We start from the raw sequence: 71,315 nt of genomic DNA on the forward strand, positions 1-71,315 counted from the left end.
GAACAACATGAAAGCTATTGTTTGCAGTATTCAAATTAATTCATGAAAAAAAATGTTACTTAGGTCCTTTTGAAAAGTTAAGCGAGATTTGCACTGTGAAGAAAATATTTCGGCTCTACCTTCTCTTGCGTACAATGGTAGATTTGACAAGAATTGATTTTGATCCCCAATGGGCCTTTCTAATCATTTATAGGAAACAAACGATAGTCTGTACCTTGCGTAAAAATTTCACTTTTCTGCTAAGTAGCCACTATTAAGAAAACATTTTCATTGGCGCCACTGGTATCCGGGGACCGTAATCGATGCCATTTTTGCAATCAACCCTTTCTTCTCATAAAATGTTGGTCCTGAGAAGAACCAATGCGCCACTAACAGCAACTAAACGATAGTCCGAAGATTGTTGCTTTTGGCTATGACCTCTCGATGTTCCGTTTTCTGCTGAGACTGCTGCTACGGGCGTCATCGTTGTGTCCGCTCTCCAAGAAAACTTAATTGAACTGAGGTTTGGAGTCGAGCCCGTAAGTTGCACGATTTTGATGTCTGTGCTTGCGATGCACATACGTGATTGGTTGGGTTACCGATTTTTCAGTGCCTAGAAAAAAATATTTTTTCAATAGTTTAGCACCTTGAATGCATTTTTTCGATAGTTGAGCAAAATCTTAAGGAGTTCGTCAATCGATTAACACTAAAATCTTTAAAATCGGTTGAAAGACAGCTGACTTATTAGCCCATACTTCCTGACCGTCGTGACGGTCTCAGATTTGAATCTGCAGAATGACCCCCCTATTTTCCGTAATAGAACGTAATCCTACGTCAAAACATCTGTTATAAAATTGGTGTCTGATTGTTACGAATAGGGGAAGAGGCCCCAAAACGCCCCCCCGTTGCAAAACGCCTTTTGTGGTTTCCGTCATATTTACCGTCATTAAGATGGCCGTAACAAAACTAGATCTAAAATTATGTAGGTTAGGCGAAAAAAGTTTCAAAATAGTGTATGGGAAGGTCGGAAAAACCGAAAATTTCCACATTTTGAAGAAACATCTAACATTTTGGCGAGACAAAACGCCCTAGTGGCACTAACCTACAATGTACTTGTACTACGTCTCCACGCACTATCCATACCAGAATGCTGATTCGCCGACGCATGGTACTTTGTTCCCTAGTAGTTGCCAGCTAAAAGGCGTTTTGCCTCATGAGTTTTCCGGCAACAGAATATCACCACTTTTTTGAAATGTGAATATTATCAATATGATTGAGATTTTTGACAATTTTTGAATGGCATCACCTAGCTATCTTGTTTAACTGTTGCATAATGTAAAAATACCCATGAATAGCGTTACAAATGAGGCAATAAAGCAGTGTTTGCTTAGCTAGGGCATTTTGCCCCCCCCCCCTTCCCCTACGAATAAATAATATACTAAGTCACAAACGCGAAGTGCAATTGTGGATCGTGTTGAATCAGCCCAGCCTGACATTAGATGAATGGACCAGCCAAAGCGCTATCTAAATGTAAATATACATTTTGGAGACGAATCGTTTTATAACTTCGGACTTGGCAGGATACACGGAATACTTCCAGCTGGAAGGATTCTGGGGATGGTAAAAAAACATGGTTCAACAGTTTGGTATAAAAGATAAACACATCGTAGCATCAACGACAGATGGAGCCCGAGTGGTGTTGATCAACAATGTTACAATCATGCAATCCATCTTGGGGTTTATGAGATGAGATCTCGTATAAAGTTTCCCCCAGACCTAAGCGATTTCATCGCCGCGATTCTATCGTTGGGTCGCTGCAGGCAATGTTCTATTTACGCTTCCATACCAACGGCGACAGAATCGCTGTCGCCAAGCGATAGAATCGCGTCGCGACCAGAGCTTTAAATATTCGATTATTTTTTATGAAGCCCATCGGCCTTCTTTGTCACATCACTTCTAAACATATTCATATTCGGCTCTGCACCGTAAATTTTCAGAATGAATATGGGTCAGTGAGTATTTATTTGAATAGGGGGAAAGACGGCTTTGGCAGGTTTTGTTCTATTATTGGCAGGGGGGTTTTTGTCGACCAAATTTTATGAAATTTGGCCACAGTATTCTTTGATATGCAAAGAATGTTCAGGCCAAATTTGAGCCTAGTCAGTCATAAAAAAAACCCCTGCCAATAATAGAACAAAACCTGCCAAAGCCGTCATTCCCCTATCACAAATTATTAAATAATCGTAAAACTGAACACATGTTTGATGATTTAAATAAATACACGCATAGATCTAATCCCGACGTTCAATTGAGGGGCATTTTTAGAGCCAAATATCAATATAATCAAGGCTAATTTAGTTTTTTCCGCGCGCGGTTACCATACTCAGTGGTAAACTGAGTAAGTCATTCTATGTTTTGAATAATCAAAACACGAATGTCAAAAGTCGGAGTGAATGTGCTTCATGAAAGTGAATATTTCATGCTCTGGTCGCGACTGTCGCATCGCGTGTGTTTGGGGGAAATTTAACCCTTTTGTTACCGACAAAAAAAAACACCCTTACGTTACGTACAGGGTACCCGGGTACCCACGGACTTAAAATGATCATAACATAGTCAGTTTTTCACCGATTTAGACGATTTTGGTTGCTACGGATGCAGGAACTTACCCGCTATTCGATACATGTTACAGAGAACCGATTCGGATTACCTGGTAACCGGAATTCCGGATTAACTGGGCCAAGTCCCAAAGTATGTATGAATTGAAGATATATATTCAACCAAATGAAGATTTCTTGCGTCATGACTAATAAACTTCGTTGGAAATTTAAAGAATATAGCTCAACTACGTTACAGGACCATCTTATGAATTAATCCCGGAACGGTTATTCCGGAAATAGGTTCCCGTCGGGCCTATAGTGGCCACAAACTTATTCTGAAGAAAACCTGGCAATATGGGTATCAAAACTCATGAAATTGTTCCGGAAGCATGATCCGATAAGTAATTGGACCATATGATGGATTGACAACGGACCGGTCATCCTGGAACAGGTTCCCGTGGGGCCTAAAGTGGCCACAAACTCATTCTGAAGAAACCCTGGCAATATGGGTATCAAAATTCATGAAATTGCATTTCACTTTTCACTTTTTACTTTCAATTTCTCACTGCTCACTTCTCACTAATCACTCCTCACTTCTCATTCGACCCAATAACCATTCGGCCTAACAGCCATTCAGCCTGATGACCCAACATCAGTCCCATCTTCTTGGAAAAACATGTTTCCGAAAATATTTCAAGAACTTTGATGCCAGGGTGTCTTCTAAATGAGTTTGTGGCCACTAAAGGCCTTTCGGGAACTTGTTCTAGCATGACTGGTCTGGTTGATATCCATCCTATGGTTTCAACTTTATGAATAACATGTTTCAGGAAAAAATCCAAGAATGTTGATACCCATATTGCCAGGGTTTATTCTAAATGAGTTTTTGGCCCCTGCTGGCCTTCCGGGAACTTGTTCCAGAATGACCGTTCCGGTTGATATCCATCCTATGGTCTCAACTACATGGAAACGTGTTTCCGGAACAATTACAAGAATTTTGATACCCATATTGCCAGGGATTCTACCAAATGAATTTATGGTCACTGTAGGCCCTCCAAGAACCTGTTCCAAAATGACCATTCCGGTTGATATCCATCCTATGGTCTCAACTACATGGAAAACATGTTTCCGGAACAATTCCAAGAATATTGATACCCATATTGCCAGGGATTCTACCAAATGAATTAATGATCACTTTAGGCCCTCCCCTCCGGGAACCTGTTCCAGAATGACCGTTCCGGGTCATATCCAATCTATGGTCTCAAGTACATGGAAAACATGTTTCCGGAACAATTCCAAAAATTTTGATACCCATATTGCCAGGGTTTATTCTAAATGAGTGTTTGGCCCCTGCGGACCCTCGGGGAACCTATTCCAGAATGACCTTTCCGGTTGATATCTATCCTATGGTCTTAACTACATGGAAAATATGTTTCCAGAACAATTCCAAGAATTTTTATACCCATATTGCCAGGGTTTATTCTAAATGAGTTTTTGGCCACTACGGGCCCTCCGGGAACCTGTTCCAGAATGACCGTTCCGGTTCATATCCATCCTATGGTCTCAACTTCATGGAAATTATGTTTGCGGAACAATTCCAAGAATTTTGATACCCATATTGCTAGGGTTTATTCTAAATGAGTTTTTGTCCACTACGGGAACCTGTTCCAGAATGACCGTTCCGGTTCATATCCATCCTATGGTCTCAACTACATGGAAATTATGTTTGCGGAACAATTCCAAGAATTTTGATACCCATATTGCTAGGGTTCATTCTAAATGAGTTTTTGGCCCCTACGGGCCCTCCGGGAACCTGTTCCGAGTCCATATGATCACGTGGTCCTAATACGTTGGGAAGTCATAATCCTCGAAATTTCTGCGAAACTGGTAGCTCAGGGTACAAGAAATCATCATTTGGATTCTATAAGATCAACTTCTCCATTTTTGAGACATGGTCTAGCAAATCCGGAACTCCGGGAACCAGGTAATCCGGAACGGTCCTATGTGACATGGAACGGATAGAGGATGAATTTCTTAATCCATAGCAAACGGAATCGTCCAAATCGGTTGAAAACTGACGAAGTTATGGTCATACCAAAACGTGGGTACCCGGGTACCCTGTCGGTACGTTACGGGTAAAAATATTCAGAAGCCCCTCCCAAGCCCCCCTTACTGGATTTTCATTTTCGTACCACCCAAACCTTAAATTTGCCGAGTTTGAAGATGTCACGGAGTTTCAATTTCCTGCGATGTTCAGAACCCTAAAAAAATTTCACTTGAAAACGAAAAAGGTACCCGGGTACCCTGTCGGTAACAAAAGGGACTTCACCAAACAGTGTCGGTGAATGTTGACAAATCTGACGAAAATGACGGCGAATTTGATGATGACCAGGATGCAAAAGCCAGGGATTTCTAAAAGCCATTTCAATTACTGCTTGATGTTAAAACACGGTGGAATTCAACTGAAACGATGGTTAAGCGCTTCATAAGAACTTTTGCTTGCATTAAAGAAGCACTGACCGAAATAGGAATTCCTGATCTTATTACGGATAAGTAATCTTGATCTTGAGGTCTCATTGCTTATAAGGTACACTGAGGGAAGTGTAAAAATCGACTCGAAAAATTGGAATTGTACATACTTTACAGTTTTTACCACACCATTACATTGTGCAACAATATACTTTGATGCCCACACTAATACTATATTAAAATTTGTATAATACATACACTAACATGGTTTACGCTTAAACTGTCATTTTAGGTTTCGCGAGAAGTTGATTTTTCCATTCATAAAATCAAATCTCATTTGCACCAATTGTCCCTTTTTCAAGTGAATTTATATCACAGGTGACTATAACAAAACAATTAAACTAATCCCATTAATTTTGTAGTGGTTTGTACCATGAAAGAAAATAATTCAAAGATTTTACACTTACCCGTGGTATCAAACACTGCGGGGGAAGTGGAAAATGTTCTGATCACGCAAATGTTTCCTTCTCTCCAGGGTTTATTTTGATAGCTGCGAATCTTAATATGTTCCTTCTTTGTTATCATTGTGTTTTTAGTGGTATTTGGACCAATGTACATAAGAAAACGCCTGATTAATCCTCCTATCGATATTAATGCCTTTTACATGTTTTACATATGAAAAAAAATGTATGATAAAGAAAAAAATAGCACTGGTTCCATATTTGACATTCATTTATATTAATATCAAGTTTTGCCGTTGAATGCTATTTTTTGTGCGAACAAATTGGTTAAAGACAAGTGCTTAAAATAGGAGATAGTTTTGTACGTGTTTTGTGCACACACATACATACAAACACGCACACACAAACAGCACCTCAATTCGTTAAACTAAGTTGATTAGTTTATAACCCTGTAAGCCCCATTTTTCCTATAAAAAGTTCATCTTTGGGGCGAACCTATAGATTTTACGTACACTTAATGTTCGAGAAGGCAAAACCAGCCCTCCACTAGCTATTACGAGAATTCTTTGGGGACCTATTCCGTTAAGCCAATGAAATTATTCAACAAAAGATACTCAGAGCAATTACCGTTTTGATTTTAGTTATATGTAACTATTTATCACAATTGAAGGTCAATGTAATATGGGTTTTCCACTTACCCCATCCCACTGGGTTAAGTGGAAAAACAACTCTCAATTTTTAAATCTTTTTCCATCAGTTTCAAGCAACTAAAATGGTATGAATTACCACACAGTTGGTGCAAAATTTGCTGTTTTTGATAGCCCATTTCGATTGAATGCATTTAGATCATTTAAATTGGTTTTACACTAATTAAAACATGCACTATCGATGTTTCCTTTTCCACTTCCCCCAGTGTACCTTAATAAGTTTGGTATGATTCCGGGCGAATGAAATATATTCATTGCATACAGCCATTGAGTATTCGTCCCGAATGCTTTTTAGTAAAACTATTTATTGTGTTATATTTAATGAGTACCTTTATCTGAAAGTACTGATGCACATCTATCAGGTGCATCTGAGCGAAAAATCGCACATTCTGTACGACCGTACCATACCGTCACGATCCGTCATTTTGCTTTGTTCATGCTACTCGCCTGTTCCAGCGTGATACCGATGATGATTCTAAAGAATTCTCACGGATCGTCTTCCCATCAGACCCTGTCGGTCTTCCAACGTTACACACAGGCTCCTGTCCAGACCGCAGGCGTTTTACGACCGCAGGTAGACCATATCTGTGAGCTACCAATCATTTGTCACTTTGCATTGTGCACCATCCGATGTAGGTATCGTGCCGTGAAAAGTAAAGATCCAAGATCGCACAGAGCAAAGAACCCACAAACGTAAAACCCCGGGAATCGAGCGACTGCGTTAACCCGCCTGACACCGAACGCTTCCGAGGATTTATGATTGGAGTATTTGTCCCACCATGCACGATCGGGCAAGGGTCGCAGATGGCCAATCTTGAGATGGTCACTCTGGTAATTAATGATGTTCTACACGCGGTTCAAGGACGATTGAGAAATTCCACGCTCGGCTGGAAAAGCCCCGTATCGCGATCCCGCAATCGCTTTGTCACCATTATATGCACTGATGAATGTAACATTGTGACTTTGATAGCGCGTTCAAGTGTCCATCGATCACCGACTGTGAGATCCCACACCGCTGGGTCCCTAATGAGAAAATCAAATCAAATTATAAACGGATATGGGGCCGTAAACATTCTCGATGACGACTGATGCCAATACACGCGACTGGTAATTGAAGCTAATAGGGTCTTTTATCAGGTAATATAAATTCAATACAGCTGCAATGAATCAAGTTGCGTAGAACAACATCGTCGTTCGTTTGGTTCGGCCGGTCCCATGGATGGACGGAACAGGATTAACAAAGTTGTTAAAGATTAGAGGGCATCGAGATACGAAAGAGAGTGTAGTACATGAAGTACACACCTTTCAATAACGTAGAACGCTACTCAGAAATACATTGTTATAATCTTGATAATTCAGTTATATTGTAGTTGATGTCAAGTTATTTTTTTAACAATAATTGAACTTAATCAATAATAACATATATTTAGAGGTGTACGCCAGTCCGATTTTTTTTCAGCATTTTTTCAGGATGTTTTCAAAACCTTAACGAGAGAAACTTTTGAATTTCGTCGGAAAACCTGATGAGCTTCTTTCGTAAATTCACTGGGTTTTTCCAAAATATTCATTTGAAAATTCTTTTCGGATTTTCCATGACAACTACTTTGAAGTTTAGAGAATTCTTCGAAATTTCCAAGGTAAATTGTTTGGTATTTCTAAAGGAGTTTTTTTTGGAAATTAAATGAAAAAATCTTCATAATTTTCATGAAAATGCTCGGAAAATCCACGTAAAGCTTCTGTTGAGTATTCTTCGAAATTTACACAGAAAATTCTTCAGATTTTCCGCGGGAGATTGTTCAAAATGAGCACATAAACTAAAAAATTGATTTTAACGGCAAATTGTTCGAAATTTTCATGAAAAATTCATTGGAATTTGCACGGGATTTTTTTTAATTTCTAAGGAAAATTCTTAGAAATATCCACGAATTGTAGCTAATATTGTTTAGAACTTGAACGTATTTTTTAAATTCTTACGGAAAACTTACGGAAAATTGGAACTTTGAAGGAATTTCTTTGGATTTCTTCAGGGAATTCGTTGTCCATTTCGGCTAAATAAAATTGTCGGCCAGATGGCTTTTGGCCTAAAGTTTTGTCAAATGACATATTCGGCCTTGTGGCTTTCGATCAAGTGGCCCTACCTGTCGTCTGGACGAAAAGCCATTCATTCGAATGCCACTTGGATTAATAGCACGTTAGGTCGAAAGACATTTAGCCAAATTTTGATTATTGGTAATTATTATCTACCCCATTTATGTGGGATGCACGACTTAGAAATAGATTCTCTATTGCCAGTAAACGCCTGCTCTGAGCAAGAAAACACGCTTGTTGAAACTGTTAATGGCTGTGGGCTTCATCAAATTAACGATTTCTGCAATGTGAATGGGTGACTCCTTGATCTGGCATTTTTCAACGAGGAAAAACTTCTCAGATTTTGATTTTCGTCAATGTGACATTTTATAGCTGAATGCATTAATTTCTGCCGTTAGCTGGGACGAATGTCTATATGGGCGCAATATCACCAATTTTTACCAAAGAGTGTATTCCATGATGTAGTCCTGGTGAAACAACGATACCTACCCATGAAGAAAAGATAGCCTTGGTGGAACAGAGAGCTACGGCATCTCCGTAACCGTTTGCTTAAAGCTAGGAAGCTGCGTGACAGAGAGAGCAAATACAACTCTCTGCACGCGCAATGCTTTAGCGGCTATATTCATCGCACGAAAGAAAACTTTAAATGAGATCCAACATTATTCTTGTCGATTGTAAGAAGTTGGAAACAGACGAGCGGAATCCCTCAATGAATTAGTTACCATGAAGTTATTGCCGAAACAACGCTCGAATCAGCTAATTTGTTCTCGTCTTTCTTTCGAAGCGTACTTTGTAATAACCGATCACCTTCGCCTGAAGAGTACTTGAGCAGTTTGCCTCGATATTAATTGAATACACCGGCTTTCAACTTTCTTCCGCAGGAAGTGTCAAGCAAACTCCGAGGTATAAATGACTCCAAAGGTGCTAGGCCCGATCGTCTACCTCCGCTTTTCATCAAGAACCGTGCCGATTCACTGATTTTATCTGCGACAATTCTCTATAATCATTCTTTGACGGAAGGTATATTTCCTAGTGCATGGAAATCTGCTGGCATCTCTCCCGTACATACAGCTGGCAGTTTGTACAACGTCGAGAATAAAGGTGGAATCTCTATTTTGAGCTGTCTTCGTGCAGCATTCACCGACGTTTATAGCTTGAAGTCACTCTACTGCGCACTTGTACGGAGCATTCTTGAACATGGTGTGTTGGTCTGGGCCGTTAGCAGGTTAGCAGGAGGATTCTCTTGCAGCGCTTATTTGTGTTTGACATATTAAACAGCATTTTCGACTACTCGGAACTTTTGAACAACATCGATCTCAACGTTCCGGGTAGAAATACTCGACGTGCAGAATTCCTTCGTCTTCCTGTTCAGGGTTGTTAATCGATAAATTATTGTCGTTAATTTAACGCCATCTTCGATAACGATAACGAATGTACGATGGTGTTTCGTTGACGATAAAGTGAGCGTTGATTTATAGTTATCGTTATCGAGTCTTCGTTGATTTATCGATAATTATCGAGTTAACTGTAATATGTCCTGCAGGTAAAAATTATAATATTTACAACTTGGTTTTACTATATATGCTTTTCTAGCATTGCCTTAAATATTAGAAATATTAGGTAACTCATTTAAATCTTGCAATTAAATTGGGGTTCAAATTGATCAAACACATTCTTATGATCATTCATTCAATTTCACAGATAGTCGCGGTTTTCCATAATAAAGAATCGTATTTCTTATGTTTGAATCACAAAACATCTATTTTGGAGATCCGGAGAGCCTTATTTTATGACTCAGAGAGTGGATTACCCGAGTCGTGCTCAATTCATCACGGAGGGTATTTTCACTTGGTACCTATGCCTGACATGAAATACTACAAGTTGCTGTATTATTCTTTAGCAGTTGAAACCCAATTATAAATCCCGAAGTATTCCGATTTTAGCTACATCTTCTTGATTATCCGATGAAGATTGTCTAAGAAAAAATCGTCATGCGTTCTCAATAGATATGTCTCCATCTCAAAGCAAGTCTGTCTGGTTAGCACAAATATCCGCGTTGTATTTGTTACCAGTGCCATATATTCCAAACACTTATGTAGTGCTTAATAGTCCATCAAGCCAATGACAGAACACTTGATTTTTCTTCGTTCCGTTCCGTTCCCGTTCCGTTCAATCAAAATCATCTCTGGTCAACCTGCTACAATGAGGGTCATCATTGAGAAATTTTGGAAAAGATCAGTTTACATAATTCTCGGCTTCTGTCAAAATTATACATAACTTTTTTTCTCGTAATCTAGTAACCACATTGTTGCAAAATTATCGAGTTAACTTACGTTAAATTAACGTTGAATTATCGAACTCCGATAATTACTGAGTTGATGCATCATTATCGTAGAACACAATTAACACAATTAACACAATTAACTTTATCGGCGATAACGATAAATTAACGATTAACAACCCTGTTCCTGTTAATCCTACTGTTTTCGGGCAAAATAGCCCTTTCAACGTTGGTTGTCGTCGTTTTAACGGAGTATTTGCGAAATTTGATTTTAATTTGTTTAAGTTAATGTTTAGAAATAGGATTAGTGAATGATTTTATCTGTCTGTGCGACCAGTTCGAAGACTAGCTGAAATAAAAAAACAAAATCAAATAGGCCGAATTAAACGTTTGTCCGAGAAGGTATTAGGCTGAAAATGGTTTGACCAAAAATTACATTTGGCCGAATGCGACAAAGCGATAGCTGGCGATCACCCAGGATGGAGATCTTTCAAGCCATCCCTTTGCACCCTTTGTGTATAGGACCCATAAGTAAGTAAGTAAGAAAGCGACAAATTGCCGAAAGACACACTCGGCTGAACTTGTAATTTGACCGAGAAGTTGTCCTAACAGTTCAATTGACTGGAAATGTCATTTGGCCGAAATGGTCGTTTGGTCGAAAAAGTTATTTAATCGCAAAATGCCGTTTGGTAGAAATCGTCGTTTGGCAGAAAGAGCCATTTGGCCCCAGCTAATCGGCTGAACGGCTTTTTTGGAAAAATGACAAATTCAGCAGAACGACACTTTTGACTCATCCCGGCCAAATGACCTTCCCTGCCACTCGACCATTTCAGCCAATTCATCTGTTAGACCAAATGATTTTCGGCAAAATAATTCTAGCTTAGTCCACATGTTTGTTTGATCAAACGACATGTTTTGCCAAACAACTTCCAGCCTAACCAACAAACAATTTTAGCAATACTAACTATACATAGAGGACTATTTTTGGTCATATAAGCGCTTCATCCACCACCAGTTTTTGTAGGATTTTGGGTTGTGGCCTTCGGCAAAATGACTTTCTTGAGCTTGAGCTTGAGCTTGATTGACTGCTCGTAGTTGCTACTCCATTATGACCAGATCAGCTGTTCTTGCACAGGGACCCAACAGATGTTTGCTTGGGACTAGCACACATCTTCAATGTACAAGTACTGGTGATCCCATTTGTTAAGCCATACTGGCGCCTGCCACGTCAGAATGCAAGTCAATGTAGGGAAGGGGGAGGAAATGATGATGCAATCACTCGCCCACTGCAAGCCGAATATACCTCTGCACTTGCCACGAGTTCATGCGGAATTTGTTGGAATTTCTGGGTTAGGTTGAAGAGGCAGAGGTCCGTCTTGGTTAACGAGCTGCCAATGTGATAGATAGGAGAAGGTAACTGATGGAATTTCTAATTGGATGTAGGAAACGAGCTCTGTAAGTTCATTTTCAATTCTAGCAGATTACTGTTAGAATACTCAAGTTGAAGGTATAGGAATAGTAATGGAAACGGTATGGAAGTCCATTTCCAGTTCTAGCGATTGCTAGAACATGAGAAATAAAGAGAAAGATACAAAGTAGGGGAATGGAACGGACCTGGGATTGAACCCACGACCTCTTGCGTATGAGGCAGAAGCAGTAGCCATATGACTACCAAGCCCGCTGTGGCCTTCGGCAAAATGGCTTTCTGCTAAAAAACTCTTCTCTGTTCAAAAAATATATTTCTATGAGTTTTTTTTGGATTGCAACGGGAAGTTCTTCGAAATTTACACTCCAAGTTTTTCAACGGCAAATTGTATTGAACTTTTGAGAAAATCATTGGTATTTTCACGAAAAATTCTCTGGAGTTCTAACGTGATAGGATTAATTGTAAATAAATACGGGAATTCCAAGCTTAGCTAAAGCTAAGCTTCTTCTTCTTCTTGTTGGCATTACATCCCCACACTGGGACAGAGCCGCCTCGCAGCGTAGTGTTCATTAAGCACTTCCACAGTTATTAACTGCGAGGTTTCTGAGCCAAGTTACCATTTCTGCATTCGTATATTGAGGCTAACACGATGATACTTTGATGCCCAGGGAAGTCGAGACGATTTGCAATCCGAAAATTGCCTAGACCGACACCGGGAATCGAACCCAGCCACCCTCAGCATGGTCTTGCTTTCTAGCCGCGCGTCTTACCGCACGGCTAAGGAGGGCCCCTAAGCTAAGCTAAAGCTAAGCTAAAGCTAAGCTAAAGCTAAGCTTAAAGCTAAGCTAAGCTAAGCTAAAGCTAAAGCTAAGCTAAAAGCTAAGCTAAAGCTAAGCTAAAGCTAAGCTAAGCTAAAGCTAAGCTAAAACTAGCTAAAGCTAAGCTAAGCTAAGCTAAAGCTAAGCTAAAGCTAAGCTAAAAGCTAAGCTAAAGCTAAGCAAAAGCTAAAGCTAAGCTAAGCTAAAGCTAAGCTAAAAGCTAGCTAAAGCTAAGCTAAAATAGCTAAAACTAAGCTAAGCTAAGCTAAAAAGCTAGCTAAAAAGCTAATAAAGCTAAGCTAAACTAATATAAGCTAGCTGAGTAATGGAGTCAGTGAGGCTGGGGCTGAGGCTGAGGTGAGGCTGGGGTGAGGCTGGGGAGCTGAGGCTGCCCAGGAACAAGAGGCTGGGAGGCCAGGTGAACAGGTGGGAGCTGGGGTGGGGGTGGGCTGGGGTGGTGGCTGGGAGCTGGGGTGGAGAGTTGGGACAGAACAGGGTGGGGTGGGTGAACAGGCCCCAACAGACTGGGAATCAGGGGTGGTGCAGAGACTGGGAGACACAGATTCAGATGGAACAGAACAGGAACAGCCAGCTGGGAGGAACAGGAGATGGAACAGGGGGACAGGAACAGGAACAGGTGGGTGGAGATTTTGGGGCTGAGACAGGGGTGCAGAACTGGGGTGGAACAGACAGGGGTGGGTGGAGAGGTGAACAGGGAACAGGAACAGGATGAACAGCCTGGCTGGGAGCTGGTGGGGTGGGGTGGGGAACAGTGGGTGGTGGGAACAGACAATCAGACAGGGGTGGTGGGGTGGAACAGGGGCTGGGGCTGGAGTGGGGTGGAGCCCAGTGGCCCACAGGAGCTGGTGGGGTGGGAGCTGGGGGGTGGTGGGGTGGTGGGGAAAGCTGAACAGGGCTCTGGGGTGGGAGTGAGCTGCTGGGGCCAGCCTGAGGTGGGCACAGGTGGTGGTGGTGAGCTGGGGCCCAGTGGGGTGGGGTGCTGGGACCAGCTAAAGCAGTGAGCTGGGGCCCAGGTGTGCCCGCCTGAGACAGGGCTTGAGACAGGCGCGCTGGGCCCGTGGAACGGGAGCCTGCTAGCCTGCCTAAGCTCAGACAGCCTAAAGCTGGCCTCACAGCCTGGCTCAACGAGACAGCTGGAACCTTCTTCAGGGAGGTAACAGGGCTCAGGAACAGGGGTCCCGCTGCTGCCTCAGGGAACAGGAACAGACAGGGAACAAGCTAAAACAAGGTGGGGAACAGTGGGGTGGGGTAAAGCAAGCTTAAAAACAGCTTAAGCTAAAGCTAAGCTAAAAGCTAAGCTAAAAAGTTGTGCTATTAAAAACTAAAACTTAAGCTTTCAGCTGTTAAAGCTAAAAGCTAAGCTTTAAAGCTTCTTCAAGCAAAGCTAAGCTTAAAGCTGCTATTCAAGCCAGCAAGCTAAGCTAAACAAAGCTTTAAAAGCTGGCTAAAACTAAATAAAAGCTAAGCTTAAAGCTAAGCCTTCAAGCTAGCTAAGCTAAAGCTAGCTAAAGCTAAGTGTTAGTGCACAATTTGAATATCAATATATTTTTCTTCAGTGTAGAGTAGATCAAATTCTTACCCCCAAAACTAAAGTTTTGACAGTTCTCTGTCTTGAAATTTCTTGATTTGCGTTTCCGGTTAGAATAGGGCAGCAGAGAAAAATCATAAGTAATAAAATTTCCGTAGAGTACGGATGTAAAAGTGATACAGTCCATGTGTTTGATTTTGTTTGACCGCTAAATTCCTGCCGAAACATTTGGTCCATTCGTCCCGGATGATGAATCGCGCGGAAAATAGTGGATAATCGGTGATTGGTCGCAATCGGTGGAATAAGTGATTTCCAGTTCTTGAAGAAACCGGAAAAGTGTTTTTGAGCCAGTCATAGGGGCAGGCAGAAGAATTATTCTCGCCGATAAACGGCCGAAGAAGTGAAATGGCGTCTTGATGTCGGGGAAATAACACGTGGCACATTTGAAAGGGCCAAGAAGAGCCGAAAACTTGAATCGCGTTGTGTTGTGTTTCGGTGCGGCAGCCGTTTTGGAATAAAAGCTGAAAAATTGTCAATCCACGCGGTGGAAAAAATTGCACTCGTTGCGTGATTAGTGATTCCCGCTTGTAAGGGTGGAGGAAGTGTTTGATGGAATTGTCGCCTGTTGGAAAGCATCGTGTTTTGATGCGACATAGTGATGAAAGATCGAAACCGGTGCTGTGATTGAAATGTAGAAAACAAAAACAAAAAAGAATCTGGAAGTGTGTTTATTATGCAACTACGCTCCGGGAAATTGAAGAAGGTTCTATTCTCGTCGCCCGTTGCCTCTCCACTTAGTTCTCCTTTGTTTTTCACTCCCAAAGGCACGCCCTCGGGGGTTCGGAGTGTACGCGAGCAAAAAGAAGAAAAGGCAGCTCGTATACAAGCATCCATTATAATTAGGAAAGTTTTGATCACCGCGTGACTTTATCGAAATTAATTTATTGGCTTTTTTCGGTGATAATTATACTACTCAAAGCGAAAGGGAGCATCCATCATGGCTGATACGGTGGCTGCTTTGGATGAGTGTTTGACGTCGACCAAAGGTAAGGTTGTTCGAATACGACAAGCGATTGATGCGGCCGAGCTTGAACCCGGTAAGTTTAACATTCATGCACTCAAATTATATGTGAAAACCGTGGATGCAGCATATGATGATTTCAATGGGTTTCTCAATCGGGTTTACCTTGTTGATCCGACGCAACGGGAAGCGTTCGAGCCCAAGTTTATAGACTTTGAGGAGCTGTATCAATATGTTCGTATTTCGTTATCGGAAATGATACAGCAGCATGAAGAATAGCAAAAATCTGTGGCTGATTTAGTCGTGGCAGAGAGATTGGGAAATGGAAGGGTTAGCTCCATCAGTCAAGCTGGCAGCAGTGGGACTACAGCTCCAGTTCAAATCGTGCTATCTCTTTTCTCCAACAAGCCCCGCTACCAACCTATGATGGTAGTTATGAAGGTTGGTAGAAGTTTAGAGTTCGTTTCACAGATATAGTGAACAAATGTACTGGAGATTGTCCGGCCACGAGGTTGCATTTTTTTGAAAAGGCACTGGTTGGGAAAGCGAAAGGAGCCATTGATCAACAGACGCTGAACGATAATAACTATGACGGTGCTTGGAGAATTCTCGCAAAAAGGTTTGAAAATTTGCGTATGGTCGTTCAATCGCACATTGGACAGTTGCTATCGTTGAAGCCCATGACGAAAGGTTCTCATGCGGAGTTGACAAGTTTGGTTGATGTTGTTGAGAAGCAACTGGAATCTCTAGAGTTCCATAATATGAAAATGCAAGACAACTTATCAGAGGCGTTGGTGGTAAACTTGGTTATCTCCAAGCTCGATATCGACACCCGCAAGGCCTGGGAAGCAACAGTGGAACATGGGGAGCTGCCAAAGTATAAGAAAACCATGAACTTCCTTCGACAGCACTGCTATATGTTAGAACGGTGCGAACAGTCGTTGGGATGTGGAAAAATGAAGAATGTTGTGTCAAATACTCGGATTCCTGCTGTCAGTAGCAGGGCGCACACAGCTACAGTTCACCCAGAAGGCTGTTGTGTGGTGTGCAATGCAAATCACATTATCGAGATGTGCGACAAGTTCAAGGGGATGAATGTCAACAATCGATACACGAAAGCGAAACAAATTGGATTGTGTTTTGCTTGCCTGAAACGAGGACATCGTACAGCAAACTGTAAAATCGATAGCAGCAAACTGTGTACCTGTAAACGGAAGCACCATCCTCTCATGCACTACGAAATGAAAAAGGAATCTACTGAGACGGCAACGGGCAATGCTGAGACGAGTTCAGTCGCTGAAGGATCCGGTTCATCGAGTGGAGAACAGATTGTAGCTAAGTGTGAAGTTCCTGTTCCAAATCGTTCCGTGAAACAAGTACTTTTGGCGACTGCAGTTGTGGATATTGTTGATTGTAGAGGAGTTGCGCACAAGTGCCGTGCGTTGCTCGATTCTGGTGCGATGGCGAGTTTCGTATCAGAAAGAACGTGTGATTTGCTGAGTTTGCGCAAGGAGTGCGTGAACGTTCCAGTTGTCGGCGTTAACGGAGGGAAGACATTTGTACGGTTCAAAATTAACGCTACTGTGAAATCCAGAACGAATGAATGCAGTTTTTCACTGGATTGCCTTGTGGTGCCTCGAGTCACTGGAGCATTGCCATCATTGAAGCTAGACGCAACTAATTGGCCGATTCCGAAGAAGTTGAAGCTAGCAGATCCAAGGTTTTTTGACCCGAGTCGCATTGATTTGCTTATTGGAGCCGAGAAATTCTACGAGCTACTTCAAGAAGGGAAGATTCTTATGTCAACAGATCTCCCGTTGTTGCAAGAAAGTTTGTTGGGATGGTTGGTTGCTGGACCAGTATACAACACTCCAAATGTTGTTAGCGTTCAGGTGTATCAAGCTGAATCTACAGTGGAGTCTGTGACACGACTTGAAGATTTGATGCGACGTTTTTGGATGGTTGAAGAGCAAACGCATGATCCCTTGGAGAATAATGATTGCGAACGTCACTTCCGGGCTACTTATTCTCGAGCTGAAGATGGGAGGTTTGTTGTACAGTTACCATTTCGTGAGGGTGCAGGCAGTCTGGGTGAATCTCGTAATCAAGCTGAGAAGCGTTTCAAGGCATTGGAGAACCGATTGGATAGAAATCCTGATATGAAGAAGATGTACTCCGAGTTTATACACGAATATCTAGATCTCGGACACGCAAGGATTCTGAATGAGAATGAAATCAAAGTTGATGGAGTATACTATCTTCCACATCATTGTGTGTTAAAGCCAGATAGCTCGTCGACAAAATTAAGAGTGGTGTTCGATGCATAGCATAGCAAAGCATAGCATATGTGATTGTACAAATCGTGGGTGGCTATACAATGCTCAATTGAGCAATCTACTGTATATTGTCGCAAATTGGTACTTAGGATTAGTACCTTTTCCTATACAGTAGCAGTTGTATACCTGGCCACGTCTTTACAATCACGGAAGGAAGGAAAGGATGCAAGGAACCCATACTACCTTCATAGATGTCTCGGGAAGGAAAATTTGTGTTAGTGGGAAAGGTGAATAATAGGGAGCTCTATTCGACAATATAGAGCGTTTGTCAATAACAGTATATGCTGTAAAAATAATAAAATATATTCATCAATTTACTTACGAACCGTCCTAAGGAAAAACAAAACAAAACACAAAATTTCGGCAAATCGCGCGATCGTTCCGCCGTCCGAAACAAGAGCCAACTCGCACTGCACTAATTAACTTTATTACCGACCGCGCAATGCAAAACACAAAATTTCGGCAAACCGCGCGATCGTTCCGCCGTCCGAAACAAGAGCCAACACGCACTGCACTAATTAACTTTATTACCGGCCGCGCAATGCAAAACACAAAATTTCGGCAAATCGCGCGATTGTTCTGCCGTCCGAAACAAGAGCCAACACGCACTCATTAAGAGTGGTGTTCGATGCATCCGCAAAAACTAATTCGAATTTATCACTTAACGATGTGCTAATGGAAGCGCCTGTCGTGCAGAGTCCGTTGTTCGACATCGTGCTGCGATGGAGACTGCCGAAATTTGCGTTTACTGGGGACGCTAAGCAGATGTATAGACAAGTTGTGATGCATGCTGATCATACAAGGTTCTTGAGATGTGTTTTCCGAGATGACAGGTCACAACCAATTTTGGATTTGGAGTTGCTTAGAGTAACATACGGTGTGGGTCCTGCTGGATTCTTGGCTACACGATCGTTAGTGCAACTGGCTAAGGATGAACAAGAAGATTTTCCGGATGCTTGTGAAGTAGTATTGAAGTCGTTCTATGTGGATGATGCACTTACCGGTGCTAATACGCTGGCGGAAGCACGGAAGCTGCGTGAAGATCTAGAAGCTTTACTGGGACGAGGAGGCTTCAAACTACATAAATGGTGTGCAAATGATCCGGCAATTCTTGAAGGAGTTCCGTTAGAAGATCGGGAGAAGCAGCTTAGCTTTGAAGAAAGTGATATAAATGGTGTGATAAAAACACTTGGACTTTTGTGGGACCCCGTTAGTGATAACTTTGTGTTTCGAGTAAAATCGATGGTGGATTATTCGGTACCACAAACCAAGAGACAAGTGCTTTCCGAGATCGCGAGACTTTTTGACCCTCTCGGCGTGTTGGGTCCAGTAATAGTGCTGGCAAAAATAGTAATGCAACAGCTGTGGAGGAAGAAAATTGATTGGGATGAGCCAATCCCCATTGAAGAGCTTCAAATGTGGAACAAATTGAGGTCCGAGTTGTGTGCAATAAATAATATGAAGATACCCCGCCGCGTTACCGTTGACAATCCGTCGGTATTCAAGTTACACGGTTTTTCGGATGCGTCGCGATCAGCATACGGTTGCTGTGTGTATTTGCGTAGCATTACAGTTGACGGTACCGTTGAAGTAAAATTATTGTGCGGCAAATCGAGAGTTGCGCCACTTAAAGAACTGAGCCGTAAAGAGAAAAAAGAAGCACCACCGGAGGAATTAACCATACCAAGGTTGGAGCTGTGTGCAGCTGTACTACTAGACAAGTGAAAACAGTGCGCGATAACTTGGGAATCGATATCTCACGCGTCGTGCTAAGGTCCGACTCGAGTATAGTGATTTGTTGGATTAGGAAATCGAAGCCTAACCAACCCGTGTTCGTCCGCAATCGGGTAGCGGAGATTTGCGAACTAACTTGCGATGCTGATTGATTGCGCGTTGGAACAAAGGAAAATCCAGCGGACTTAGTGTCTAGAGGTGTACTGCCGATAGAACTAACGAAAAGTGACTTGTGGTGTAACGGACCGGAGTTTCTCCGATCAAATGTAGATTGAAGAAAAGGTGCAAGAAGAAAATGAAGATTTGTTTGAAGAGACGATTACAATGACTGTATCAGTAATGCCCAATGAAGGATTGTACGAAGTGATTCAGAACAGTAGCAACTTTCGCCGACTACAAAGAGTTTTTGGTTACATTACTCGTTTTATTCGTAATTGTCGTGCACGGCAAACCAAATCAGAACGTCATCGTGGGAGATTGAACATTGCGGACTTTCGTGACTCACTGTACGCTATGGTGAGGATCGTACAAAGTGCAGTGTATCGCGACGAAATCAAATGTATCTTGAAGGGTGCACCTGTGAAGAGTAAGTTACGAAATTTGAATCCTGTTTACGACGCGACGGAGCGATTACTACGAGTGGGTGGTCGAATCAGGAATGCTACACTACCGCTCAATCAGAAGCATCCGTTGATATTGCCGGAGAAGAATAACTTTACCGATGCTGTTATCGAAGCAATTCACCGTGAAGAACTACACATCGGTCAAAATGGTTTATTGGCCAAAATCAGGCAACAATTTCAACAATCAAATGCTTCAGACTAAAGCCGAAGGATGTTCAGCAGTTCATGGGTGATTTGCCAGCTGCACGTATCACTGCTGCTCAGCCTTTTGCTAGAACGGGCGTAGACTACGCCGGCCCTTTTTTGCTGAAGCAAGGGCGGTCAAAGGCACCAATCAAATCGTACGTCAGTGTATTCGTCTGTATGACTACTAAGGCGATACATTTTGAGCTTGTGGGTTCGTTATCTGCAGAGGCGTTCTTGGGGGCATTACATCGCTTCGTCGGACGCCGTGGAAATGTCAGTGAAATGTTTTCTGATAACGGAACCAATTTTGTTGGTGCTGAGCGGGAGTTGGCTGAATTGAAGGAGTTGCTGAAGTCTCAATTACTAGAAAACAAGCTCGAAGATTTTTGTCAACCCCGTGGAATCTCATGGAGCTTCAATCCACCGAAGGCTCCGCACCAGGGTGGGCTTTGGGAAGCCGGTGTTAAAAGTATGAAGAGCCACCTGTACAAAGTGATGAATGAATCGTATTTCACCTACGAAGAGATGACAACATTGCTGATTCAGATTGAATCGATCCTTAATTCAAGGCCGATGATGCAGCAAAGCGACGATCCGATGGATTACGAGGCGTTAAGTCCTGGCCACTTTCTTGTTGGCCGAGAATTAACAGCTATAGCCGAACCGTTCTACGATGGTCTTAAGGAAAATACGTTGTCTCGGTATCAGCTGATCCAGAAACGAAAGCAATCGTTTTGGCGAAGGTGGTCATCGGAGTATATAACCGGATTACAGAAGCGCAGCAAGTGGAACAAATCGCCAACGCTACTTCGTGAAGGACTTTTGGTGGTACTGAAAGACGACAATTTGCCACCTCAAACTTGGAAACTGGGGCGCATCATGAGGATTCATCCAGGCAGTGATGGCGTTGTTCGCGTGGTTACCGTGCGAACCAACAGTGGCACGTACAGGCGACCTAAAACGCAAATTGCTGTACTACCCATAGAAGACGCAGACCAGACAAGCCAGACGGATACGTTGAGCCAACCGGTTCACGGGGGAGGATGTTAAGTGCACAATTTGAATATCAATGTATTTTTCTTCAGTGTAGAGTAGATCAAGTTCTTACCCCCAAAAACTAAAGTTTAGACAGTTCTATGTCTTGAAATTTCTTGATTTGCGTTTCCGGTTAGAATAGCGCAGCAGAGAAAAATCATGTAATCAAGTAATAAAATTTCCGCAGAGTACGGATGTGAAAGTGATACAGTCCATGTGTTTGATTTTGTTTGACCGCCAAATTCCTGCCGATACACTAAGCTAAAGCTAAGCTAAAGCTAAGCTAAAGCTAAGCTAAAGCTAAGCTAAAGCTAAGCTAAAGCTAAGCTAAAGCTAAGCTAAAGCTAAGCTAAAGCTAGCTAAAGCTAAAGCTAAGCTAAACTAAAGCTAAAAGCTAAGCTAAAAGCTAAGCTGGCTAAAGGCTGGTGAGGCTAAAGCTAAGCTAAAGCTAAACTAAAGCTAAGAGTGGAGGCTGGGAACAGGTGAGGCTGAGGCTGAGGCTGGGGCAGGCTGGGAGCTGGGGTGAGAACAGGAACAGGAGCTGAGGCTGGGAGCTGGGAGCTGAACAGGGGTGAACAGAACTGGTGGAACAGGAACTGGAACAGGAACAGGGTGGGAACAGGGTGACTGGGTGAGAACAGGTGGAACTGGAACTGGGGAACAGGGGTGAACAGGAACTGGCTGGGGCTGGTGGTGGACATTTGTGGAACAGGGTGGGGGAACTGGGGTGCAGGTGGGGGCTGGAACAGGGAACTGGTGGAACAGTTGGGAACAGGGCAGGGTGGGGTGGAACAGGTGGGGAGCTGGGGTGGAACAGGTGGAACAGGTGGGGCTGGTGAACAGGAACAGGGGTGGGAACAGGGGTGGTGAACAGGAACTGGAACTGGGGTGGAACAGGGCTGGAGTGGGAACAGACAGAGTGGGGCTGGAGGTGGAGTGGGGCTGGTGGGGCTGGTGGGGCTGGGGGGAACTGAACAGGGTGGAACTGGAACAGAGAGTGGCTGGTGGTGGAACAGGGGAGTGGGGCTGGTGGGGAACAGGTGGAGGCTGAGTGGGAGTGGTGGGAGTGGAACAGACAGGCTGGAGCTGGGGAACAGGAACAGGGGCTGGGCTGGGAGCTGAGGTGGGAGCTGGGAGCTGAGGTGGAGTGAGCTGGGTGGGAGCTGGGGTGGGAGTGGAGCTGGGAACAGGAACTGGAACAGGAGTGAGACTGGGGTTTGGGAACAGAACAGGGAACAGGTGGGAACAGAGACTGAACAGGTGAGACTGGAACAGGGGTGGGAACAGGGGAGATGAGACAGGGCTGGGAACAGGAACAGTGGAACTGGAACAGGAACAGGAACAGGAACAGAACAGAACAGGGGTGGGAACAGGAACAGGAACAGGTGGGTGGTGGAACAGACAGGAACAGAACAGGGTGGGTGGGGCTGGGTGGGTGGAACAGGGCTGGTGGAACAGGAACAGGTGGGGAACAGGGCTGGAACAGACAGGTGGGCTGGGAACAGGTGGGGCTGGGAGCTGGAACAGGGTGGTGGGGTGGGGAGTGAACAGGAACAGGGGCTGGGTGGGGTGGGGCTGAACAGGGCTGGGGTGGTGGGAGTGGGTGGGAGTGGTGGGGCTGGTGGAACAGGTGGGGTGGGGAACAGAACAGAACAGGTGGGGCTGGGAGGCTGGGAACAGGTGGGTGGGAACAGAACAGGAACAGGGGTGGAACAGGAGCTGGGCTGGAGTGAACAGGGGTGGGAACTGGGCTGAACAGGAACTGAGACAGGAACAGGAGCTGGGAACTGGAGGTGGGAACAGGTGGAACTGAGACAGGGAGTTTGAACAGGCAGACAGGAACAGGGTGGGTGGAACAGACAGGGAGCTGGGAACAGTTGAGGTGGGAACAGGTGGGTGTGGGTGGGGAACGGGAACAGGAACAGACAGAGTTTGGGGTGAACAGTGGGTGGGTGGGGCTGGAACAGGAACAGGAACAGGGGTGGAGTGGGAGTGAACAGGTGGAACAGTGGGGTGGGGCTGGAACAGTGGGGCTGGGAACAGAACTGGAGTGGGGTGAACAGGGGTGGGAGCTGGGGTGGAACAGGGTGGGCTGGTGGAACAGACAGGTGGAGTGGGGGGAACAGGTGGTGGGGAACAGGGGTGGTGGGAGGGAACAGGTGGTGGGAACAGGGCAGGTGGGGGCTGGGGGCTGGGTGGGGCTGGTGGTGGCAGGTGCTGGGGCTGGGGTGGTGGGAGCTGGAACAGGGACAGGCTGGGGCTGGGTGGAACAGGGTGGTGGGGAACAGGTGAGGCTGGGAGTGGGAACAGGTGGAGTGGGGTGAACAGACAGGTGGTGGAACAGGGAGGCTGGGGAACAGGAGTGGGGCTGGAACAGGGTGAACTGGGAACAGGTGAGGCTGGAACAGGAACAGGGCTGGGTGAGAACAGGTGGAGGTGGGAACAGGAGCTGAACAGGAACAGGTGGGGTGGGGCTGGAGTGGGGTGGGGTGGAACAGGAGGAACAGGGTGAACAGGTGGGAACAGGAACAGGGGTGGGGGCTGGAACAGGTGGGTGAACAGGTGAACAGTGGGGTGGGAACAGGGTGGAACAGGTGGTGGAACAGGAACAGGGGTGGGGGCAGGGGTGGGGGTGGAACAGGGCTGGGTGGGGGTGGGGTGAACAGGTGGTGGGAACTGGTGGAACAGACAGGTGGGAACAGGGTGGGGAACAGGGGTGAACAGTGGGCTAAGCTAACAGCTAACAGCTAAAGCTAACAGCTAAAAGCTAAGCTAAAGCTAAGCTAAAGCTAAGCTAAAAGCTAAGCTAAAAGCTAAGCTAAAAGCTGAAAGCTAAAAAGCTAAGCTAAAAGCTAAGCTAAAGAAAGCAAAAGCAAAAGCTAGCTAAAAGAAGCTAAAGCTAAGCTAAAGCTAAAAGCTAAAAGCTAGCTAAAGCTAGCTAAAGCTAAGCTAAAAAAAAGCTAAAGCTAAGCTAAAGCTAGCTAAACGAAGCTAAAGCGAAGCTAAAACAGAAGCTAAAGCAAGCTAAAAAGCACGAAGCTAAAGCGAAGCTAAAACAGAAGCTAAAAGCGAAAAAAAGCTAAAGCTAAGGCAAAGCTAAAACAAGCTAAGCAAGAAGCTAAAACGAAGCTAAAGCAAGCTAAAACAAACTAAAGGCTAAAACTAAAACTAAAAGCTAAAGCAAGCTAAAACAGAGCTAAAGAAACTAAAACAAAGCAGAAGCTAAAAGCAAGCTAAAGCGAAGCTGAGCAAACGAAGCTAAAGCAAGCTAAAGCGAAGCTAAAGCAAGCTAAAGCAAAGGCTAAAACAAACTAAAGCGAAGCTAAAACGAAGCTAAAGCGAAGCTAAAACGAAGCTAAAACGAAGCTAAAGCGAAGCTAAAACGAAGCTAAAGCGAAGCTAAAACGAAGCTAAAGCGAAGCTAAAACGAAGCTAAAGCGAAGCTAAAACGAAGCTAAGCAAGCTAAAAGCAAGCTAGAAGCTAAAAGCTGAAGCTAAAACAAGCTAAAGCGAAGCTAAAAGCAGAAGCTAAAGCGAAGCTAAAAGCAAGCTAAAACAGAAGCTAAAGCTAAAGCGAAGCTAAAGCGAAGCTAAAACAGAAGCTAAGCAAGCTAAAACGAAGCTAAAGCGAAGCTAAAGCGAAGCTAAAGCTAAGCTAAGCTCAAGCTAAGCTCAAGCAAACTAAAGCGAAGCTAAAGCGTAGCTAGGCGAAAGCTAAAACGAAAGCTAAAACGAAGCTTAAGCGAAGCTAAAGCGTAGCTAGAGCGAAGCTAAAGCGAAGCTAAAACTAAGCCGAAGTTAATAAGTAGAAATTCTGGAGAGTTTTCTTCGTAACTAGATAAATGAGGATTTGTCTATCACAAGAAAATGTTTAAATGATACGTTGATGTGACTCTCAAAATTCTTTTTATTACTTGTTCAAAGTTGATTCCAAATGTGACCTGAGTTAGTACCATCGGTTTAAAGAAAAATCGAATTACCAACATTGCTTTTTTCGTTCAACCCATCAACGATCTTCAATTGTTCCAACTGCGGGAAATCCGAAAAATTACAGTCTGCCGATCGCGTTGCGGATAAATTCGTTCTTTGGGAAGCGTGATCCACTCATAAAGTTTCCCGGGAGGCGGGTGTTAAAATGCCACCCAGCATCATCCGCCGTCGCGTCATCGGCAAAGGGTGCTACTTGCCCATTAGTTCGTATAAGGTTGAATCAACCCACTCGCCCGCTTCAATGGGTACGTATTCGCATTTCGAAATATCACAACAGCCATGATCAGACAATAGGGCCGTTCTAGCTTGTTGCTGTTACTGAAGCAGCTGCAATAATTTTCAGCTTTAACTAAGTGGTAGGCTCTGATCCATCCCCATGATTCCGAATCACCTATTTCAGTGCCGTCATGACGGTTGAGATGAAGCAATTGAAGGTGTGGCACATCCAGTAATCAAAAGAGATTAATCGGTGATTTACATTTATTGAAGATTTGCGGAGCAAGCCGCTCAATTGCGATAGGGCAATACGGCTAAACTGTAATCATAGATCGTCATCAGATTTAAGAAATCCCCTCCATGCGTAATCAAACTGATAACTGTTGACAGATGCTGTATAGACAAACTCTGCCATTCGTCAGATCCACATGGCCATTGAGTAAAATAATCTTATTAGTTCAGTGCAGATTCTCTATGATGGAACGCATTACTCGTCAATTTGTTTTATTTGAAGGATTAGCAATTGGTATCCTTTCAATTATCTACTCAGTGGAAGCTCTTTACGATTATTTTTTCAATTACTCAAAATACGAAGCATGGAACTATTGTAAGTGTAATCTTGAAGTAATTTGATTGATTAATTCAAACTATTTGACTCAATTTCATAATAGACAACGTTATCGACAGTATTCACGAGATAGTAATCCCCATTGAGTTGTGCTGGATGTTGGCGGCTGGTGCTATGCTATATGGAATCTTTCGACGCGATGTTCGGTGGTTCTATCCAATCATCGGTGTCGCCATTATGGTGCTGTTGATACAATTTGTTAGAGAGATACTTCTATTTTGGTTTGAGCACGAAGAACTATTTTGGGATTTCACGCTATTCTTCAATCCGGTTATTATGCTTTGTATGACGTGTAAGCTATAGATTTCGTAACAAATGACGATAAATGTAAAGCTTATTTGAGTATTTCAGGCAGAAGGATTCTAGGAATGATGACGCTGTTGGCTCTGAAGCGGCTGTTTGAGTCGGAACAAAGTGCAAATAACAACTTTGTTCGATTTGATGCAAGAAGTGAGAACTGCGAAGCAGTTTGAAATAAAGTTTTGTTTTTTTATTTCTTGTGCCAGAAAAGTTGACCCTCCAAACCCGGGCATTTTACAAGAACATCTATAAGTTGGAAAAGGTAGCTCAAACATCCAGGCTCAAACTCTCTGAATAATTTTCATCTCATCACAAAGTAGACCAATAATAAACCAATTTTGTCAGTATTTGTGCAATGCAGTCAACATACTGCTGACACAAATCACAAAAATAATGAAAATTACAAAAAATATTTTTTTTGACGTAGAATTGCGTTCTTCGGTAAGATAGGGGTTATTCCAAAGTTTCAAATTTGTGACCGTCACGAAAACAGGCCAGGAAGTACGAGCCAATTACTCAGCCGTTTTTCAACGGATTCCGGACTAAAATCTGCGCATCGATCAGTAAACTCTCGAAGATTCTATACAACTGTTGTAAACAAATGATTCAATGCATTTAACTATTGAAAAAATCAATTTCGCCAGCCAATGTTGAAATTGCACTTTAACAGTAAATTGCCACCATTTCGGCTATTAGCCATTCGGCATAAACATGCATAAAATGATGATCAAATTTCGTATCCACTATCGCACTAATCGTAATTCTACGTTCATTTTGCGGTCGTATCTTTGATACCACCCTCTACTTTTTCACTTTTATTAGTTTTAAATCTGTTGAACTGGCTGAGCTGATTATGAGTGGCACGGGCACCATCTTACACTCGCTACTTGCCTCGTGGGGAATCTCTGATTGACAGCCACGAATGTGCATCTTTAACGATGGCTGCTATGATCTGTCATGTGACTGAGAAACAGAGGTATTTTAGCCGAGTTCATGTTATAGGCCTGTCCAAGTCACACATCCTCCCTCTTCTCTGAAAAACGGGTAACACCTTGAGCTTCTGGAAGAAAGAAATACACTACTGACGTAGGGTACATGTCCGATTATGGACTCCAATATCGCTTATATCAATTGAATTACACAATTTACACAAGCGGAAATTACACCAGTTCAAAGATGAAAGTCTTATTTTTTAAATAGAAATTCGAGATGGGCTTCAGTTATTAATAATAATGGGTCATCGATTTTATCGACAGTCTGGAGGTCGTAGAGCAAAACCGTTCAAAATGGTCTGTTATATTTTAGTCTTCTGGCCCTCAGATACATTCAATCTATTCTACAAGCATTCTAAGTGGTTGGAACAGTGCAGTGATCCATTCTCCCCCACTTGACCCATTGTCACCCCCGACGACGGAATCGGTGAAATTTGTAACTTTCTGAAATGAACAAAATCTTCGTTTTGGGCAGTGCAACCTATTTTGTGATAAAAAACACGATGTTTAGTAGTTCACGGTTTATTAACGATAGACAAAGAGTGATGTAACATGGTTGGTATATATACAAAATTCAAATTTCATGACCTTCTTCCAAAGCATACTTCAATACGGTCTAAATAATCTAATATAATTTAACATTTTGAACCCTCAAATGTTCACATTTTGGACACCCGTAATTAAGTCTCTTCAAAGCCGAATTTTCAATAAAAGGTGATCAATTAGGCCGAAGCAAAGTCTTATCTTTCGATTGGCATGCAGTTTATTCCTGAATTCCAAATTCACAATTTCGATGTGTACTTATGCACACCCGAGATTTTCAACGATGTATGCTTTGAAGCGTAACGCATTGAAACGCTTGCCTTCGTGAACAAACTGCTTTTAATAAAACATCATCTAAATATCGTTATTTTTGCAGAAGAAAATATTGACTATTGTATTGACACATACTGTATTGACAAATACAGAAAAATATTATTATCTTGAAGCCTGTGAGGGAATTAGCAGAGGCATTGATTTTAGGTCAGAATTCAAGAAAATGTCGCCAGGAGGGTCCAAAATCTGTAGCGGACTAAATCAAGTTGGTTACCCGAATCTGTGTCAAAAGGTCGAAGGTCATAAGGTCGAAGGACAAAAGGTCGAAAGGACAAAAGGTCGAAAGGTCAAAAGGTCGAAAGGTCAGAAGGTCGAAAGGTCAAAAGGTCGAAAGGACAAAAGGTCGAAAGGACAAAAGGTCGAAAGGACAAAATGTCGAGAGGACAAAAGGTCGAAAGGACAAAAGGTCGAAAGGACAAAAGGTCGAAAGGACAAAAGATCGAAAGGACAAAAGGTCGAAAGGATAAAAGGTCTGAAGGACAAGAGGTCGAACGGATAAAAGGCCGAAAGGATAGAAGGTCGAAAGGATAAAAGTTCGAAAGGACAAAAGACTGAAAGGAAAAAACAAAAGGTCGAAAGGATAAAATGTCGAAAAGTCAAAAGGTCGAAAGTCAAAAAATTGAAAGTACAAAAGGTCAAAATGACAAAATGTCGAAGGAAAAGAGGGTCGAAAAAATAAAAGAAGGTTGAATGAAAAACAGGTAAAAAAAAATATTAAAGTTTTCCGTCTGAAGGCGGTCGTGGGCGTTAGAGGGTTACTAGTTGACTTCAAAATGAAACATTCACAAATCACGTAAGGGAGGGGGTAGAGCGAAGTGTGACGATCTATACAAAATTTTCAGATGTTTCTCACAAAAAGTCAGACATAGGGGGAGCGTGAGGGAGGCTTGAAAAATCCCTATTTTTACGTTACGTAATTAATGGATCTTCCCTAATGCAAATTTTGGCAATTCCATACCCCTCCCAACTTTACAGCGTAACGTAACGGTTTCTAATAATAAATATAAATATATTTTGTACATTCATGCATAGTTACTTAAAAACAAATTTTGTGAACAAAAACGTATCATTTTTTGAGTACATAACAATAAAATTGCTATCGTTAGAAGATGATACGTTAAGCCAAAATTAAATATTTTTAATCATCATTTTGATGAAAATGAGTGAAGACCTATTTTTACGAATTACAATTGAAGTTAATAAAGCCTAACAATACTTTGATAAAAATAAGAATACCCTATGTTTCAACAAAAAGAAAATTCTAGAATGAAATGTTTTCAAGTGTTGGTATTTCATAAGGTAGAAAAATGCGAAACTCGAAAGAAAAGGTTAAGAATAAAAGAATGAAAAGAATCAACAATGAAACTAAGGTTAAACACAAATAAATATTAATGTGCGAAGCTCGAATGACAAGCCTTTGATTAAAAGAAGGAAAAATTCAACAATAAAATATAATCAGGCGAAACACAAATAAATATAAATATGTGAATCAAGAAAGAACGGCCTATGACTAAAAGTAGGAAAAATTCAACAATGAAATATCAGGTAAAACATAAATGTGCAAAGGAATGGTTGATCAACACTCGACGTTTTGCAACGTTTTTTTTTCGACCTTCGACCTTTTGTCCAACAACCGCAATTTCTATCTTTTGTTCTTTCAACTTTTTGTCTTTCGACCTTTTCACTTTCGACCCTTTGTCTTTCGACCTTTTTTCTTTCGACCTTTTGTCCTTCGACGTTTTTACTTTCAACCTTTTGACCTTTCGACCTTTTGACATTCGACCTTTTGGCTCAGATTTTTTTTGTTTCGACATTTGACCTTTCGACCTTTCAACCTTTTGACCTCTTGGCTCAGATTTTTTTGTTTCGACCTTTTGACCTTTCGACATTTTGACTTTTCGACCTTTTGTCCTTTCGACCTTTTGACCTTCGACCTTTTGACCTTCGACCTTTTGACCTTCGACCTTTTGACCTTCGACCTTTTGTCCTTCGACCTTTTGGCTCAGATTTTTTGTTTCGACCTTTTGACCCTTCGACCTTTTGTCCTTTCAACCTTTTGTTCTTTCGACCTTTTGTCCTTTCGACCTTTTGACTCAGATTTTTTGTTTCGACCTTTTGTCCCTTCGACCTTTTGTCCCTTCGACCTTTTGACCCTTCGACCTTTTGTCCTTTCGACCTTTTGACCTTCGACCTTTTGTCCTTCGACCTTTTGACCTTCGACCTTTTGTCCTACAACTGGTTACCCTATTATGTATTATGTGTGTACTTATGGTACAAGGGCATCTTGCAGCAAATGATTACTTCCGGCACATTATGGTACTGAGGACTCCCACAACGTAAATGAAGAACGCTTTGGACACATCAATATGGGCGTCGAACCTATGGAAGTTACTCCCGTCCCGTGCAATGGGCTTGCTATGGAAGTGACATTTCCACAACTCTATTTCACTTGAATCACTAATCTAATCTCTTCGAGTCCCTATAAATTTTATTAAATTCAAAGTTATCTAACAAGAGTGTGTGTTGGCTCTTGTTTCGGACAGCAGAACGATCGCGCGATTTGCCGAAATATCAGAGGACCGACATCCAATTTTTTTACTATGGATTTTGACAGGTTTGCCTGTTCGTTCTTTTTTGGGGGATAAATTTATCCCCCAGTGTCAAATTACCCCAATACTTCTTTATTTTGCATTAGTATGTGCGCGAATTTTAAATGTTTACGTTTTTACAAGAGAATATGAAGCAAAACGCCCATACTACTCAATAATCCAACATGATAGAATCATGAGAAAATAAAGAAAAAAAATTAACGAACTATAAATTTAAACTATTTTACACTCGATTCCATGCTTTAAACATAATAATGTTCAACTTATTTGCTCAATTCTTTAGAATACTTCTTGCAAAAGGTACTGTCTATGCCTTTGTTCGTTTTATATCATTTTCACCCTCGGAATTGTTTATGTTGCATTCGCAGTGCACTCGTATTGGTGACTCAGAAAAGATGTGACAAAGATGGCGTAGCTTGTCATCCCCGTGCGAAATATTGTGTTCTGCATTGCGCGGCCGTCAGTGCCTGTTTTGTCGTGTTTCTGCTCAGTAAGCAGATAGTTCGCGCGGCCGAGTGAGTAAACAGTTGGTGCGTGATCGGACGTGTTTCAGGTAGGATTTAGAACATTCGTAAAATCCGAGTTTTTGGTTCTGATTTTATTGTTCGGTGAATAAGTGTGCGGTTGAACGTGTTTTGTATATAATGCGAAACATTTGTAAATTCCAGGTTACTTTGTCCTCCTTTGGACGGTTCGTAAGTAAATTGATGAATATATTTTAATATTTTTTCAGCATATACTGTTATTGACAAACGCTCTATATTGTCGAATAGAGCTCCCTATTATTCACCTTACCCACTAACACAAATTTTCCTTCCCGAGACATCTATGAAGGTAGTATGGGTTCCCTGCATCTTCACTAGTAGATGTTGAACTAACATTCCTTCCCTTCCTTCCGTGATTGTAAGGACGTGGCCAGGTATACAACTGCTACTGTATAGGAAAAGGTAATAATCCCAAGTACCAATTTGCGACAATATACAGTAGATTGCTCAATTGAGCATTGTATAGCCACCCACGATTTGTACAGTCACATATGCTATGCTATGCTATGCTATAGTTAAAGTTATCTAACAACTGGCAACAAAAACTGGAAATCAAACCCGAAAAAAAACTACTGAAACTTTGAAACTTTACGAAATTATATCGAGAAATGCTTCGGAATATTGTTTTGCTTCGAATTACCGGACGCTTCGAAATTTGAACACTTCAATTAGTATTCCATTTCATTTGTTTTCTGAACAAGTGTTTCTTGAATTATTACTGCAGGGGACGATTGTTTAACTTCAAACCATTTTAACAAATGTTAGTAATTCAAAATCTTTGGTAAAAACTTGAAAATTAGAAGTAAAAATTGAAGGCATGTCATAATGAACGACAGATTTTGTTTTTCTTAGGATGCAGCTTAAGATTTAGCATATAAAAAAACTAAGCACGTATTTTCTGTAGTATATCATATACAAGAGGTATGATAGCAATCTTTGTAACGAATTGAGGAAATTGATTTAAAATTGATGTTAAGGAAATTATTTTGAGCTTTTTAATGGAATGTTTTCACTTGTCATAAGACGAGTTTGTACAATCCCATTGAATTCCACCACTTAATTGTATCCTGACAGATACGTATTTCGATCTCAACAGTAAGGCCGTCTTCAGTGTCTCGTAAAGTCGAGTCAAGTACGACGCATTTCTCTGTAGTGGGGTTTGAGCAAATTTCGTTTCTTTTACCTTTGAAAAGAAATAAATTCACCCCTACAACGCTCCAGTAAAAGGCTAATATCTTTGCCTAATAAACTCTAACCTTCTCGCGGTTTTCATTCTGTATTTAATTCTACAAGAACTGAATGAGTACCATGGTTCTTAATCGTAAATTGTGCCGTCCAACTGCAAATCACTGTTTTTGGATGTTTCTGCATACATTTTTCAATATAAACTTCCAACGAGTTTAGCACCGCCCAAACGTTGACCGATTTGGCTGAAATTTTGTCCAGAGCATCAGGGCATCAAATAGAAGAGGAATAAGAGGGCAGCACATCATAAACATTGAAAAAGTGTTTTTCGAGCCACCCTAATAAGTAATCATATTTACAATTTTATTACATTCGAGTTGTTACATCACAAAAGAAAAATTGCTTGCTCTCAGCATATATACTCATTTTGTTAATTGTATCTCTTCAAAAATTGAGAATATCATTTCGTCGCAAATACAAACCAAGTACACTGGTTTCTGTTTTTACACGATTTACATTTTCTCAATTTTGCACTCATCTTAAATGTTTGACGCATATTAATTACCATGTAATTTTTCTATGATTTATTCAGATTTTTTTGAAACATGTTGCAAAGATTTTGGGGGTGAGATGAAGTCACAGGATCAAAAATACGAGCGAAAAAAAATCGTGTAAAACAAAATCTTTGTTGTTAACATTTGGGCGGCATTGACCCATATGCTTAAACCTGGTATAATCTTTAAAAATTAGCCCGTACACTCACACATTCAAGATCTTGCTCTTGCTTGGTCAAATTCTTCTATGTGACACAAAAACATCAACTCATGCAAACGTTAACTCTCCCTCTCTCTGGAACATTCGCATTGGGGTGCATGCATACCTGCATTTCAAATCATTTATCTTGTTCTAGCTCATGTAAGTGCATTCACTACACTGATTCGAATTAATCTGTCTCGTATGAGCAATATTATATTTGTTTAATAAAAGTGGGCGCTTTCTATTTTTAATCTTAAAATAATTCAAGGATTTTCATATTGTTCTCATTAAAATCAGCACACAAATCTTGCACTCACTATAGACTCTACAGAGAAATTAATAATATCGTTTTAATTTGCACAGATCAAACCGCACCGATGTAACTTGATGTTAGATATAGTTTTAGGTGGATCTCGATTCAAATCCTTTTTTACTGCAGTTAGTTCTGCCGTAGATCGCAGCTTGGCTCTCCTCATAAATATCCGAAAACGACATTACAATGTTTGTTGTTTGTTCTTCCACGGGAGGTGCTTGCTGTGATGTGGAATAAAGCATTACCTTATGTTGCTGGTATTTCGAGCGTCAAATGCTGGAGTGACTGCTAGCGCCTCTAGTGGGGGAATCGTGCAAAATATTTCATGTACAATGAATTAAATTAAAGTGTTACGTTTGATTGCCTGTGATTTGAGTTTCTATACAGCCAAACTCGAAGTGTCCGGAATTCGAAGCAAAAATGTCCGGTGTTCTAAGCATCACATATTTTTTGAAGCAAGCGTCGTCCAATGTTTTTGATTATATTGGCTATTTTGTGCATACAAAATGTCATTTACATACAATACACTACAGCAAGGGTGTGATATTTATCAGTGTCAAATACTTAATTCCGTTTGAAACATTGAACTCAAATTTCAGCAGTGCTTAGGTGTCTGGATTTTGAATCGAAACGGTACCTTCTAAAATTTCCTCGGGAAACTTTTTGGAATTTCTTAAGAAAAATCTCGAAGACGAAAATTAAGAAAAATCTCTAGAATTTCTTCGAAGACGTTTAAAAATGTTCTCGAGAGACGCTTCAAAATTTTCTTAGGAAAGTGCTACGAAATTTCCTCAACCAACGCTTTAAAATTTTCTTGGGAAACGACTAAAAATTTCCAAAGGAAACAGAACACTTCGATATTTCTCGGGAAACGTTTAGGATTTTTCTTGGAGAACGCATCGGAATTTCCTCGGGAAACGCTTCGAAATTTCCTCGGCAAACGCTTCGGATTTTTTCGTGAAACAATTCCAAATCTCCTCGGGAAACTCAGGGGAACTCGGACAGTTCTTCGATACTTCCCGAGAAAACTCTTCAAAGCTTCCACGCAAAACTCTTCAAAATTACCTCGTGATTCACTTGGGTTTTTTTTTAGGGAAACGCTTCGTAATTTTTTGGGATACTCTTCGAACTTTTCCTCGGAAATTTTCGGAGTTTCCTTTCGAAATTCTTTGAACTATCTCGACCAACTGTTCAGAATTTCATCGGGAAACACTTCGAAATTTCTCCAGGAAACGCTTCTGAATTTCCTCGGAAAACCATCGGAGTTTCCTTGAAAAGCGTTTCAAAATTTCCACGGGAAACGCTTCTGATTTTACTCAAGAACGCTCGGTGGCAGGCCTGTAAGCCGAATGGTCATTAGGTCGAATGAGAAGTGAGAAGTGAGTCAAATCTTTCATCTTTCTTCTTCCTACGAAGAAATGAACAAAGTTCTTCCTTTCGTATTCCTTCTTAGTTCTTTTTTCTGTTTTCTTCGCTTTTTCCGTCTTTTTCTTTCTTCTCATTTCTACTTTCTGCACTAATGCTTCTTTTTTTTATCCTTCTTCTTTCTTCCTTCATCTTTCTTCAGTTTCCTTTTTTTCTGTCTCCTGTTTCTTTGTAACTTTTCCTTTCTTCCTCGTTTCTTCTATCTTCTTCCTTATTTCTACCTTCTTTCTTATTTCTTCCTTCCTTCCTTCTTTGTTCCTTCTGTCTTCCTTCTTCTTCATTCTTTATTCATTTTTCCTTTTTCCCTCATTCTTATTTTTTTCCTTTTTCTACTTTCCAACTTTCTTCCTCCTTCCTTCTTTCTTTCTTCCTTTCCTTCTTCCTTTCTTATTCCTTCTTCCTCCATTTTTGTTTCTTTATTCTTTCTTTCTTCTTTCTTTTCTCTTCCTTCTTCCTTTTTTCTTCCGTCATACTCTTTTCTTTCTTTTTTTTATCCTTTTTCCTTCCATTTTCCTTCTTTCTACATTATTCTTTCTTTTTCGTTCCTCTTTCGTTCTTTTTCATTTTTTTTAAATTTCCTTTTTTAATTTTTTTTCTTATTTGTCTTTTTCCTTTTTTCTTCTCCTTTTTTGTTAGCGTCCTCTTTTCTTTCTTCTCACTTCTCACTTATCACTTCTTATACATCTCACTTCTCGCTTTTCACTTTTGACTTGTTATTTTTCACAACTCTCTTCTTAATTCTTACTTCTAACTGCTAACTACTCCACTCAAATTTTCCGGAAACGCTTTAAAACTACCACAGAAAACGCTTCGAAATTTCTTCGGGAAATGCTTTGGAATGGTTTGGAACAGCACTTCGAAATTTCCTCCGGAAATTTTTTGAAATTTCTTCGGGAAATTATTCGGAATTTTCTCGGGAAATGCTTCTAAAGTTCCTTGGAAACGCTTTGAAATTTCCTCAGGAAACGATTCTGATTTTCTTTAAAAAGCTTCGAATTTTCCTCGGAAAACTCTTCGGAATTTCCTTCGGAAACGCTTCAAAATTTTGTCAGGAAACACTTCGAAATTTCAAACAACGCTTCAAAATTTCCTCAGGAAACACTTCGGAATTTCCTCGGTAAATGCTTCTACATTTCTTCGGAAACGCTTTGAAATTTCCTCCTTCTCGGAATTCTGATTTTCGCTGAAGAACACTTCGAATTTTCCTCGGAAAACTTTTCGGAATTTACTCCAGAAACGCTTCAAAATTTCAGGAAACATTTCAAAATTTATCCATGAAACGCTTTGGATTTTTCTCGAAAAACGCTTCAAAACTCCTTCGTCAAACGCTTCAAAAATTTCCTTAGGAATTTTCTTAGGAGCGATTTGAATTTTCTTCGGAAAACTCATGGAATTTCCTCGGAAAATGCTCCAAATTTCCTCGGCAAACGCCTCAAATTTTCCTCAGGAAACGCTTCGAAATTTCCTCCGGTAACTTCTAAGAACACTTCAAAATTTCCTCAGACAGCGCTTGGAATATCCTCGGGAGAATCTCCTAGGAAACACTTTGAAATTTCATCAGGAAACGATTCTGATTTTCATTGGGAACGCTTCGAATTTTCCTCGGTAAGCTTTCGGAATGTCCTTGGGAAACGCTTCAGAATTTCATCAGGAAACTATTCGAATTTTCTTCGGAAAACTCTTTGATACTCAGGAAATACTTTGGATTCTTCTCGGAAAACGGTTTCTCGGGAAACGCTTCGAAATTTCCTCAGGAAAAACATCAAAATTTCCTCGGGAAATGTTTTGGAATTTTTTTTGAAACATTTCGAAATTTCATCAGGAATCACTTCAAAATATCCTCGGAGAATTTTTTGGTATTTTTTCGGGCAATTCTCAGGATTTTCTTGGGAAACTTTGAAAAAAAAAATCCTCGAGAAGCGTTTCTTTGGGAATGCTTCGAATATACCTAAGAAAGGTCTTCGGAGTTTCCTCAGGAAACACTTCCCAAGTAACAATTATGGTTTTATAACGCTCTTGGAGACATCGAATTTCTCTTCAAGTGGGCTATAAAACCACAATAAATCCATCGATGTTACCAGGGTTAGAAACTTCCTCAGGAAGCGCTTCGAATTTCCTCGGGAATATCTTCACTGGGCAGCTCCTCGATACTTTTTCAGGAAACGCTTTAAAATTTCCTCAGGAATGCTTTGAAATTCCTTCAGGAAACGATTCCTATTTTCGTTGGGAACACTTCGAATTTTTCGCGGCAACCTTCCGAAATTTCCTCGAGAAACGGTTCAGAATTTCGTCAGGAAACGCTTCGATATTTCTTCAATAAAAACTTCGTATGTTTGTTTTGAAAATCACTTCAAAATTTCCTCGGGAAACGCTTCTACATTTCCTTGGGAAACGTTTCGGATTTTTTTTTGGGAAACACTTCCAAATTTCCTCAGAAAGCGCTTCAAAATCCTCTCGGAGAATTTTTCGGAATTTCTTCGGGCAATTCTTAGTATTTTCTCGGGAAACGCTTAAAAATTTCCTCTAGAAGCGCTTTGAAATTTCCTCAGAAAGTGCTTCTGAACTTATTTGGAAACGCTTCGAATCTTCCTCGAAAAACTATTCGGTATTTACTCTGGAAACGGTCAAACATTTCATGAGAAAATACGAAACTTTTCAGGGAAACACTTCTAAATTTCCTCAGGAAGCGCTTCTAAATAGGGTGAAATGCCCAATAGTGGACCCCTTAGTAGCGGAATTTTGCTCTTCCTGTCATAAGGAGTATAAGTTTTCAACATTTTAGTTCTGCTTGACATCTAATACCAAGTTCTGCATCTCCTCTTCACGATACATACACTAAACCAGAGGTTCCCAAACTGTGGGTCGCGACCCCCAGGGGAGTCGTGGGCTCTTCAGTGGTGGGTCGCGAAAGACAAATCTTTATTCATAATTTTGTTACTATTTTGTCCCACAAATCTATTCCACATTTTGAATTAGGATCTAACTAATGATTGGGTAATTAATGAACAACAAGCCTGACGAGGTCAACGGCCTTTTTTTTGTTATACGATATTTGGTCAAGTAGAAAAAAGTCTTATACAATCCAAATGAAAGCCCCGAACCCAATCCAAAACCAATCCTAATCCAATTCGAATCCGATCTAAATCAAATCCTAATTTATTTCAAATCCAATCCAAATCTAATTCAAATCCAATCCAAATCAAATCATATCCTATTCAAATCCAATCCTCATCAAATCGAAATCCAATTCAAATTCAATCTGAATAAATTTCAAATCCAATCCAAATCCAATCCAAATCCAATCCAAATCCAATCCAAATCCAATCCAAATCCAATCCAAATCCAATCCAAATCCAATCCAAATCCAATCCAATCCAAATCCAAACCAATCCAAATCCAATCCAAATCCAATCCAAATCCAAACCAATCCAAACCAATCCAAATCAATCCAACCAATCCAAACCAATCCAAACCAATCCAAATCCAATCAAACCAATCAAATCCAATCCAAACCAATCCAAACCAATCCAAATCAATCCAAATCAATCAAACCAATCAAATCAATCCAATCAATCCAAATCAAATCAAACCAATCCAAACCAATCAAACCAATCAAACCAATCCAAACCAATCCAAACCAATCCAAACCAATCAAATCAATCCAAATCAATCAAACCAATCCAATCCAATCAAATCCAACCAAATCCAAACCAATCCAACCAATCCAAACCAATCAAATCCAATCCAAATCAATCAAATCCAATCCAAACCAATCCAAATCAATCCAAATCAATCCAAATCCAATCAAACCAATCAAATCAATCCAAACCAATCCAAACCAATCCAAATCCAATCCAAACCAATCCAAATCAATCAAATCCAATCCAAATCCAATCCAAATCAATCCAAACCAATCCAAACCAATCCAAACCAATCCAAATCAATCCAAATCAATCCAAACCAATCCAAACCAACCAAACCAATCCAATCCAAATCAATCCAAACCAATCCAAACCAATCCAAACCAATCCAAACCAACCAACCAATCCAAACCAATCCAAACCAATCCAAACCAGTCAAACCAATCCAAACCAATCCAATCAATCCAAATCAGTCAAATCCAATCCAAATCAGTCAATCACAATCCAAATCCAATCCAAACCAATCAAATCCAATCCATCAGTCAATCCAGTCCAAATCCAAATCCAAATCCAAATCCAATCAATCCAAATCAATCCAATCCATCAGGTCAGTCCAATCCAGTCCAAATCAATCCAAACCAATCCAACCAGTCAAACCAATCCAATCCAATCCAATCCAATCCAGTCAAATCAATCCAATCCAGTCCAGGTCAATCCAAACCAATCCAAATCCAGTCAAATCCAAATCCAATCCATATCCAATCCAAACCAATCAGATCCAGTCCAAGTCAGTCAAACCAGTCCAAACCAATCCAAACCAATCAAACCAATCCAAACCAATCCAAACCAATCCAAACCAATCCAAACCAACCAAACCAATCCAAACCAATCCAAACCAATCAAATCCAATCCAAACCAATCCAAACCAATCCAAACCAATCCAATCCAACCAATCCAACCAATCCAACCAATCCAAGTCAACCAATCCAAACCAATCCAAACCAACCAAACCAATCCAAACCAATCCAAACCAATCCAAACCAATCCAAACCAATCCAAACCAAATCCAATCCAATCAATCAAATCCAACCAATCCAAATCAATCCAAATCCAAACCAATCCAAACCAATCCAAACCAATCCAAACCAATCCAAATCCAATCCAAACCAATCAAACCAACCAAACCAATCCAAACCAATCCAAATCAATCCAAATCCAATCAAACCAATCCAAATCCAATCCAAATCAATCCAAACCAATCCAAATCCAATCCAAACCAATCCAAACCAATCAAATCCAATCCAAACCAATCCAAACCAATCAAATCAATCCAAATCCAATCAAATCAATCCAATCAATCCAAACCAATCCAAACCAATCCAAATCCAATCCAAATCCAATCCAAATCCAATCCAAACCAATCCAAATCCAATCCAAACCAATCCAAACCAATCAAACCAACCAAATCAATCCAAACCAATCCAACCAATCCAAACCAATCCAAACCAATCCAAATCAATCCAAACCAATCCAAATCCAATCCAAACCAATCCAAACCAATCCAACCAATCAAACCAATCCAAACCAATCCAAACCAATCCAAACCAATCCAAACCAATCAAACCAATCAACCAATCAAACCAATCCAAATCCAATCCAAATCCAATCCAAATCAATCCAAATCCAATCCAACCAGATCCAATCCAAACCAATCCAAACCAATCCAACCAATCCAAACCAACCAAACCAATCAAAATCAATCCAACCAATCAAATCCAATCCAAATCCAATCCAAACCAATCAAATCCAATCAAACCAATCCAAACCAACCAAACCAATCCAAACCAATCCAAATCAATCAAACCAATCCAAATCCAATCCAAATCAATCCAAATCCAATCCAAATCAATCCAAACCAATCCAAACCAATCCAAACCAATCCAAATCAATCAAACCAATCCAAACCAATCAAATCAATCAAACCAACCAAATCCAATCAAATCCAATCAAATCCAATCCAAACCAATCAAATCAATCCAAACCAATCCAAACCAATCCAAACCAATCAAATCAATCCAAATCAATCCAAATCAATCCAATTCAATCCAAACCAATCCAAATCAATCAAACCAATCCAAATCAATCCAAACCAATCAAATCAATCCAAACCAATCCAAACCAATCCAAATCAATCCAAACCAATCAAACCAATCCAAACCAATCCAAACCAATCCAAATCAATCAAATCAATCCAAATCAATCCAAATCCAATCCAAATCAATCCAAATCAATCCAAATCAATCCAAATCCAATCCAAATTCCAATCCAAATCCAATCCAAATCCAATCCAAATCCAATCCAAATCCCAATCCAAATCCAATCCAAATCCAATCCAAATCCAATCCAAATCCAATCCAAATCCAATCCAAATCCAATCCAAATCCAATCCACATCCAATCCAAAAAATTGGCGGATTTTTGACAAATACAATGATGGGATATAAAGCAATTTATTATAATTTGTCCAATCTAACGCAAAATCATTTTTATCCAATTTCACAAAATCAATGGATTTGGTACCTTGTCCTGGTGGGTCGCAAGCAATATGGGATTCTGCTAGGTGGGTCGCATATCCAAAAGTTTGGGAACCTCTGCTCTAAACACTCAAATACACGACGTTATTCGTTGAAATTAACATTTTAAAGTCTGACTGAATTCGCCCTGTAATAGACCCCCTGGGGGTCCATAATAGGAATTAGCTTCCCTATAGTCGACACTTCATTTGATTTTTATGTTCCGTTTCGGAACGATCTTCTTCCCTATTATGGACCTCCAAATTATTCCTGTAATGAACACTCTCGTATTTATTTTTTATAGAATTGTAAAAAATCATCTTATTTTACTTTCCGTAGCATTCCCAATGCATGTAATCAAATCATAGGACTGTAAGGTAGGTTCTCCCGATGGAATTTCATAGCAAAATGTTTACATTGTGCTGTAATAATGCAAAAATGGATGGAGGGTCCACTATTGGTTGGGGGTCCACTATTGGGCACTTTACCCTATCTCTTCGGAATAACCTCTTGAGAGAAAGTGAAAGTTTGTTTCTTGTCCAGTCGTGTTTTTGCAGTAAGCGGATCGGCCGGTCGTCGAAATTTAGTTTTGCTTTGTGCGGAAGGCAAAACGGTCGGCCGGTCGCCGTAATTTTGTTCTGCTTTGCGCGGGTGAGTAAATAAATTAGAAAGTGAAGGTTTGTTCCTTCGGTCGTCCAAAACATTTCTCCTTCGTTTTCATATGCCACCGGGCATGCATGGTTTAACATTTTTCTCGTGGCGAGACAGCGAATTAGTGTTATTTCCCATCCCATAGATCGCATCACTTACCGAAGTGAATCCAGATAAATTATCCTAAAACGATATCCTATCCCAAGACAATCGTGGAGATGCAGAGATGTACTCGGTCTCTAGTAGCGGACTAGAGAGTCGGACTAACAATCCTTCCTTTCCTATATGCCCGTAAGGACGTGGCCGGCGCCGTTATTGACTTTAGATATTTGAGCTACCGAAACGTTTACATTGAGAATGGGTAGCTAGTCCCAAGCCACTTTTATTGTGTTCTCTGTACAGTTTCGCAAGGTCTAGTCAATCACGGAGTAGCAGCTACGAATTGTGCGGTCATAATGTTCATGCTCATGCTCATGCTCTCTTCGGAATATCCTCTTGAAACAATAAAAAATTACCTCAGGAAACACATTTCAGGGAAACGCTTCGAAATTTCTTCGGGAAACGCATCGAAATCTACTTGGAAAACTTTTCGATACTTCTCTTAAAATCTGCCATCCGTTGATCCTTGTGGTTGCATGTTAGAAATATTGTGTACAAAGTTATAAAGTACAGTACACCAATTCAACTCTGTTAAGATTTTTTTAAGTGAATTAATTTAAGTAAGTGAATTTGAATTTTGTATGAAAAACTTACAAAACCCATATAAATTTGAACACATGCAAAAATGCAAGATATACGTAAAATCTGGTACCAGCTGATTGAGCGATATTTTTTTCTAAGATAATTTGTTTGGAGATAATTGATCGGAAAACGTTTCTGCAAATCCTCATTTATAAAAACGTTAAATCGAGGCAGCAGGTGCTTAGAAGCTGATCAAGGACTCAATGTCTATTCGATGTGACAAAAACCTTCCGTTACCATGTTTAGGGATTTTTTGAACTGCGATTTAACGATGCAATCAAACATTTTTATCAACTGAAGAGACTGACTTTAGGCTAGTTACTATTTGATGTGCCCAGGCCGTGGAATACAGCACGTTATCTGCCTTTTGGAATTCATGGTCAAAGTCAGAATCGCCCTTTCGAAAGCTCTCCCTGTCCCTTTTTGACTAAATACCTAATAAACGATCTCCGGTAATGCTCGAATCACAATCAAGGATCGATCACCTGCTGCGTCACAGACATCGCCATGTGCGGTCAAACCCCATTGCTAATTGTTCGGCCTCCGTTCGGACCCACCACTGCTTTGACTGGCTAACGTTCGACGCTTCAGTTAAAAATAGACTCACGTGAATCCACGTGAACGGCGACGCCAGCAGCCGTGAAAAGTTATGAAGAGCAGCTCTTGTCCGGTAACAAGGACCTGCTACTAATGACTGACTGATGCGTCACCCGATCCCACGTAGGTCGCCGGGTATATGCAGCTCGTGGGGATGGGAAATTCCGCATCTTTGTGCACCCATCGAGGGGCCATTCATTGATTCACTCATTCATTCAAACTACTCTGCGTGAGCTGTTCAATGGCCGTCTCACAGTCCGTCCGGCGATAGATCGTCCGTGCGCTGGAAATCAGCTCTTTTATGATCGGCGTAGATCATCTCCTCTTCATAAGAGGCAGCGCGCGGTGCTGACCATGCGGTGTCAATAGCGTTTAGCTGTGGAGGACGTATCTGACCTGCACCGACTATACTCGACACCGACGAAGGGACATTAAAAATGATGGATTTTGTAATATGATCGCGCGCTTTGATCGGCTCGGGCTGGTAATTAGGAAAGACAAATGTCAAGCTATCAGAATGGTTCTATTGCGAGGAGGATGTTCTTCGTGAAAAACGAAAGGTCTCATATGGGAGAGTCCGTAAATGATGAACGCATAGCAAAACGTTGTTAACATTTTTTTCTCCATAAAATTACAAATAAAATTATCTTAAAATAGTATAAATCAATTATTTTTGTTTGTAGTCATCAGAGCGCGCCTCAAGTATTGGCGATTGAGAATTGCTAACTGCTTGATCTTTGCGTGACGAGCTAAGTTGAAAACAATATTGCCTTTTAATTGAACCGACTCTTCTCCAGAATATCCCCAATATTATTGTATAATTAAATGGAGAATGTGACATATTTAATGAACGCTCCCTATGATGATTTGTTATGCGATAAGCAGTGTTTGCGCAGTGACAAATTGCAAGGATAGGTGCTTAGAGGCGCATCTGTTTGCCAACCTTAGCGAAATCACCCCATTTGTCCTTGAGCCATTTGAAGCAAGACCTTTTTTCATGTACATCGCATTATCGGAGCTATGAATATTCATTTTAAATACCGCCGACACAGACGAACGGTTTCACCAGAACTGGACAATTGAGAAAATACTTGCCCATCGCACTTGCAGCAGCGGCAACCTCCAGAGCTCTACGTTCCTCAGATCGCCGTCCATCGGATGGAAAAGTCAAAGTTAACAATCATCGTGACCGTTCCAGCATCTGAGGCAATACTTCGCAAGAAGATGATGACGATTATGCAATCGTTTGTAACGGTACCTCTGACCGCGAGGACCGATGCGCAGCGCCCAAACCCGACCGCATCGTTCGCCTCTCCTGGACCCAGTAATCTGACCCGGGTCTGGCGTAGTCGAAAGTGAAAGTGACGTGAGCTCGCGAACTCATCGCCTGGGGCTTGTTCTCTGCCTCCATGATGACGACGACGACGACGACGGCGGCTACGGTGATGCTGCTGCTGATGATGTACCACGCCACAAATATTAGAGGTCAACCTCGGGAGGTCCGACATCAACGACACGACTTTAAGAGACCATTTACTGGGTTGAAACGCACCTTGCCGTCTTGCCCGTTCGGCAACGGGGCGCATCTTCAGCTGTTTGGGAATTTATGACAAACGACGAGACGGTTTTCGTGGCTCGCGTGTCCAATTTTCTCGGCCAGCCCGGGTGAGGCGAGGAGGACTGAGATGCTGATGAGTGCGCTCCGCTGTGGTAGCTCGCCGATGCCATAATAAGTGATGATAATAAATGGATGTGCTGCGGTTTTTTTGTTTTGTTAATCTTTTTTGCTCGGCCGATGGCGATGCTTTACCACCGTTCAAAGGCATAACCATGCTATAGGCAACATGCATGCATGTTTGGGATACACGAGCATATGGTTGGCCCTGACCTTGGACGCAGATAATAATGTGTGTCAACTGATGAGATGAGAGATCCGATTGCATGAGAAATAATTATTTGATAAATTGGCAAGGTTGGCAAGGTAGATGCATTTGATGCTTAATTTTGAATTGAGAACAGCTGTAATAATACTGTTACTTGCTCTGCCAGGGTGACCTAGAGCAGCATTTCCAAGGTTTTGTGACAGCTAAATCAATCCTTGGAGGTCAAACGGGCAAAATAGAAATATTCAAATTGTAATTACAAACTATTTCAAAACCCTTTTCAGTCAAAAATGTCAAAAGTGGGGTCTTGGAGCCAACGTTGCCACATGAACACTAATCGTATGATTTGTGGTGACTCTTCTGATGCTAAGGAAAATTGTCTTGTAAGAGACGATTCAAATAGGAATAAATGAGCAAATTGGGAGGGTATTCTTAAATGCCATGTCGGGAAGTGGCCTTCACGGAAGAATGTTCTGAGTTTTCGTGCCAAGCTGATAACATGAAACAATCATCGGATCCCCTATTCGAAAGGGTAGAAATACTAGAAGGCGCTTAGTGATCCGGCTTTATATTCATCGCTATATTTCACATGTTCTAGCCATTGCCAGGTATGAAAATGGATCATACCATAACGTTCACATATCTATCCTATTCCTTTATTTTGACTTTCCAGCTAGAATTGAAACTGAACAAAAGCTCCCTCATATTGCCAATCAGTTACCCAAGATGAAATTCTGCCATGTTGATGTTCACCCTAAGCCCCAAAATCCGCATAAACTCGTGACAAGTGCAGAGGTACTTTTGGTCTGACAGGAGCTAGTGACTGTATCATCAGTTCCCTCCTGTTCCCTTGCCCGTTCCCAACTCTAACTGCATTCAGACGTAATAGGTGCCAGTGCGACAGGATAATCTACGATGAATTACATCCCCACAACATCGACGTCGTGGCGCTGCAGAAAATTTGCTTAATTGGACAGAAAGTGTGAAAAAGCGGACATCGAGCGACTACCTCCTACCACAGACAAACAGACATAATACATTGAACATTCACTCTAATCAGATCTAATCGACGGTAAATTCTTCTCCGACATCACGGACGTCCGCACCTATCGCAGTGCGAAAATTGAATCCGACCACTACCTCGTTGCAGTATGCCTGCGCTCAAAACTCTCGACGGTGTACAACACGCGTCGAAGTCGAACACCGTGGCTTTAACATTGGGTAGCTACAAGACGGGCCCTCCTTAGCCGTGCGGTAAGATGCGCGGCTATAAAGCAAGACCATGCTGAGGGTGGCTGGGTTCGATTCCCGGTGCCGGTCTAGGCAATTTTCGGATTGGAAATTGTCTCGACTTCCCTGGGCATAAAAGTATCATCGTGCTAGCCTCATGATATACGAATGCAGAAATGGTAACTTGGCTTAGAAACCTCACGGTTAATAACTGTGGAAGTGCTTAATGAACACTAAGCTGCGAGGCGGCAATGTCCCAGTGGGGGATGTAATGCCAACGAAGAAGAAAGAAGAAGCTACAAGACGGTAGACTAGCCCAAGACTACGCGTAGCAGCTGGAAGTGATACTTTGAACGGATGTTTCGCCAGGTACAGTATCTCTGAAAGATGGCTGGAGGGATCAGGTCAACGACTGGTATGACGGCGAATGTGAGCAGTTAGTGGGCAAAACTAGAGTTAGTGGAAGAAAAAACTAGAAATTTTGAAGAATTTCTCTTGAAAATGCTGAAATAGGCTAGAATAAGCTGGGTAAAATTTCTATCGGCGCGACGCCGACCTGTTGCTATTAATGGCGCAAAGCTCGTTGTTGTCAGTCTGGGCGTCACGCTTGCTTCATGTACTCACGCGTCAGCTTCAAGATGCGCTTGTAATGATTGTCAGTAATGAACATCGCTTAAAAACGTGTTTTTGTTTGTTTTCGGTTCGGATCATCTCGGAATGATCACGACATTTTGCAAGTCTGACTGTGACGGTAGCCATAGTCAATATGGATACTATAATATACTTTATATATGTCGCCATTTAAAACTTGGTTTGGCAGGAAATTAGGAAAAATGATTTGAATGTCGAAAAAGATGCCTTGTGAAAGAACAATTTTGGTTCCACATCGGATGATGTAAAGAAAATTTGCAAGCAAAAAGTCTGTTACAAGTAGTAGGTTTGTATTTTTAGTATGAAGATAATTTTATAAAGGTAGTTTGAGAGATTGTAGTGATTCGTGGTTATGCGTTTATCTTTTTTTTTGTCCCCTGTCATAAGACGAGTTTATACAATCCCATTGAATTCCACCACTTAATTATATCTTGACAGATACGTATTTCGACCTCAAAAGTAAGGCCGTCTTCAGTGTCTCGTACTTGACTCGACTTGAAGAAAATGATCGCAGCTTACACTATTTATACTATGCGTAGGTATAATAATTTATCTAGGTACTTATCTTACTACGGTGCTTATTTCAACTCGCTTGATGCGCTTAATGCTTAGATATAAACTTGAAGAGCCAGGAGCTACCATTTCCTTGATCTCAACAACCGCGTTTGTACCTGTCGGTAGATTTCCAAGCTCTCAGCAACATCAAGTTTCCACGGAGAAGAGACATTTCTTAAAATTTTAATGTTTGATGCCGTAATTGAATGATTTTCCTGATATACATGTTCAGCTACCTTAGACCTAAACTCATAATTTAATCCCTTATCAGTTTCCCTCTTAGCCTTACTTACTTCTGCAATATGTTCTTTGAACCTTACATCTAACGATCTTTTTGTTTGACCTACATATACTTTATCACACTGTGAACAATTAATTTGATAAACCCCGGCCTTATTTAACATTTCTATTATCAAATTAATTGTTCACAGTGTGATAAAGTATATGTTGGTCAAACAAAAAGATCGTTAGATGTAAGGTTCAAAGAACATATTGCAGAATAGAGATGGGCAAAACAGCTCATTGCAGTGAGAGGTTCTGATCCGTTCAGTTCATTGAAAAGAGTCAGCTCCTTGGATCAGCTCTTCAGTTCTTTAATGATACATATAATAAAACATAATTGTTAATATTATTATTTTAATTATTGTTCAAAAATTTGAAAAATTTATGTCATTCATTAATTTATTCATTCATTCATCATTCATCTATTTACCTTTCTTTGAAATTTTTAAAATGTTAAGCTACAGTGAGGTAATAATTTCTATTGAAAAAAAAAAACAATTATTACGCTTTTCTGACCGTCTAGTTTGAAGTCTAGGAGTTTATTTAGAACCATCACATTTATTTCTATACAAAAACTAACTCAACATTATTTTCTATTCATAATTCTAAGTTGCATTTTGTTGATAACGTTTCTCAAATCGTTAATTTAAATAATTCAGTCCCTAGTCTCTGATATGTATATGAACCATATCTCGCTTAACAATTGATTAGGGCCTACAATGAAAAGTAAACAAATTCAATTTTAACACCCTTCGATAGCATCCTCTAATAGCTACTTATAGTATAAAAATGTTCCGCATCTTCAATTAAATTACTTGAAAAAAAAACTCATTTTTGATTGGGCCTATTACGTGTTATTTCCAAAATATGTGTAGGTCCACCCTAAAAACGGCCAAGCCACTCGTTTTTTTCTGTCTGGGATATGCCTTCTCCAACTTCGGGCCGATAACGGGATTTTTTTCCAAACCGTCATCGGCCCGACCTCGGAGGGAGAAAATTTCCCCTTACGAAAAGCCTTATCCCGTGTTTACTTTCAAAAAATGCTATAAACAAAGGGTTTATGAATTACAAGCAAATGCAGAATGACTTATCAAGAAGGCCTATTCCGGAGAAAAAAATAAAAATAGACTTCAAATTTTATTTTAACGATTTCGACACATTTTTGCATGTTTTCGATGCAGTTAAGGTTATGGATGGATAGATAGTGTTGATTATGTGCTTTTAGGAGATTGTGCTGCTTAAAATATCATATTCCTGGGAAATAGGAAAAGAGATTGTGAAGCATTTTTTTTTCGAACGGCATTTTATCAATGTTTACGTTTTGGCTGTAGGCCCCTTTAAAATGTTACGCGAGATATCACGTGTCATAAGTTTTCTCTTCATACTGGGTGCAGTAAATCAATGCCTTGTTTGCGCGCGCTTCTAACCATGCGCAGACATTTTCATGCATCTATATTTGTTCCCGAAATGCAAGAGAAATAAAAACAAGAGAGTAAAAAATACAGAGCACGGTGCTACAAACAAACCGAGTGCACATGTAGCAGTATGCTGGCGGGAAAACCCGTCGCAAGTAAAAGATCCGCTCCGTGCAAGACACAGCTCCCAGTTCGGTTCGTTTGAACCACACGGTTCGCTCGCTAGAATCGGTCGTGACTGATCCGGATCGAGATCCGTGTCGCAAGGATCTGAGCTGGTGGCGCAGCTCTCGCTTCCATGTTACAGCAATTTCGAGCTGGACGACGACATAAGCGGAACTGAGAGTTATTCGGATCTTCGGATCTTTGCTTAGTACGGTTCGTTCGCTACCGCACTACTAGGTATCTTTGTGTGTCCGTTCGTAGCGCCGAGTATGTGGGTATGGGTTGAGAAATAGGCGGCAAGCTAGATTATTTTTGCTTGTGTGTTTCTTATTCCTCTCTGCAGCAGAAATGATTTCTGTTGCTTGGCTAGATGGTGCTGTCGCTTGGCTTGATGGTGCTTGAGGTGCAAATAATAAACGATCAGCACGTGCGCGGTACTGGACTGGAATGCTCATACAAGCTCGCTTGTATTGTGTACCGCGAGCGTGGTATGTTCGTTTGTGCTGTACAAAATACAACAGCGCGCGTACTCGAGTGCGTATGCTCGAGGGAGTTTCTATAGGCCTCTTTTTTACAATGATTTCATCAATTCAAAGTGAGCTGCTGAGCTGGGCTTCTTTAAAAAAGATCTATGGCTCATCAGCTCAATGTAAGGAAGCGAATCTTTGGAACAGCTCCTGAGCGGAGCGCCCATCTCTATTGCAGAAGTAAGTAAGGCTAAGAGGGAAACAGATAAGGGATTAAATTATGAGTTTAGGTCTAAGGTAGCTGAACATGTATATCAGGAAAATCATTCAATTACGGCATCAAACATTAAAATTTTAAGAAATGTCTCTTCTCCGTGGAAACTTGATGTTGCTGAGAGCTTGGAAATCTACCGACAGATACAAACGCGGTTGTTGAGATCAAGGAAATGGTAGCTCCTGACTCTTCAAGTTTATACCTAAGCATTAAGCGCATCAAGCGAGTTGAAATAAGCACCGTAGTAAGATAAGTACCTAGATAAATTATTATACCTACGCATAGTATAAATAGTGTAAGCTGCGATCATTTTCTTCAAGTCGAGTCAAGTACGAGACACTGAAGACGACCTTACTTTTGAGGTCGAAATACGTATCTGTCAAGATATAATTAAGTGGTGGAATTCAATGGGATTGTATAAACTCGTCTTATGACAGGTGAAAACATTCCACTAAAAAGCTCAAAATAATTTTCTTATTTTTTTGTCTTTATTAGGGACTTTAGGGAGGACTTAGGGAGACTTTCAGTCCGAGGCTGGCTCGTCTCCGTAGTATGTGTTTATCTGGTTTTCAGATGTCCTTGTTGTCGGAGTAGCCAACACTCGCATGATTCCTAAATTTAAAGTAAAATGTGATGAAATACTTTGATAAATCCACCTAGGTAGTAGTGCCTTTCTCGTGCTTTCTGAAAACAAAGTTACTTGGTCATAACTATTAAGACATCAGTCCAATCTGGATTATCTTCAATAAGAAACAATTCCCCCCTACGAATGTAACTTGTTGCGAGTAAATCGGTTGAGGATACGTACTCAAAAGAGGAGTGAGTGAGCACGTTCAATGCAAAAAGTACATACATACACGCACATACCCACACAGACAGACATCACTTCAATTGGTCTTTCCTTCACACCTTGATGTAGAAGAAAGGCAAAGAGATTTTATATGAACGTTACGGTGAAGGTGGGTTGAGTGCCAAAACAAAGCTTTGAAAGTATTGGTACAATAAAAACTGTCATATTCTGTAGTAGTATTGGTGTCGTATTTATAAAAAACATAAAACATTAGTAGGGTGGGTCAAAAAACGACCCAGCTCCAACACGCTAACTCGATTCCGTCCCATGCTCCGAGTGGCCTTCAAAAACCAAATCGAACAAAACCTGGTTGAGCACAAGCCGGTTTGTATGAAAACTTGTATGGGAAATTAAACCTTTCATTCAGGCTTCGGAATTCTCGCTCATATGAATAAAAACCGAGGATTGATCCAAACAGCGGAGTGCAATTTTTCCATATTCTCCTTTGAGCAAGTGTTCTCACACAATATTTTATCCGGATAGAATGACGGGCGATAAACTCGCGAGCGCCGGCTTGCCGGATAATTTACTTTTGGGCATTCAAATTCTCCACCTCCCCACTTCTCCAGATAAGTTTTAAAAGCATACCCACAAAAATGTAAGTCCGAGTCGGGATTCGAACCCAAAACAATTTCGAAATGTGTAGAGCGCCCACTATAACCACACCACCACACAAACCGATTGAAAGCAACTAGAAAAACTGCTCTATTAAACCTACTTCATATGGTGGCGCATCGTCGTATGCAATCAGTTTGGAGAAGCAAAGTAAGCAGCATTTGATTTTCGCGAAACATGGGAAGAGGGATAACAATTTTTCGCACCATCGCTTGTGCCGGAGTTTATCGCACTGTAACTTATCCGGATAAAGGTTCCCCCAAACACACGCGACACGACAGTCGCGACGCGATTCTATCGCTTGGCGACAGCGATTCTGTCGCCGTTGGTATGGAAGCGTAAATAGAGTATTGCCTGCAGCGACCCAACGATAGAATCGCGGCGACTAGTTGTCGCCGTCGCGGCGATGAAATCGCTTAGGTTTGGGGGAGCCTTAAAATGCATGGTGGAGTGATCAGTTGTCGCGTGAGTGAGTGAGAAATCCGAACCCTGCTTTCATTACACTGGCTACAGCGCCTCCCCTCCAAATGCTGGCGAAAAGAGAACCCACATAGCTGAAAGCAATATTCCAGAGACTTCACTGAAAGAAAATCGCACCGCAGGAAAATCCATTGATTACGTAACGCAAAAAATAGCATTTTATACCCCGCTCACCCCATGTCACACTTTCTGTATGAAGTATCTACCCCTGGTGCAGATATCACAGACAAATTCTGGCTATTGTGTTGAATTACACGTTTCACTGATGCCTTCTGAGAAGCCTGATTATCATGCTAAAGGCTCGCAACCTCGATTAAAATCGACTTCCAACTATTGGAATTGTCTATGGAGTTAAAGCTCTTGAATATTTCATCCGGTCATATGGTCTCCCCCCTCGTCATCGCCCAATGACGGAGTGCCACAATCAGAAAAATGTTAAATTCAACCTCGCCATATCAACTGTCATTCATACAAACCTGAAACGACCTGTGCGCGATAAGCCCCTATTGAAACCAGCCCACCAAACGACATCCAGAATATGAAACATAATCGACTGAGCCTGGCGGAGCAAAATCATTTTTGAACCACCCTAGTTATTAGTTTGCTGCTATCGGTGCCGCCGGTGTTTACATTCGCTCCGCGATCAGTTTTTAATCGTTTTTTTCGGGCAAAAATAGCAGTTTTTATAAAGTTTTCGGTTCAAACAAGTGACTGATTTCAAAAAGTGATGTTTAATTTGCATTCCATCAACATTTCGGGCTGCTCATGTGCGGAGAAGTGAGTAAAAACTTGATTTTTCCAATGCCCTTTGAGAAGAAATGAAGTGCAGTGATAACCCCACCAAATCGCGAACGGCTATTAAATTGGCACGAAACTGCTGATTTATGTTATAATTGGAGCCGAAATACATAGGACTCTTTGGAGAAACATGTTCATTATCACGGGAAGTGAATAAATATGGTGTGAACAGATTAGTAATTTGAATATTAAACTTTTGTTCGATGCATTCGAATGTTGGTGGAAGAGGAGTGCGGGAGGTGTGGGGTTGACCCGTGGAAGGTCCGGTGTCATATTGACGGCCATCGTGGTACTCTTCCAACTATGTCCTTAACTAAAGCCAACTTCGCGTTAGACTTTTCGGTACGGGTTGGATTGTGTGAGTTGTCGATCAGAGTTAATGAGAATGGTTTTTGCGGCATTTCGGACGCGTACGTTAGTCCGAGTACGTTAATCGAAGTCCTTAGATTTGTCAAGGCTTTCTCTTCGGGGTGAAAGTGTGAAGGGTAGCTGAAGGTATGATGCAGTTCGCCAATCATAAGGAAGCGAAAGTAAGCCGTCGGTTGCCAATTAATAGACAGTGGTCTCATTACGTTTCCACCCAAATGGACTGTTATACCGTGGCTCGACTCGCAAAGTACGTTGTCAATTGCGTACTACGATTCTGGATAGGAATCGAAGGTCAGGGGCTCATTGCATCATAGTCGGAACAAAGTAGGCGAAGCAGTGCAGTAAGTTGGCCCCATTACAGCTCAATTCCACTATCCCGAATGCCATTACCCCGAAAGGCTTTTACCTCGAAAACATTTCGAATCTGTAGTATTCCATTATTATGATTAACACTAACAGATATCGATGATTCGCAAAATGACAATCTTTGCGAAGAATAAAAAAATAGAATGTTATGAAAACTGAAGTGAATATGTACGATATGTGGAAGATATTGATTTGGAAAATGTATTGGAGGTAAACACTTTTCCTTCGATGGGACTCGAACCCATGACCCTATAGTACGCTAGACTGGTGCTTTAACCAACTAAGCTAGAAGGACCTCCATCGACGGCTACTGAACGAGCTCGAAATTCCCAAGTTGGGCGCATAGTCAAATCACTCGCAATCCATTTCTCAAGCCAACACTTCCACATGTGTATGGTACACGTCCACATTAGAGGAGCGTGAGTATTTAGAATGTCTGGCGGCCATACCATTCATCCAAGCCCTGCTTCAGGCACATAGAGGAAATAATGCCTTCTTCAAATGAACGCGTTTGCCTGGTATAAGGCAGACAGAGGACAAAATGCCTTTTTAAAAGTAACGCGTCTGCCCGATATAATACGAACAGAGATGATGCCTTCTTTAAGTCAACCAAGTCAACGCGACTTTCCAAAGATAAACAAGACACACCTTTACTCACTCACTTCCTCTGCCTCACTAGTTATTACTCACTAACCCTGTGATTGTAATTATTTAAAAATTCACACAATTTTTAGTCATTTATTATAATTATAGCACGTATAATTGGATTATTAGAAGCATACAGGAAAAAGGTTTTCAGAAACCGGAAAGGGTTTATGGAAATCTAAGGAAACACTTGCTTCTTTAAGCCCGCATAAAATCTCGTTTGCAAGCAGTTCTGAACTCCCCAAAAGATTATTTGATGATCTCATATCGATAGAAAGTAGAACTGAACATCTATAGCATGAGACAACGACAAGACATTTACACAACACTTTACGAACAGTTTTCTCATTAACCGGAGTGGGAATCGAACCCACACTCCACAGCACATGCGTCTAGAAGACTGTCGTTGCTAGCCGCACGGCCACGAAGCCCACAAGTATGATGTTGAATAATTAGTGTTTGATGGTTCGTGCACTTTTAATACGCGTCGTTTCTGTCGAAATAAGTTCTTCACAAGCAACTGGAGTACGTGGGGTACGTGATGGAATGTGCAATCGCTTATTAGGCGACGCGAAACACAGTGCGTCCGTAAACTCGCATTGAGTTAAACTCGGTTTTTGTGTTTATGTCTTTGAAGTAGCGCCGTCCAATGAAATTTTTATTAGACTTCCTATACACTACCATCCCAGCTAAACTACTACCCTTCTCTTTACTTATCTTACATTGATTGTGATCAGTATCGCTTTGACGAAAAGAGCAAGCACGAAATGAACATTCATTCTAGCTGATTCAAGTAGTGATGAAAAAATCCCAAATTATGTTAGGTTTCTGCCCGGAAGGTCTTTTGAAGAACAAATATTTTTAAATGCACGGATTTCTCAACATCTGAATTTTTGTTCAAATCGGTGTTTCCCTTATTTGTCTTACCCACGACTTGAAACGTGGATTCGCCTTTGGTTCCAGGCGAAGGGCAAACTATTGTTCATTCATATGAATTCTAAATAAACTTTTATTGAGTAAATTGTTTTTTATTGAAATAAAGTATAAACTTGAAATAATGATTTATTCGGGGTACTGGCTCATACAGAGTAGTGTACCATTAGGGATAATGGCATTCGGGGTAGTGACGTTCGGGGTAGTGGCCTTGTAATGACATTATGGGTAATGGAGTAAAGGATAGTGTCGTAGAGTCCCCTAGACTGCAGGTGATAATCAACCTGAAAAGTGTGACGTTCCGTCGACGCAGCTCTCTGGAAAAAGTCGAAGGCCTTCCGTCTAGCGACCACCCACTTTACTCGAACGGGCTTATCAAGCTGTGTGCCATTATGCAGCTCGGCAATAATTATCTTCATCGCCAAGAATTGACGACCTCGCCTCGGCTTCAATGATCAAATCGACTAAGAAAAATCCTGCGCAGGTTAGTTTAGTGTTTTACATGACCATGTTTTAGCGAATCCCATTCCATAAAATCTAGCTCATAGTTATTATTAATATTTATTCAGACTAAGGCCTAAGTGGCCTGTGCGGTATATAAGAATCTGTTCCATTCGGCTCGGTCCATGGCTACTAGAGATGGGCGCTCCGCTCAGGAGCTGTTCCAAAGATTCGCTTCCTTACATTGAGCTGATGAGCCATGGATCTTTTTTAAAGAAGCCCAGCTCAGCAGCTCACTTTGAATTGATGAAATCATTGTCAAACACGCGCCTAGAGAAACTCCCTCGAGCGTACGCACTCGAGTACGCGCGCTGTTGTATTTTGTACAACACAAACGAAGATACCACGCTCGCGGTACACAATACAAGCGAGCTTGTATGAGCATTCCAGTCCAGTACCGCGCACGTGCTGATCGATTATTATTTGCACCTCAAGCACCATCAAGCCAAGCGACAGCACCATCTAGCCAAGCAACAGAAATCATTTCTGCTGCAGAGAGGAATAAGAAACACACAAGCAAAAATAATCTAGCTTGCCGCCTATTTCTCAACCCATACCCACATACTCGGCGCTACGAACGGACACACAAAAGATACCTAGTAGTGCGGTAGCGAACGAACCGTACTAAGCAAAAGATCCGAAGATCCGAACAACTCTCAGTTCCGCTTATGTCGTCGTCCAGCTCGAAATTGCTGTAACATGGAAGCGAGAGCTGCGCCACCAGCTCAGATCCGACACGGATCTCGATCCGGATCAGTCACGACCGATTCTAGCGAGCGAACCGTGTGGTTCAAACGAACCGAACTGGGAGCTGTGTCTTGCACGGAGCGGATCTTTTACTTGCGACGGGTTTTCCCGCCAGCATACTGCTACATGTGCACTCGGTTTGTTTGTAGCACCGTGCTCTGTATTTTTACTCTCTTGTTTTTATTTCTCTCGCATTTCGGGAACAAATATAGATGCATGAAAATGTCTGCGCATGGTTAGAAGCGCGCGCAAACAAGACATTGATTTACTGCACCCAGTATGAAGAGAAAACTTATGACACGTGATATCTCGCGTAACATTTGAAAAGGGCCTACAGCCAAAACGTAAACATTGAGAAAATGCATCACAATTTCTATTCCTATTTCCCAGGTTTATGATATTTTAAGCAGCAAAAGCTCCTAAAAGCACATAATCAACACTATCTATCCATCCATAACCTTAATTGCATCGAAAACATGCAAAAATGTGTCGAAATCGTTAAAATAAAATTTTAAGTCTATTTTCATTTGTTTCTCCGGAATAGGCCTTCTTGATAAGTCATTCTGCATTTGCTTGTCATTCATAGACCCTTTGTTTATGGCATTTTTCGAAAGTAAACACGGGATAAGGCTTTTCGGGAGGGGAAATTTTCTCTCTCCGAGGTCGGGCCGATGACGGTTCGGAAAAAAATCCCGTTATCGGCCCGAAGTTGGAGAAGGCTTATCCCAGACAGAAAAAAACGAGTGGCTTGGCCGTTTTTTAGGGTGGACCTACACATATTTTGAAAATAACACGTAATAGGCCCAATCAAAAATTAGTTTTTTCCAAGTAATTTAATTGAAGATGCGGAACATTTTTATACTATAAGTAGCTATTAGAGGATGCTATCGAAGGGTGTTAAAATTGAATTTGTTTACTTTTCATTGTAGGCCCTAATCAATTGTTAAGCGAGATATGGTTCATATACATATCAGAGACTAGGGACTGAATTATTCAAATTAACGATTTGAGAAACGTTATCAACAAAATGTAACTTACAATTATGAATAGAAAATAATGTTGAGTTAGTTTTTGTATAGAAATAAATGTGATGGTTCTAAATGAACTCCGACTTCAAAACTAGACGGTCAGAAAAGCGTAATAAATGTTTGTCGTTTTTTCAATAGAAATTATTACCTCACTGTAGCTTAACATTTTAAAAATTTCAAAGAAAGGTAAATAGATGAATGATGAATGAATGAATAAATTAATGAATGACATAAATTTTTCAAATTTTTGAACAATAATTAAAATAATAATATTAACAATTATGTTTTATTATATGTATCATTAAAGAACTGAAGAGCTGATCCAAGGAGCTGACTCTTTTCAATGAGCTGAACGGATCAGATCCTCTCACTGCAATGAGCTGTTTTGCCCATCTCTAATGGCTACACGTTGCCAACCATGCAGTCTACGGAGGGTCCGCAAGTCATCTTCCACCTGATCGATCCACCTTGCCCGCTGTTCCTTCGGATCCACCTTGCCTTCTTATTCCCGTAGGATCTTTCTCGAGAACCATTTTAACCGGGTTACTGTCCGACATTCTGGCTACGTGCCCGGCCCACCACAGTCGTCCGATTTTCGCGGTGTGTACGATGGATGGTTCTCCTAGCAGCTCATGCAACACGTGGTTCTTTCGTCTTCTCCACGTACCGTCCGCTATCTGCACCCCACCATAGATGGTACGTAGCACTTTCCTTTCGAAAACTCCCAGTGCGCGTTGGTCCTCCACGAGCATCGTCCAGGTCTCGTGTCCGTAGCAGTACTGAGATTTTCATTTTCATTGAGAGAGGTCACGCGATATTTACACTTAATTCTCTCCCGCTTTCATAGAAAACACAAACATTGAAAGGAATTCTGCTAAATTTTCACAGATTTTTATTTCATGAAAGCGCAACAAACTATTTTAAACAAGCTGTTTCTTCTTCAATAATGTTACTTCTAACTCGAAAATCAAAAACAATACAATCATTGTATCGATTAGTCATCGTCATTTGCACAGATCTATTAAAACTATTAAGAAATTTAGATTTCAAAACAAAGCACATTCCCATCATGACTGCTTGTAATGTGACAAGTGACCGGGAGACGGCTACATTTTCATTTGGTCTCTTGAAAATGAAAATGCAACTGTTTTCGCTTTCACATGACAGTCACGAAAACTAGCAGTACTGGTCCGTAGAGAACTACCGGCCTTATAAGTGTTTTGTAGATTGTCAGTTTGGTACGGCGGCAAACTCTATTCGATCGGAGCGTCTTGCGGAGTCCAAAGTACGTATGATTTCCAGCCACTATGCGTCTCTAAATTTTTCTGATGGTATCATTTTCGGCAGTCACCAGTGAGCCCAAGTACACACATTTTTCTACCACCTCGATTTCGTCACCACCGATGCAAACTCGAGGTGGGTGGCGTACATTGTCTTCTCTTGAACCCCTTCCAATCATGTACTCCGTCTTCGACGTGTTGATGACTAGTCCGATCCGCTTAGCTTCCCTCTTTAGTCTGATGTAGGCTTCCAAAGCGATGTTGAATAGCAGACACGAAAGACCATCACCTTACCGTAACCCTCTGCGCGTTTCGAAGGTACTCGAGAATGCCCCTGAAACTCGAGCTACGCACATCACCCGATCCATCGTCACTTTGATCAACCGTGTCAGTTTATCCGGAAATCCGTGTTCGTGCATTAGCTGCCATAGCTGGTCCCGATCGATTGTATCATATGCGGCTTTGAAGTCGATGAATAGATGATGTGTGGGCACGTTGCATTCGCGGCATTTCTGCAGTACTTGGCGAATGGCGAACACCTGGTCCGTGGTGGAGCCTCCGCCCATAAAACCCGGCTGATACTGCCCCACGAACTCCCTTGCAGTTGGTGCTAGTCGACGGCACCTTGTCGGCGGCGTTCAGCAATGTGATTGCGCGGTAGTTGCTACAATCCAACTTATCGCCCTTTTTGTAGATGGGACACACGATACCTTCCATCCACTCCTGCGGCAAAACTTCCTCCTCCCAAATCTTGGTAATGACCCAGTGCAGCGCTCTAGCCAGTGCCTCACCACCGTGTTTAAATAGCTCTTCTGGTAGTTGGTCAGCCCCAGGGGCTTTGTTGTTCTTCAGCCGGCCAATCTCCTCCTGGATTTCCTAGTGATCCGGAGGCGGTAAAATTATGTCCTGCGCGCGTTCTCCCAGGTCCATCACCATACCGCCATCTTCGTCTGCCACATCGCCATTCAGGTGTTCTTCGTAGTGCTGCCGCCACTTTTGGATCACCTCACGCTCGTTCGTAAGAAAGTTTCGGTTTATGTCCTTACACATATCAGGCTGTGGCACGTGGCCCTTACGTGAACGGTTCAACTTCTCATACAACTTTCGTGTGTTATTAGCGCGGTACAGTTGCTCCGTCTCTTCGCGGTCTCGATCTTCCTGCTGGCGCTTTTTCCTCCGAAAATCGAGTTTTGTCAATTTCGCGCCCGTCTATATCGTACCTCGTTCGCCCTCTTGCGGTGTTGCAGCAATCTCGCCCATGCTGCATTCTTCTCCTCAACTAACTGCTCACATTCGCCGTCATACCAGTCGTTTCTCTGATCCGGAGCCACCGTGCCTAGTGCAGCGGTTGCGGTGCTTCCAATGGCGAATTGAATATTTGTCCAGTCATCTTCAAGAGACGCTTCGCCTAGCTGATCTTCCGTTGGGAGTGCCACTTCCAGCTGCTGCGCGTATCCTTGGGCTAGTCTACCGTCTTGTAGCGCCCAATGTTAAGCCGCGGCGTTCGATTTCGATGCGTGTTGTACACCGTCGAGAGTTTTGAGCGCAGGCATACTGCAACGAGGTAGTGGTCGGATTCAATATTCGCACTGCGGTAAATGCGGACGTTCGTGATGTCGGAGAAGATTTTACCGTCGATTAGAACGTGGTCGATTTGGTTTTCCTTTTCTTGGTTAGGTGATCTACATGTGGCCTTGTGGATATTTGTGCGGGGAAAGAAGGTGCTTCGGACTACCATTCCGCGGGAGGCTGCGAAGTTTATGCATCGTTGGCCGTTATCATTTGGTACGGTGTGCAGACTATCTGATCCGATAACCGGTCTATACATTTCCTCCCTTCCTACCTGAGCGTTTATGTTGCCAATGACGATTTTGACATTCCGCAGTGTGCATCCATCGTATGTCTGCTCCAGCTCTCGGCCAATTACCATTATCAAATACGATGTGTACAGTCAATCAAGCTAAGCTAAGGATAACCATTTCTTGAAATACAGTTCATAACAGAAAAATAATTTTCCAGAGGCTAGCCATAAAGAATAATAAAATAATAAAAGAGGAAAAATAATGATTGAAAAGGTTATTCGAGACACAGCGAAGTTCTATCGGAAGCCTCAATAATGACGATTATAATAATTATCGACAAGGTCTCTTTTAAGCTATTTCAATGGTCAAGGTCACATTGCAATTAGTCATCACATTTTCCGCGTATCATACAAACGGCATTAAGCCTGATAGCGCTTCCGAAAAAGCACCCGACTTTCATCAACCACGTCGCATTGGTTACCCACTCGTAAAAAGCGATTAGCATTCAATTTAATCGCTTCTTCATGTCCAATCTCGCGTCAAAAATTAATGCTTTTTTGAAGACATTTGAACTTTCCAACAACGCAGGCCGCTTATTAGGTAGGTACGTTTCGGGTCGGTCACACACGCAGAAATCCGAAACGTTGGCCGTGTCGTCGTCTTCAACGCTTGGGGCAAAGTCGTCTTTGTACAGCTTTACCATAATTGCTAAGGTCGCTCATCAACGCTGATTGGTCGGGTCACACCGGTGGGAATCGCACCGGCAACAATTTAACTGTAATCAACGTTGGGAGACAACGGAGATCAAGAAGAAAAAAAAAGTTCGTTCGAATTGATCGTGTTTGCATACATGCTGCGCACGTCATAGCGGATGACATTTGACCTCCTAACCGGCCGGACCAGCATCGGCAAAAGAAGCTCAATGGGAAGGATTTCAACCCGGCTTCCAATGGATCTGCTCGCGGTTCGCCGATCACCTTCTGCTGTGTCAAACCGCATAACTTAATAGTCTTATTTATTGATCTGCCAGCGGTAGAATCCCGCTGATATGCGTAAGTTTTCTGAAGAGTGTCATATTCGAACAGCTTCTAACTGCTGAAGGTCTTGTTGCAACCGAAACGGCATTTCCCTGGTATAGGTTTCGTGGTTGGATCGCGTTGCTTGATCGAACGGAGAAGGGACCGACCATGTGCTGTGTACTCATCTTCGCATGCACTATCATTTATTTAGAATTACATAGGTGAATTTGCACATTAGAAGGATTAGCCGATTGGATGCAAACCGAGACACCGTGCGGGTCCACAATCGACTACTTCATGTTTTATTATGCGATGAATTGATTTTCGACTACTGAAATAGCTTGTTAGGAAATCCCATTTGTTGTCTATTTTTTACAAAAAATATTGTTTTTTATTCCTCAATTGCCATAAATCTTGTTTATTCAGCGGAATATAAATTAAACAGACTTCTTAACAAAATGCATAAGAACTTATAATAATGGGAGTTTAGCCTAGTGAACGATAGTATGTTTTATTTTTGAATGTTCTAGAGACCAATAAAATTTCGATGCGCTGATATGTATGGAATTCAGAGTCCTACGGTAGACAAGCGAATATGTAACGCATCGAAAGACACGAATCTGGTATGTTAAGCTTATGTTTGCTCTGTGTTTGGGTTTAAAGTTACTAGGGCTTTTCATTCAAGTCCTGATGTTTATATTCTTATACGATGTCACAAACTGCCTCCTTTCATTATCGAAGAGTCGATTGTATGCTATACAAAAGTCAGCATATGACATTTTGGTGTGCTATTTTGGAGCGATTTATTGACTCGCTGTCGGAGACCTAGTATTTACATCTTCTTCATGGAAACCTTTTCAGTGGAGGAAAACGTCCAAAAAAATAGCTATTTACTGCGTCTGCTTGCTGTGCTCGAGTTTCCTAGAGTTAAACAATAACAGATACATATTTCGACCTCAACTCTAAGGGGTCATATACCACGTCGACAAGTTTTGGTCAGTTTAGAATATCCCCCCCCAGCCTGAGCAATTGTCCATAAAAATTTTCCAAAATTTGTATGAATCGTGGACTTTTGCAATACCCTCCCCATAAATAACCTGCGTGGTATAAGACAGCACCAAGTCCATCTTCAGAGTCTCGTACTTGACTCGACTCAAGTATGATACACTGAAGACGGCCTTACAGTTGAGGTTGAAATACGTATTTGCCAAGTAACAACATGGTGGAATATATTGGGATAGTACTAAACTCGTATTGGCTGCAGAAAAGTGCTGCCAAATGGTGGGTTGACATCAAGGAAGGAGCACCCAACAGAGCAGTGCTGCTGCTAACCGCAAGTCGAGCACATCTGTATATGGAGCCCCATATACAGATGTGCTCGACTTGCGGTTAGTGGCAGTATGGTCCCCACAAGTTCCTATCTCACGCTTCCACTGGTCGACCGATGACAAAAGACCGCCATCTAAGGGTTGTGTACTTAGCTGGTAATTCAGCCTGGTCACTGCTTTCCTTCTGACATCAGCTAGAGTGAACGTCTGTTCACCAGGAGGTGGGGCTCAAACAGCGTCTGCCTGGTACCCAGCGGTTGATTAACGAAATGCTGTATCGCGTCAGCTATACCTAAGGTGGCAGTCCCACCAGCACCATGTAGGTAACGCGACCCTGGTAAGGTAGCTTTCTGAAGCCTCTCAAATACCACGAAAAATGGAGATAGAAGAAAAAGAGAATGTTATTTTTGGCAGCCGACCCGGAAATCCATCCAGCCGTTTTCAAGTTAAGGTTCCCCCATACACACGCGACGGGACAGCCGCAACGCGATATATCGCTTGGCGACAGCGATTCTGTCGCCGTTGTTATGAAAGCGTAAATGGAACACTGCCTGCGGCGACTAGATGTCACCATCGCGACGATGAAATCGCTTAGGTCTGGGGAAGCCTTTATGCGGATACGAACATAGAACATTTCATTTTTATATATACAGACTAGTTGTCCCGGCAGACGTTGTCCTGTATAGTTGGCCAAAATGTGTGTTTTGAACTGCCCATGCGAAATTCCCATACGAATGTTAATTTAAGATTTTCACGATTTACTCAACATTACTCGAGATTTTCATAAAAGAAATATCATATAAACCCGTCGGAAACGATAACGAACAAATTTGCCGAAGGAATGAAGAAAACCATCCAGCCGTTTTCGAGCTGTGCGAATATGAACACAGACCATTTAATTCTTATTATATAGGGGAACGGTTCAACACTTCATCCCATAGCTCCTATTTCCATCTCATCAAAAACAAAGCAATGAAAAGGATTTTTTTTTCTTATTTTTGTGATTGTTTTCACCAGTGAGCACGCGTGTTGGCAAAAAGAAGCAACGATATTGGTGCCTGATTTCTTTGTATTGCGATGAGATTAATATATGTTCATGAGATGGAAAACGGAGCAGTTCCCCTAGAAGATAGAAGACTAGACGAACCTGCCCGATCTTGCTCGGGTTGTTCTTTTTTTCGACCTGTCAATCTTTTAGTTGATTGCAGCGTCGCACTCTAGATCGATTTCAGTTCGAGCTTGATGATTCTTTTCAAAGCTCACAAAAACGTAGTATTTTTAGATTTATTCAACTTTTCCTGCGAAATATTGAAACTTTTCAAGTATATAAACACAGCTGATCCCAAGACGAATCGATTAGTGAGGAAATCTTGAAAATCGGTCCAACCGTTCGTGAGTAATGATGCCTCAAAAAAAAGCAAACTCATTTTTATATATTACTAGTAGACCCGGCAGACGTTGTCCTGCATAGTAGGCGAAAATGATCGTTGTGATCAGGCCATGCGAAAATTGCATACAAATCTTTATTTTAGTTTTTCACGACTTACTAAACCCTACTCGTGATTTTCGCATGAGGAAACATCATATAAACCCGTCGGAAATGATGACGAACATATCTGCTGAAGGAATCCATTCAGCCGATTTCGTGTTATGCGGATACGAACACAGACCATTTCATTTTTATTATATAGATAGAAAAAGAAAACTTTCTCATGGAAAGAGATTCTTCTAGCCCCGCGGCGGGTCCGATTACGGGTCCACCTCGCCGTTTTTGGCCTTTCATACACGAGTCTGATTGTGCACAGTCATCATCACAACCTTGATCAAGTCGCTTTTCAGTATTAACTATTGCTACCAGAAGATACCTTGCTACAATGGATGGTAGAAAACATTATCATCATCGTCATCTAACCAGTCTTTTACGGGGATTTTGAAATCTAATTGCGGTTTATAAACAATAAAAAAAAGAATTTAAAAAAATGTTTTGCCAAAATTTAATGTTTTTGTTGCCAAAAGAATGCGTCTGTACAAGATACGTTAAAAATATCAGCTCAGTGTGGTCGTTCTGGTCCATTCCGATTTCCTAATTGTATTTTTTGACGAAGGATTTGTTTGATTCCAATGTCGTAGCAATGCAATAAACCAGCGGTTCTCAACCTTTTTCTTGAGAGGTACCCCTTCAAACTTTCGCATTAATTGAGGTACCCCCTCATGAAGTAGGCTTCCAAGCCATTTGAAAGTACAAATCAAATCCTCTTGCATGGAGCTTCTGAATCTCTTGAAAGAAGGCCTTTGTACCTCTTGATAATAGGTTTCTGAGCATCTTGTAGAGAGACTTTCGATCCTCTCGAAAGTAGGCTTTCGAGCCACTTAAAATGCTAAAATAAGGCCTCATTAGCATCTTGAAAAGACGCTTCTGAACCGCTTGAACGGTTCTATTCCGAGCTTTTTGAAGGGAGGCTTCCAAACCTCATGAAAGTAGGCTTCCGAGCTTCTTGAAAGAAGGCTTCCAATCTTCTTGAAAGGAGGCTTCCAACCATCTTGAAAAGAGGCTTCCAAGCCTCTTGAAAGGAGACTTTCAAGCCTCTTGAAAGGAGGCTTCCGAACCTCTTGAAAGGAGACTTCCTAGCCTCTTGAAAGGAGACTTCCGAGCCTCTTGAAAGGAGGCTTCCGAGCCTCTTGAAAGGAGGCTTCCGAGCCTCTTGCAAGGAGGCTTCCGAGCCTCTTGCAAGGAGGCTTCCAGGCCCATTGAAAGGAGGCCTGAGCCTCTTGAAAGGAGGCTTCCAGGCCTCTGGAAAGGAGGCTTCCGGAGCCTCTTGAAAGGAGACTTCCAGCCTCTGGAAAGGAGGCCTGAGCCTCTTGAAAGGCTTCCAGGCCTCTTGAAAGGAGGCTTCGAGGCTCTTGAAAGGAGGCTTCCAGGCCTCTTGAAAGGAGACTTCGAGCCTCTTGAGAGGAGACTTGAGCCTCTTGAAAGGAGGCTGAGCCTCTTGAAAGGAGACTTCCCAGCCTCTTGAAAGGAGGCTTCCAGGCCTCTTGAAGGAGGCTTCTGAGCCTCTTGAAAGGAGACTAGAGCCTCTTGAAAGGAGGCTTCTGAGCCTCTGGAAAGGAGGCCTGAGCCTCTTGAAAGGAGGCTTCTGAGCCTCTGGAAAGAAGGGTTCTGAGCCTCTTGAAAGGAGGCTTCCAGGCCTCTTGAAAGGAGGCCTGAGCCTCTTGAAAGGAGGCTTCCAGGCCTCTTGAAAGGAGGCTTGAGTCTCTTGAAGGAGGCTTCCAGGCCTCTTGAAAGGAGACTGAGCCTCTTGAAAGGAGGCTTCTGAGCCTCTTGAAAGGAGGCTTGAGCCTCTTGAAAAAAGGCTTGAGCCTCTTGAAGGAGGCTTCCAGGCCTCTTGAAAGGAGGCACTGGAGGCCCCTTGAAAGGAGGCTTCCAGGCCTCTTGAAAGGAGGCTCTGAGCCTCTTGAAAGGAGACTCTGAGCCTCTGGAAAGGAGGCTTCTTGAGCCTCTTGAAAAGGCTTCCAGGCCTCTTGAAAGAAGGCTTCCGAGCCTCTTGAAAGAAGGCTGAGCTTCTTGAAAGGAGGCTTCTGAGGCTCTTGAAAGGAGGCTTCCAGGCCTCTTGAAAGGAGGAGGCTTCCTGAGCCTCTTGAAAGGAGACTTCGAGCCTCTTGAAGGAGACTTGGAGCCTCTTGAAAGGAGGCTCTGAGCCTCTTGAAAGGAGACTTCCAGGCCTCTTGAAGGAGGCTCTGAGCCTCTGGAAGGAGGCCTGAGCCTCTTGAAAGGAGGCTTCTGAGCCTCTTGAAAGGAGGCTTCCGAGCCTCTTGAAAGGAGGCTCTGAGCCTCTTGAAAGGAGGCCTGAGCCTCTTGAAAGGAGGCTTCTGAGCCTCTTGAAAGGAGACTCTCCGAGCCTCTTGAAAGGAGGCTTGAGTCTCTTGAAGGGAGACTCTGAGCCTCTTGAAAGGAGGCCTGAGCCTCTTGAAAGGAGGCTTCCAGGCCTCTTGAAAGGAGGCTTCCAGGCCTCTTGAAAGGAGGCTCTTGAGCCTGAGCCTCTTGGAAAGAAGGCTCTGAGCCTCTTGAAAGGAGGCTGAGCCTCTTGAAAGGAGGCTTCTGAGCCTCTTGAAAGGAGGCTCTGAGCCTCTTGAAAGGAGGCTTCTGAGCCTCTTGAAAGGAGGCTTCTGAGCCTCTTGAAAGGAGGCTTCCAGGCCTCTTGAAAGGAGGCTCTGAGCCTCTTGAAGGAGGCTTCCAGGCCTCTTGAAGGAGGCTTCCTGAGCCTCTTGAAAGGAGGCCTGAGCCTCTTGAAAGGAGGCTTCCTGAGCCTCTTGAAAGAAGGCCTGAGCCCTCTTGAAAGAAGGCTTCTGAGCCTCTTGAAAGGAAGCCTGAGCCTCTTGAAAGGAGGCTCTGAGCCTCTTGAAAGGAGGCCTGAGGCCTCTTGAAAGAAGGCTTGAGCCTCTTGAAAGGAGGCTCTGAGCCTCTTGAAAGCAGACTGAGCCTCTTGAAAGGAGACTTCCGAGCCTCTTGAAAGGAGGCTTCCGAGCCTCTTGAAAGGAGGCTTCCGAGCCTCTGGAAAGGAGGCTTCCGAGCCTCTTGAAAGGAGGCAGCCCTTCATACGCTGTGCTGGTTGAGGAGTTCAGGATTCAATTGGCTTTGATTTACCGTTCGCCATGTATATTATGTGCAAGACAAAGTTTTGAAATAAAAATACAGATGTATCAAAACTTAAACAATAAGTTTCAATTGGAATTTAATACGACCGCCATTACGCATTTTTGTCCGTGGTATCCCCTAGGGCCAGCGAAGGTACCCCCAGGGGTACATGTACCCCAGGTTGAGAACCGCTGCAATAAACACAGACAGAGAAGGTTTTTGAAATTTTATTCGAAATATAAAGCACAAAAGGATTTCCAAAAACTGCGTTAGTGGCATTTTATAGAATATCCATGAAGGGCGCTCTGATGCCACAGGGCGACATCTATAACGAATATATAACGCGATTTTATCAGTTGGAGGTCTTAACCACGACAAGTTTGATTATTTTTGTGGACCAAAAAGGAGTTTGATGCAGGGTACAAAATATGCATCTTTAAACAAACTGAATGGCCAATGATCGTATTTCACTAAAAGAACAACATCTTCTGACGTTGTTGAAATATAGGCCTAACTGGGAGTACAAGATAATCAGTATTTTTTTTCAGGATAAGAAAAGGAACTGCTAGGTCGATTGAATTTTAGAAATTAAGATCTCGAATAGAAAAAGAGCATACAGCGATTTTGGATTGTACTGAGATAGGTACCAGCCAAAAAACCCACTGCTCCTGATCTATTGTAGGCAACCTTTTCAAAATATAAAAACACAAACACATTCAAAACACTCGTCGCTATAGAAATGCAAGGAGATTGGTTCTTAGACCTACTATCAGATGGAAATTATATTCTTGCAGACAAACGGATTGATATTTTATATACGAAAGGTGTAACACCACTAAAAATTGTAGGTGTGCAACTCTCGGAGGCTGACGTTGCAAAAACAAATAACATTCCATCTTGTCGCTTCGAAGAGGAGAGAGTTATCTGGTATACGAAGACACAAAATATTACATCAGAAGGTAAAACATAACCTCTTTCCATGCATGATCATGATCATTGAAATAGTGTTCAAATTGACCAACATAAGACCTGTGATTTGCAAAGTTAGTGATGATACTAGTCAAGATCAGTATCAGAGTTCAACTTTTCCGAGAGTCACGTAAGAAATCTAGTGCATTGAATATTTTTGTAACAAACTTAATAAGTCAGTAAAAAAATATTTTTAAGGTTTTTATATTATTATATAAAAACATCACGTCTCAAGACTGCATTCGAATGATTTAGGTACAAGTCCAAACTGATGTTTTTGGTTCTCCAAATAATTCTGAAGTTCAGATAAATTTCTTTTCTTGGTCAACTGCTCCTAGTGTAAAACCCATCATTTATGCACATACGAGACCCAAGAGAGCAAATGACAATTTATTGCCCAAATGTATACAATTTCAGCTACATCCTTTGGTGGCTAGACTGGAGCAACGAGCAGACCAAATTTTTAACAGTAGAGCTTCCAAAGTGTTTTTTTTTTCGATCCTTGATGGAGTTTTATGGACTCTCATTTCTTAACTAAGATGATAAAGCCATTGTTGTACAAAGTTAAAACATTTGTATTTTTATTTTATTTTTGGTTCCAAAACAAGATGATTTTTAGAACAGTCCTGTGAAACAATACATAAATTTCGTTTGACGAAGGCTCTAAGAAAAAATCTTCAGCTCATGTTAAGAACAGTGATCTAGGTCTCTACAAAACGCCTATAGCTCTTCGATTGTTCCGTCAAAAGATCATTTACACACTGTACGAAAGGTAACTCAACATGAGCGGCAGAACATTTTGAAAGCATACGCCTTCTGAGGACCTGATCGTAGATAAGCGAATAAAACCATTTCGAGGTAGATGCAGCTTTCGGGTTAACATGAAGAATAAATCATGTCGATACGGTATGTTGATTCGATGGGCACGAAAAAATGTGGTGCGCAGTTGATCCTGCAAATTCTGTGCTGTGCCATTTTAATATTTGTGTCGGTAGGTTTTGTTAGTCGACCATAGTTTAGTTAGCATGAAGAGTCTAATTTGTTTGTTGAAGTAATTGATAACAAGCCAGAGAAAAAGCAAGGAAAACGAGTAGTGACGCAGCTTATGGGACCATTTTACAGCACAAACCGCCCAACTTCGCCCTCATAATTCAGTATCTTGTCAATCTTTTTTATTTGGGATTGGGCCGATAAAATGGACATTCACTCCGAGTTTTTTACCTGGCAAATCCAAGCTACCCGGAACAGTAATTTGCAGATTCCATAAAAAGACTGTTAAAAGAACACATCCATACCAAGAAGACATCCCGCGGTACTTTTCACTTGAAACTTTTTAATTCATCTTGAGCACACAACGAGTCCGAAATTGCTCCATGGCTTCTCTTTTAAAGACAATTTCATTTTTTGACTTATCGCTAAACCAAAAATATTTGCCTATCTTACGGCGTATCAACTATGTTGGAGTTGGATGTACCGCAATGTATGGCGTGAACACGATTTTCTTCATAACTTTTGAACGCATTGACCGATCGTTATCAAACTCAATAGTGATCAACTAAAGCTTATCCTCCATCGAATACAACGTTTAAATTCGCGTTCATGTGCTACAACCCACAACCTACAATTGCCTTCCATACGCTTCAAATAAACCATGCACGCTGCACTGAAAATTACTTTCATTGAAAACTAGCTGTCCCGGCAAACTTTGTATTGCCATGAAAATTTGTTTGCTTAAGATGTCTTATTCATGAAACATATGTGCATAATATATACATTTGAATGTACTACTTAACAACTTTACATCAATTCACAGAATTCTATTTTATGGTATTTTATATTGTGAACTGATACACAGATTACTATTTTTTGGAAATATATATTTTGAATAGAACAAAAAGATATCCTACCTTTAACAATAATGAATGATAATTGGTAACCATCTTCGCCTTGCCAGAATACGAGCGGATACTGCAAAACGTCATATGAGTGATGCTTCTCATACACTTGGAGCAGTTGATTATTTCGCCGGTGTAGTACAATATCAATATCGGGATGCCAAATTCTCTCCTACGACGACTATTGGTACTTCGTCTATTGTTGGTGCGTTAAAACGTCTTGCATGTTCGATCGGGTTTTGTTTTAGACTTTTATTACTATCTTATGGTCATCGTATGGCATCCAATTCATTGCCGTTTGGAACATTCTTATCAACTTATTGTTTAGATGTAGTAAGTTTTGCAACTGTTCTACTAGTTCCCTTCGTGCTGCAGAATTGTTTGCACAACGTTGATCTACTTCCTCGTCAGTATTTACCATGAAATAAATTTGCAAAAATGTATGCTCTGCATCGGGCTCTGGTAGTAGATATGGCCTTGAATCTGGAATTTTGAATCGAAATAAATCGATTGTACCAAAAGTTAACAGTTAAAAAATAGTATTAATGTGTTTATATTTATAAATTTTCAAATTTCTTCTCTCGAAAAAATCCGCATTTGTATTTGCTTTGCTTAGAATATGCTATTTAGTTGTTTTTTTAACATTTAAATTTAATTTAACCATGTTTGACTTTTATTCGTTGCTAATTCAATGTTAATTATATTGTTGTATTTAAATAATGTACTGTCGTGCTAAGCATAGCTTTCTCATGTCGTTTTTTACGATCCAGAACTAAATTATGAAAATCATT

General features: G+C 41.5%; 6 protein-coding genes across 6 annotated transcripts; 4 read left to right on the forward strand and 2 right to left on the reverse strand.

Moving 5' to 3' along the window:
- Positions 1-13,387: 13,387 nt before the first annotated feature.
- Positions 13,388-15,026, reverse strand: LOC134209012 (uncharacterized). Its single transcript, XM_062684984.1, has 2 exons — positions 14,931-15,026; positions 13,388-14,062 (listed from the first exon to the last, which is right to left on the reverse strand). The coding sequence occupies exons 1-2, from the start codon at positions 15,024-15,026 to the stop codon at positions 13,388-13,390; spliced, it is 771 nt and encodes a 256-aa protein (XP_062540968.1).
- A 1,002-nt stretch (positions 15,027-16,028) lies between these two features.
- Positions 16,029-17,720, forward strand: LOC134209013 (uncharacterized). Its single transcript, XM_062684985.1, has one exon. The coding sequence runs from the start codon at positions 16,029-16,031 to the stop codon at positions 17,718-17,720; it is 1,692 nt and encodes a 563-aa protein (XP_062540969.1).
- Positions 17,721-18,404: 684 nt separating this feature from the next.
- Positions 18,405-19,454, forward strand: LOC134209014 (uncharacterized). The gene has a single exon (XM_062684986.1). The coding sequence runs from the start codon at positions 18,405-18,407 to the stop codon at positions 19,452-19,454; it is 1,050 nt and encodes a 349-aa protein (XP_062540970.1).
- Positions 19,455-20,449: 995 nt separating this feature from the next.
- On the forward strand, positions 20,450-21,322 carry LOC134209015 (uncharacterized). The gene has a single exon (XM_062684987.1). The coding sequence runs from the start codon at positions 20,450-20,452 to the stop codon at positions 21,320-21,322; it is 873 nt and encodes a 290-aa protein (XP_062540971.1).
- Positions 21,323-21,744: 422 nt separating this feature from the next.
- LOC134209016 (uncharacterized) lies at positions 21,745-25,263 on the reverse strand. The gene is made up of 3 exons (XM_062684988.1): positions 25,222-25,263; positions 22,711-23,983; positions 21,745-22,631 (listed from the first exon to the last, which is right to left on the reverse strand). Exons 1-3 carry the CDS (start codon positions 25,261-25,263, stop codon positions 21,745-21,747), a joined length of 2,202 nt encoding a protein of 733 aa, XP_062540972.1.
- Positions 25,264-25,969: 706 nt separating this feature from the next.
- On the forward strand, positions 25,970-26,848 carry LOC134214486 (uncharacterized). The gene is made up of 3 exons (XM_062693846.1): positions 25,970-26,120; positions 26,185-26,433; positions 26,493-26,848. Exons 1-3 carry the CDS (start codon positions 25,988-25,990, stop codon positions 26,612-26,614), a joined length of 504 nt encoding a protein of 167 aa, XP_062549830.1. The 5' UTR covers positions 25,970-25,987; the 3' UTR covers positions 26,615-26,848.
- The last annotated feature ends 44,467 nt before the right edge of the window (positions 26,849-71,315 follow it).

Source organism: Armigeres subalbatus, chromosome 2, assembly GCF_024139115.2.
Source record: "Armigeres subalbatus isolate Guangzhou_Male chromosome 2, GZ_Asu_2, whole genome shotgun sequence".
NCBI lineage: Eukaryota > Metazoa > Arthropoda > Insecta > Diptera > Culicidae > Armigeres > Armigeres subalbatus.

What these genes read in the sequence shown, in the direction of transcription:
- LOC134209012 (XM_062684984.1), bottom strand. Translation starts at nt 15,026, where the DNA reads ATGTCGCATCAAAACACGATGCTTTCCAACAGGCGACAATTCCATCAA. An exon ending in TCACTAATCACGCAACGAGT is followed by an intron (nt 14,063 to 14,930) that starts GCAATTTTTTCC and finishes ACCTTGTTTTAG; the next exon opens with CTTGTTCCCTGTCTGTTCCT.
- LOC134209013 (XM_062684985.1), top strand. Translation starts at nt 16,029, where the DNA reads ATGGTCGTTCAATCGCACATTGGACAGTTGCTATCGTTGAAGCCCATG.
- LOC134209014 (XM_062684986.1), top strand. Translation starts at nt 18,405, where the DNA reads ATGGAAGCGCCTGTCGTGCAGAGTCCGTTGTTCGACATCGTGCTGCGA.
- LOC134209015 (XM_062684987.1), top strand. Translation starts at nt 20,450, where the DNA reads ATGACTACTAAGGCGATACATTTTGAGCTTGTGGGTTCGTTATCTGCA.
- LOC134209016 (XM_062684988.1), bottom strand. Translation starts at nt 25,263, where the DNA reads ATGGTACTAACTCAGGTCACATTTGGAATCAACTTTGAACAA. An exon ending in TTGGAATCAACTTTGAACAA is followed by an intron (nt 23,984 to 25,221) that starts GTAATAAAAAGA and finishes CTGTTCCACCAG; the next exon opens with TTCCCACCACCTGTTCACCC. An exon ending in ACCCACCCTGTTCTGTTCCT is followed by an intron (nt 22,632 to 22,710) that starts GTCTGTTCCACC and finishes TTCCTGTTCCAG; the next exon opens with TTCCACTGTTCCTGTTCCCA.
- LOC134214486 (XM_062693846.1), top strand. Translation starts at nt 25,988, where the DNA reads ATGATGGAACGCATTACTCGTCAATTTGTTTTATTTGAAGGATTAGCA. An exon ending in ATACGAAGCATGGAACTATT is followed by an intron (nt 26,121 to 26,184) that starts GTAAGTGTAATC and finishes ATTTCATAATAG; the next exon opens with ACAACGTTATCGACAGTATT. An exon ending in TATTATGCTTTGTATGACGT is followed by an intron (nt 26,434 to 26,492) that starts GTAAGCTATAGA and finishes TGAGTATTTCAG; the next exon opens with GCAGAAGGATTCTAGGAATG.